Genomic DNA, 72,089 nt, shown 5'->3' with positions numbered 1-72,089 from the left:
CAGATTTGATCCGGAGCTGTTAATTCGAACGGACGTTCTCTGTTTTTCTATTCGTGAACGATCTTTATATGTTCAAATCACATTAAAGAGTTTTATCAGAAAGAGAGTGTTTTTCTTATTTCGTGCGAGAGTGCGTGAGTGAGAGTGCGAGGCAGTCTCGCCAGGCAAACGCAACAATATATTACTTTTTTCCATGTACGTAGTAAAATAATGTGGGATATTGCGACTGCGATACAGCACGGGACACAATGCGCACTCGACGAGCTCTCGGACGATTCTGCTCCTTGTTCTCCGGTCCTCTCCTTATATCCTCGGCCAATTCTTTTATCTTGCGGCCGCCAATTTCCTTTTTGGAAAAAACATTTTGTCCGCCGCGCTTTCCTTTTGCACGCCGCCGACGCCGCGTCGCCAACGAACGTCGCGACTTCTACCCGACGCCGCCGCACACACAGACACTCTTCCACTCTTCTTCACACGCAAGACTTTTCGACAACCTTTGTTTTCCGCAAAATCGCCGCGCCGACAATCACACCGCTTACATCAATCGCTTCCGCCTTTTGCTCGAAGCTCCCGCACACACACACACACACACACACACACACACGAACATTCGCACATGCACACGCACACACATACGCTCACCTTCCTATAATAAAATCATCCAATAACCACTCTGACAAGGTTATCAATTACATTTTGATAGCACTTTAGTAACTCGTCAACTAAAATATATAATTAAGGGATGCGATTCGAGGGTGTTTTACAAGGGAGTGGCTCACTTGGACACAGTACAATTGGACACAGTGCAGATGGACGCGTTGCAAATAGACCCAAACTAATTTACACGGTTCAAGTCGACACGGTTTATTTGGACACAGGAATTTTGTACACCGCAAAGTTGTACATCGCAAAGTTGTACACCGTAAAATTGTACACCGTACCCTTCTATACCCTTCTGTTTAGGGCACCCCTACTGATAGGGTGGGTACGGGAGGGGAGGCCAAAGGCCCCCCTTGCATCCCCCCGTGTGTGGGCAATATTGACGCGTGGCCTATATTGACGTGGCCAATCCAACCCGTGGCCAATCGGAACCGTGGCCAATATTGACGTGGGCAAACGGGACGCTCCCCGCCGATTCGCTTCGCGCTGAGCTGTGGGAGTTGCAGTAATTGAGGGAGAAGCGACAAAAGGAGAGGGGACTTTCAGGGGCTGCTTCAATACCGGAAGAATTCGTTTTCAGCTCGTGGTGGCGGTACCCGCGGAAGGACATGAAGAATTTAAACCAGCTAAGTTGTTCCTATAATATTTCCGCGGACGGGGCTCCGTCAGGCGCGCTGATAAATTTTCCATGCGCGAGTGTAAACGCGGGCGGAGAACAGGCGCCGCACGGCCTAAAAGTTAAGTCTGTCACATTTGTCAGGTCGGTGCCTCTGCGTGAATTTTCCTTGCAATTTTCTTTCTTTTCGCGCGCGGTCGGTTGGGATGAGACCGCGGAAACGATAGTTCTAGTGCCATGTTAAAAAAAAAATATATGGATCGAGTGCGACATTTCCGCGCGGAATGCACGTCGCTTCGGGGGGCGAATTGAATTTTGTCAGGCTTCGCGGGACCAATTCGGTGGGGAGAAATCTCGTCTCGGGGTGTGGCGACTCGTTATGGGAGAGTTTGTTTCTTTACATTTAGAGTGCGACAGTTTGAGGATGCTGTTACGAATTTGTGGCTGTCCGTTTGTTTCAAATTTCAGAGATTTTTCGGAAGGCGGAATTACTACGGAAAGCGGCAGTGGAATTCTTCAAAGAGAGAAAGGGAGAGAGAGTGATTTTGTTATTAAAAAGACTGCCTCGCCCACGGTTTTTGACCGTGGTTTTTCCGTGGGATTTAGGGCAAATGTCGAAGCAGGGGACAGAGAGCTTTGTGAGCGTAGGGTCCACGGAAGTCAATCCTCCCCCCCCCCGCTCCTGAAGAAAGAAGGAAGCGTCCAAGACCCGGCGCAAGGAAGCAAGAAGTGCTCAAGGTTCAAGTTAGAAGGGGAGCACGGGCAGCGGTGTACTGGGAACGTGCAAGGGTCTCTGCGAAAGATCCTGGCCAGCTCTACGGGGAAAGACACACGAAAAGGTCCAGTGAAGAGGAGACATGCTAGGGTGGACGTGGCTCGGTAACCCGTTGCAGCAGCATGGGGAGGGCAGAAAATCGTCCTGGAACTTTGAGAAGCCAACTCTGAAAAGCGCGTTAAAGTGTCTTCCGAATTGTCGGGACGACAATTTCGAAGGAGGGCAGTGTTACGCGCGCTGTCCGGTATATTCTCCGTCCGCGAGTCATCTGTCGAATCAGCGAGTCAGCGGCGATGTTGATTGGCGGCGGCGGTCAGCTGTGTAGAGCCGAGCAACGGGAATTGACGGGAAGGAACAAAGAGTCGTTAAGAGGCATCGAGCCATATCGGTCGTTAATTATAAATGTTAAGAATAAAGCGGTTCGTTAAGAGTACGGAAGAGTGCCTTTTTATTTACGTATTGTTACGCGAGCGCGCGCGTAGCAATACGTATAATACATATAATACATATAATACGTATAATATGTATAATATGTGTAATATATACTTGTCTTTTTACGTATTAAACGCTAAGGACTCGTAATCGACGAACTGGTAGTTATCGAAGACATCATCGGCGTTGTGTGACGTCATAGTCCGTTTCTTTCTCTCCCACAAACATTACCATGCTACTGCTGGGTAGCACACATACACACACACACGCGCGCGCACACTGGAAAAAAAAATTTTTTTTATTGCAAAGTAAAGCAATTATTTAGCTTTTCTTCCTCCTTTTAAGAAAGTTCCTCTGCTTAGGCCTGGCACAAAAGTGGCACAGCCGTCCACGGTTTTAACTTTTTTGCTATATATAATCTAAAGTTAATATTATTTGCTGTATATAATCTAAAGTAAATATTAGTAAATATAAAAAAATATTCGTCTATAAAGTACTACCTTTATTACTGAAATAATTTTTTTAATTGAGAATAAACATTTTTCACTATTATACCATCTTTAGATAACTAAATATAATAATTTAAAATTCATGTTATATCACTTTAGCACATTTATCAAACTTAGCCCTAGTCTACAATGAAGGATTTAAGCTTTAAGCCGTAAGAAACTGACCAATCACAGTAGATTTTTATAAGAATACTCGATTGTGATTGGTTAATTTCTTGCGGCTTAAAGCTTAAATCTTTATTGTAGACGAGGGCTTACGTGCTGTACTGATCGATTATTGCGGACTTTTTTTATCGTATCAATTATTTCACTCAAATGAGAAAGTACATTGTTTCAAAAATTTAACAGTACTTTTCTGGACAGCTAAGATGTATCATCGTAAAATTTCATTAATATCTGTTCATTACTTTTACGTTTAATATGGTGATAAAAAATCGAAAAATCATAAAAATTTATCGATTTCCATAAGAGCCCTATAAATGTAAATAAAATATTTAATATTTAAATAACAAGCTAGTTCAGCTTTTTGAAACTTTGAAAGTTAATTTATACTACTAATTTGAATTTCTTTACAACGTTATATGAAAATCTATTCATTTTGATTTAGCAGCGGAACTCCTTTAAGTAATTGTTTTCTTCAACAACAACAAAGAGTATATTCTTGATAATAATTTCAAGATGTATTTATAACAAATATTAAAAATCTTTGTACTTACATGTACTTAACATGTTACTTATCATGTACTTACAAAAAATTTTACTTTTAAAAAATATTATAATATATTAATCTAAGAAAGTTTTCTTCTTTAAAGTAAACCTCTTTTCTCAATTAAAAAAATATCTTTCTTTTAATAACATAATGTATCATTACGTCAAAAGAAGTACTCTGTTCAAGAAGAGGAAAAGATTGTTGCAAGAGAAAAATTTAACTGTATCATCAAAAATAAATCTTTGTAACAAGTAAATTTCTATTCTTAACGTTATATGTTTTGTTATAAACATGAAATGCTATCCTCAACTAGAAATGTATATTTATAATAATTAGGTTTTCTTCGATAATATTTTATTCTTAAGATGACATTTTTTTCACTACTTACTACTACGTGGTGTGTTTCCTCATTAATAAATTCACTTTCTATACATATAAAAAAGACTTGTCAAGAGCGCAAAAGGAAGCATTAAGAATACATCTTTGTATGTGATTAAAATATATGGTTTTCTCAACTCAATTCTATATAGTAAGTAAATTAAATTTTTGTTCTTATTTAATATTCTTGTTCGAAGAACTGCAATTTCTAGGACTTAAAAGAATATATTTTTAGTAAATGTATTTGATTGTGATAAGCTTATGATAGATTTGTTAATATACAAATTTATGATATACTTAAAACCAGTAATATTTATTTGAATACAATATGTATTTCTCTCAACGTATGAGGTTAGGTTTTATCTTTACAGTATTTCTTCATATTATTATTAAGTTATTTTTAATATATTGTTAAGTCGCGTCTCTCTTGGTCACATGCGCACACACACACACACACACACACACACACACGCACGCACGCGCACAAGAACAGAGCGCGCGCGCGCACTCACTCACGGAAAGGAATTAAGCAGGATATCGTTACAACACCAACTTTATTTTAATAGTTAACAACAGATTTCCGAAGCGTCCTCCTTGGCAGGAGTCACTGACAATTCGGTACTACAATCACGTTTTATTTACAAACATTCCCCGGCAACCGGCTGATCGATAATATCGATTGGTCCGTCAGCTGACTAGCGCTTCGGGCAAGTATCGGGCGATGTGCGGCGCGCAACAATATTATTATTAATTATAATAAAATATTTAGTTTATATGATAATAATGTAATAAACATGTCGATGAATCGAACATGTTACAATGTGTTTTTTTCATGATGACATCACATCATCGAGATCACGTAATTAAAAGATAAAGATAAAAATAGATCCGGCAACGTATGTTCCATGATAATGCCACACCACGTAATTGGATCTAGATGATCATGTAATAAAATCTAGCTATAATCGTGGCAATGCTGTAATAAATATATACTAGATATAGAAAATGATAAGAGAATGTAAATTATTGTATTGAACCGTTGAGAGCAGTATGTCATAGAGCAACAAAAGCAAGATCTATTACCACAAGCCGCTCGACTGAGTTCAAAGAATAAATACAATGCATGGAACCAATGATATGAACAATATCTTGAGTCATTGAAAAGGCACCGACTAAACTTTGTAAATACAATTCGAAAACGCGATCTAGTGCCGGTACTGGCTGCTAAAGAAGTTGTAATTAAGGGATTCGAGCTCGCGGTTTAGCGCTGATACTCGACTGCTTAAAAATTAGAGCGGAGAGGGGGAGGAACACGTACGGTTTCTATTGCCCCCTTCTCTCTGAGTATTGTTGTTCTCTCTCTCACACCCACACATCGCGTTCTCTCATGTTATTCTCGTTTTCTCTTGCACTTAACCGTATACTCTCACTTGCTCCAACCCATCGCAGCATAATGTTCGCTCTTGCTCACGATCTTGCTCGCGGTATTGTACTAAAGTAAAAGGCGTGAGGGATAAAAGAACAAAATGTTAAACATATGTTAAAACATTTTTATTTTTTACAAGTTTAACGTTACAGATGTAATATATAGTTATCTTCTTACGTACTAAACGCCAAGAGCTCGATGAGCGATGCTTATTGAAGACGTCGGTGGCGTGTATCGCGTTTGGTACTTGATCGAGATTCCTTACGGCGGACATGATATTAAAGAACTGCGTAAAGGTACAATTTTACGAGCCGCTAAAATAAGCGATTGAAGCGACAGATTTGTTGCTCGTATTACAGCAGCAACAATTTTGTAGTTTAAAACGGTTCAACTACAAAGCGTTGTCGCTGAAACGACAACGCTTGCGCCATGTTGATTGTATATTGTGTACCGTGAAAGCACATAACCTTGCAACAATCGACAAGAACATTCAAGATGAATAAATATCAAGAATATGAATATGATAAAGTAAGTATATGTATAAATATAAGATCTTTTTAAACAATTTTAAATAAAACAAATTCCACTTAATCAAAGTAACTTATTGTAATATTTTTTATATAAATTTATTGTTTCACAATTAGAGTGTTTCTGAACTACTGCAATTACAATTTGTGGAGTATAAATAATATACACTGCTCAAAAAAAATATGGCATAGAAAAATTTTAGGCAAAAGTTGACCAAATTTGACTGACGGTAACTCCGCGAAAAATCATCGTAAAGTTGTTTTTTTTCTTAATTAAAGCTTGAAATCTCTAATTTAAGATACTACAGTTCGATTTTAGGTGTGATGCATCCTTACCACTGTAACACCTTAAATGGGCATGTTTGTTATATTGGAAATTACAAAGTTTGACGGAATGCATGGACTTGCTACATTTTTTTCGGGAATACTATTTGCAAAAACATAAAGTACAAACCTTCCTCTTCAGTTTCTAAAAAAAAAAGAAAAATCGCTGCCATTTTTTTTGCAAAGGTACAGCAATTTAAAGTAACCCTTGCATTTTTGACATATACCGCTGGCATTGGCATTACCCGATGTATACCACGAGGAGGTTGCCGGTCGAATTTTACACATCATATGACCCTGAAAAAAAGCTGTTTGTGTGTGCGTGCGTGCGTGCGTGCGTGCGTGCGTACGTGCGTGCGTGCGTGCGTGCGTGCTTGCGTGCGTGCGTGTAAACATACTCAGACAACAACGTTAAATAACATCACGCTTTACTTGGTACTCTTAATCGCTTGATTAACAGGAATCGATATTTCCAACCTTTGACCTTTTATAACTCGAAAACTGGCCATTTTCAGACCTAGCGGTTATGAGGACTTTTGATCAAGATGTCATCATGAACTACTACATACATCAGTTTCAGCCAATATGACTGTACCCCCTTTTTCATTTGTTTTGTGCAGGGTCCTTTAGTAAGACGATACTAATACCGAACCAGAAAGCAAATACCGTAAGCAAAGAATTTGTCACGAAAATTTTCCTGCAATACGGAACGCCGGAATACGTACTAACGGATCAAGGCACAAACTTTATGAGTGAGATATTCAAAAATACGCGTAAATTACTGAAAATAAATAAAATTCAGACTACCGCCCCGAGAGCAATGGAATTCTTGAATCGCATTGAACTCTAGCTGAATATTTACGACATTATATAAACAGAGACCAAACCGACTGGAACGAATGGATTTCATACGCGATGCACACATACAATACAACGCCTCACACGGCGATAAGATACACACCGTTTGAATATACGGTCGACAGGCAGAATTGCCGACAGCCCTAACGAAACAGCCTAAACCCACCTATAATTACGATGATTATGTGCAAGAATTAAGGGAGAGGTTAAGGGCCGCAAATCGCGTAGCACGCGAAACATGAAAGAAGAAAAGGCCAAGGCCAAAACGCAGTATGATAAAAAGACGAAGAAAACGGGATTCAAAATCGGCGAAAAAGTACTATTATACGATAAAACGCTCCGACACGGACGATCAAAGAACTAGACGCACAGTGAACTAGACCGTATACCGTAACCGAAAAACATTCTAATGTAAATTATACAATAAAAAGAGGAAGAATAACTCGCGTGCACGTGAATCGATTAAAAGCATTTATAGAAGCGTAAATTAAAATTTTAAATACGTATAAGTGCGATTACAGTCAATTCAGCGCATACAAGCGAGCGCATCCTTCAAGGTATATACTTATGTCGGTATCATTATATTAATTTGTAAAAAATTTTTTTTTTTAATAGCGTAATATACGACAAGGCTTTCAACATATTGCGAGATATATGTATGTATGTATGTATGTGTATATTAATGTGCGCAATTAATTAAAAAAATTTTTTTTTTCTCCCTGCGAGAAAAAAATGTGTAGCCCACAAGTATAACTTCGCATTTTAGCATATAACACAAATTGCAATTTTATGAATAGCGTTCGTCCACAGTGAACACAACAATACCAATGTATCTATGTATGTACGCACGTAAAAAAAGAAAAGATTTCTTTTTAAGGCTACAAATTATGTAACATATTGCGCGAAAAAAATTTTTACGCGAAAACATTATATTGAATACTTTTGCAAAAACTTTTGCGTAACATTTATAAAAATTCAGCCTCTTCGTTTTCTTTTCAATAAGGGGAAGGGATGTTGCGAGTGTGATGCACTCACACCAAGAATGTTGCAAGCGATAGAGGTCAAAAGACACTTCGCGCATGCAACATCGCCCGGCTTACGTACCGAACGTCGCACCGGGTAATGCACCCGGTTGCCTAATAAACAACATCCAAAATCTTCTGATTTTGAATGGAATCTGCGTAGCTGGCTAAGCAAGTGCACTGACCGAAGGCACAGTGACCGCGGAAGTACCCTCCCCGATTATACACCAAAAATCGGTGTATATAAACACCGATGTAAAGATAACAAGTGGGCTTACTTGCGTACCATACAGCGACGAACTTGTGTCGCTCAACATCATACCTTTTGTACGGGTTTATTAACGAATTGTTGTAACTTGTAAGTTGAGAGAAAATATATATAAGAGAAAATAGTGTTAATCTACTATCGCCGTTATCTCTATGAAACCTGACCCGAGGAGTTACGGTAGCGATCCCCAATACTGTGTCTCGAAACCCACGGGGCACAACAAATATTTTCTTCGTGTTTCCACGTGATGGTTCCACGGAATAGTGGAAAGGCGTACGCTTCCTCAATGACTCGAAATAGTTGTACAACGGCGATGTCCTGTAGTATTGTTTCAATCGAGTAAAGTAAATGGAAGCCAATCCACACCAGTATAATTATAAGCACTGACTCCGATGATCTCAACTGCCTGTATATAAACAATATGGAAAATTATTATAGAATATAAACGACTAACGGTCTGACGGATTCGCACCGGCTGGCAAGCGCAACAACGTGACTCACATATATAAAGGATCGCCGCGGATTAACCATTAACCTCGACGTGCCTCGACATCACACAACATATACCAACATATACTAAGCTCGACACTCGACCATAGACTTAACTCACAAGGGAACGGACAGAACTGTCCCTCACCGATTTTAATGAGCTTTGGATATGTTGTAGAACATAAAAAAAATATTAGACCCATATTTTTTTTTTAGCGGCGTATCTCGACGTTTAGGGGTTGAAACCACCGCTCGAAAATAACGCATTTTTTCGTTTTTTGCGAATATCTTTGAAAATTTTATGAAAAAATGTTATATACAAAAGTTTTATGGCATTTTATACTCTTTACAATAGTATATTTATATTTTTTAAAAATTTCAAACTTTTTAATTTAACCCACCCCCATCCCTTTTTTCAACATTTTGAAAATTTTGTAAGAACAAAAATTAAAGGGCATTAAAAGCCGAATCCACCCATATATAATAACATATATATTCCATCATTGTCAATTATTGGCAAAACGAGATAGTAATCTCACGCTACAGGTGCCACGCTAGAAGTAGTGTTGCGTTATTTCTTTAGTCGCGTCACACTCAATAACTGCCCCTTCTGCGTATATTTTTATATTAGAACATAAAAATGGATTACATAATATACGCAACGTATTACACGATATAAAGCATAAATGCATATATATAACAAAAGTAGCATATATATACGTATGTGCCTACGTACATTTTCAATGTTACAAATGCGAATATAAATTAATATAAAGCAAAATATTTTTTAACATTTAAAACTGCAAATACAATATAACAAAATATATAATATCAAGAGAAAAATATAAAATATAAACTGCAATAACTATTTGCATAATTATATTACTTATACTATATGCACGTAGCACGCTCTAATAATAAAGATAATATAATATATAATTTAATGAGTTTGAAGTATTATTAAATAAAAATGAAAGAATGAATAAAGGAAACGTGAAAAGAGGTTGAAATAATTGTTACAAATATAATTTTATACAAATATAAAATTTTTATTAAGCAGAAATAAAAGAATACCAATATTTATTGCATTGGTAAGAAAAACTGCTAAAATCTTACCAATGTTAATAATCTAAAAACATATCTTTTTTAAAGAAATCAATATAGAATTTGTTTATAAATGTCTTATATTTATGGCACATATTCATTACAAAGATGATGTTCATGGCAAAAATGTGTTATACAAAGCGATTTTCTACACCAAGAACAAGTTATAATGGCTATTTCGTCACAAAAATCGCATTTTACTTTAGAATTTTTTTTTTAACAAAAGTCTACTGGTGTTTCAAATTCTATCGGTATAGCTCGCAGATTTTCATCGTATGCATTCTCTACGTATCCACTTTTAGTCCACGCATATTTAAATATATTTTAAAATCTGGACGACGAGAATTGATGGTGTGTTAATGACTGTAATTTTAAGATATTATTTCTATTATGAAGATCTAAAGCCAGATCTAACAACATAATAGTATCAGAAAAGTATTTAATAAAATTCTTTCACAATCGAAATCCGTATACGTCTGGCTGTATTTTTCTCGTTGTACCGACCGGAATAGTTAGGAAAACAATATCTGTTACAGAATCTGGTTTAGTTTCTGATACTATGTTAGGACAATGTCCACTCCACGAATCTAACAATACTGATTGTGTGGCCCGACATTCGGAAAAAATACTTTCTTTAGCCAAGTTTTTACATGATTTGATGTTAATTTGCCTGACTTTGAAGCCATAACAAAGATATTAGGCGCGTTGAATAATGTTTCTTGTACTCTCGGACCAAATGTTCCTGTAATTTCTTTTAATACTATGAAAAGGGTTGATAATAATCTACCATCAGCCGAAATAGTCGGTTGAATTGTATAGCTATGCGTGGTTGCTGAAATAGACTGTACTATAGATTCTACGTTTTTAATACCTTTTGGAGCTAAAGTACGACCAGAATAAAATTTGAACTGAAATTCACTTTGATTTGAATTCTAAATATTTTCCACGCCAAATCAATATAATATTTAACATTTGCAATAAATGTCTCGCATTAATTTTTTAAATCAGGTTTTGATAATAGAAACTTTTTTGTAACAAATTGTTATTTTTCTAGATAAAATATTTGTTTTTTTAAATCTTTGTACCCATTTCTCTGAAGTTTTGAATCTTGCCACATTTTCTTCATTTTGTGCTTGAGAAGCTTATCGAGCGATGTCAATGTCATGAATGATGATTTTTCTTTCAAGTGCTTCATTAAAATGGTTTAATGTGTATCGAGAAATTTTTTTTTAGTTTTTCAGGCCTACTACCACCACATGAATAAAATAGTTTTCCCATCGTCGTAATTGTCGTATCGATGTAACTTTTTTTAATTTTTGCTTAACTTCTTCAAGCGATTTTGGTTTTGTCTTACCACTTTTCCAGTACTCCACAGCTTGCCTCTTATAAAATAGTACAATAAACAGATCAATATATCGAGCCAAGACACAATTTCCCTAATACGTTATAATTCATTAAATAAACATTATATAATTATAAACGCGACTAATAACACTGTGTTGAAAAATGTTCAATTTTGAAACGTTTCGACTATACTTACAAGGGAACGGACAGAACTGTCCCTCACCGATTTTAATGAGCTTTGGATATGTTGTAGAACATAAAAAAATATTAGACCCATATTTTTTTTTATCTGCGTATCTCGACGTTTAGGGGTTGAAACCACCCCTCGAAAATAACGTATTTTTTCGTTTTTTGCGAATATCTTTGAAAATATAAGATTTATTAAAAAATGTTCTATACGAAAGTTTTATGGCATTTTATACTCTTTACAATAGTATATTTATATTTTTAAAAAATTTCAAATTTTTTAATTTATCCTATCCTCACCCCTTTTTTTCAACATTTTAAAAATTTTGTAAGGACAAAAATTAAAAAGCATTAAAAGCCGAATCTACCCATATATAATAACATATGGGTTCCATCATTCTCAATTATTAGCAAAACGAAATAGTAATCTCGCGCTATAAGTGCCGCGCTAGAAGTAGTGTTGCGTTATTTCTTTAATCGCGTCACACTCAATAACTGCCTCTTCTGCGTATATTTTTATATTAAAACATAAAAATGGATTAATCTTAATTATATAATACGCAACGTATTACACGATATAAAACATAAATGCATATATATAACAAAAGTAGCATATATATACGTATGTGCCTACGTACATTTTCATTGTTACAAATGCGAATATAAATTAATATAAAGCAAAATATTTTTTAACATTTAAAATTGCAAATACCATATAACGAAATATATAATATCAAGAGAAAAATATAAAACATAAACTGCAATAACTATTTGCATAATTATATTATTTACACTATATGCACGTAGCACGCTCTGATAATAAAGATAATATAAGTATATAAGTATATAATTTAATTTAATTTGAAGTTTGAAGATACATTTATACGGATGTATATATACATTTTGCATATGACACGGACAAATACTTTAATATCAGTGTTGATAGAGGGACCGGTTGTTTTCGCGCAAGCGCATCACGTGAGGCTTCAATAAAATATCCATTAGTAATAGGAAGGAGATCTTTGATCGTACATCTTGTACACGACACCAACGTATAAATATAGTAACAGTGATAGACGGATCGGTTGTTCTCGCGCAGGCGTGAAACTTCAATAAAGTATTTATTAGTAATAGGAAGGAAATATTTGATCCCCATACAATTTTTTTGCAAATTTATAAAAACGTGAACACATTTCACATATTAAACACGCATGTATATTTTCTCGTATTAAATAGAATAATTTATAAATATTGTATTTTATTTGATAAATACTGGTAAGATTTTTTACAAAATTGTATGGGGACCAAACATCTCCTTCCTATTACTAATAGATACTTTATTGAAGCCTCACGCCTGCGCGAGGACAACCGATCCGTCTATCACTGTTACTATATTTATACGTTGGTGTCGTGTGCAAGATGTACGATCAAAGATCTCCTTGCTATTACTAATGGATATTTTATTGAAGCCTCACGTGAAGCGCTTGCGCTAAAACAACCGGTTCCTCTATCAACACTGATATTAAAGTTATTTGTCCGTGTCATATGCAAAATGTATATATACATCCGTATAAATGTATTTTCAAACTTCAAATTAAATTAAATTATATACTTATATACTTATATTATCTTTATTATCAGAGCATGCTACGTGCATATAGTGTAAATAATATAATTATGCAAATAGTTATTGCAGTTTATGTTTTATATTTTTCTCTTAATATTATATATTTTGTTATATTGTATTTGCAGTTTTAAATGTTAAAAAATATTTTGCTTCATATTAATTTATATTCGCATTTGTAACAATGAAAATGTACGTAGGAACATACGTATATATATGGTACTTTTGTTATATATATGCATTTATGCTTTATATCGTGTAATACGTATTATTGCGTATTATATAATTAAGATTAATCCATTTTTATGTTTTAATATCAAAATATACGCAAAAGAGGCAGTTATTGAGTGTGACGCGACTAAAGAAATAACGCAACACTACTTCTAGCGCGGCACCTACAGCGCGAGATTACTGTCTCGTTTTGCTAATAATTGAGAATGATGGAACCCATATGTTATTATATATGGGTGGATTCGGCTTTTAATGCTCTTTAATTATGTCCTTACAAAATTTTTTAAATGTTGAAAAAAAGGGGTGGGGGTGGGATAAATTAAAAAATTTGAAATTTAAAAAAAATCTAAATATACTATTGTAAAGAGTATAAAATACCATAAAACTTTCGTATAGAAAATTTTTGCATAAACCTTATATTTTCAAAGATATTCGCAAAAAACAAAAAAATGCGTTATTTTCGAGGGGTGGTTTCAACCCCTAAACGTCGAGATACGCAGATAAAAAAAAATATGGGTCTAATAATTTCTTATGTTCTACAACATATCCAAAGCTCATTAAAATCGGTGAGGGACAGTTCTGTCCGTTCCCTTGTTAGTCCTCTTCAGTCATAATAAATTACCAATATGTGTGAACTTAAACATAAATGAAATAATGGACACGAAAATGTAATTAAACAGTTAAAACAGGTGACCATAAAACAACGCATTTCGTATTAAATGTGTCATAATAAGTAAAAATGTGAACCAATAAGTAATACAATGTGACAAAAGAAAAGAAAGAAAGGGAGGAAATAGAAAGTTTCCCTGACGTCATCGCTCGATTTTGCTCCTCGGGGTTCGCCGAGGACTCTATGCTCGATCGTTTTGTCCTGGTGTTGGTGACCCTAAATGTAGAATGGTAGTAATAGTCTAAATGTTGCGCGACGCGCCGAAAATCGACAGGTCGTATCGACATGTATCGACTCCATAGATCGTGGAGCCCCGAAAGAAGCCGAGCCGTGTTGTAAGCACAGGGGAAGGAGACACTTCCCTTCCGTCTGTTGAAGCGGCGAGTCGTCGGTGCGCGGGGAGCTGTCTTGAGTTGCGAACGAACAAATTATAATTAAATATAGTGGAGTGGTGCCGGTGGAGACGAACCGTTGTGAGATTGTGATCCGGGGCCATGTAAATTGTGAGTTAAATAAATTCATGTCTCCGTCTACTCTCAGTAGTCTTGCAATCGATTATTACTTGGGTCCTCCAATGGAACCCGCCTTGTGAGTCTCGTCCTTTCCCATCACGTGTGTGGTTATCAGTTCCGTTAACTGATTGGCGCCCAAATTTTATTCGGAATAGATAGACTTTAAATTTAATAAAATTATAATCAGTAAGAACTAGAGCCCTGCCAGCCGAAGGACCCCGGCCGCGGCAGGTGAAGGTTAAATAATACCGTCTCAACAATTAAACGAATAATAAAATAAAAAATAATGAAATTATTTCATTTATATTTAAGTTCACACATATTGGTAATTTATTATGACTGAAGAGGACTAAGTATAGTCGAAACGTTTCAAAATTGAACATTTTTCAACACAGTGTTATTAGTCACGTTTATAATTATATGTTTATTTAATAAATTATAACGTATTAGGGAAATTGTGCCTTGGCTCAATATATTGACCTATTTATTGTATTATTTTTGCTTAGCACTAACGAACCCTTTATAATTGTTTGTATTGTGGTTTGCCTATTATAGTCATTTGATATTGTTTTTTCAACTGAATCATAAATAACTTCTTCTGGAAAATAAATTTTTTCTTCATCCGCCTCTAATAAATCAACTTTTACCGCTTCTGGGACCTCATACTCATCATAAAAATCTAAAGTTTCTTTCTTTTTTAATTGAAATTGTTCTTCATTTTTTATTTCTAATAGCATACGTTCAATTTTTACATTCACTCGTCTTTCCTGCGATGTTATCGGAGTATTCGGATAATCCAAACTATTGAAAGTTATAGCGAGTAAAAATATCACATTATATGGATTAAATTGCAGCATTCTGAAATATTAAAATTAAATATATATCTCAATCTTTTATTATATAAAAAATAATACACTTCATAATCAATAAATAAAATTGTCTTCCCTGGTGGAAATATTTCTACAATTTTTTATGCATTTCCATAAAAAATTAAAATTTTTTACAACAAATCAAAACTTTCTACAAATTTGTAAAAATTCATGACAATTTGTAATAAATTGTAGTAAGTTGTAAGAAATATTTTTGAGTTTTAAAAATCACAACTATTCACAACTATCTACAACATTCTACGAATATTTTTATGACCGCATGTAATATATATACTTCCAGATAGCCAAGCGAGATTAAGCATATCGGGTAAATTAATGCACTGCATGTATGTTGTGAACTTGCCCACAATTTGCTGTCATTGTAATTTAACGTGGAACGAAGTTAACATTAGGAGAGCAAATAACCTTCATAAGGTTTATAAAATTATAAGTGCATGCATTGAGGAATAATAAACTTGTCACATTGACAGCAATTGTGCATGCATGTTGACAACTTGCCGTCAGTTTGTTGAATTCTAATGTAGAATTTTACATGATGTCAGAACAACAGACAGTTTGAGGAAACCTCTTGGCTTTAGTTTGATAAAATTAATAGGGAATAAGTGACAGCAAAATAACAACACGTTGCGTTTATTTGGCTATCTGGGCTTATAATATTTTTATCATTATTTTTATATTTTTACAACATATCTAATATTAGAATTGGGTACGTTAATACCACTAATAAAAATATTTTTAAAACTTTTTACGCAAAAAATGCAACATTACAATTTTTATGATAATTACAACTTTGTACGATACATCATTTGTATTTCAAACAACGCGATTTGAGTCATGCTTGTAATATTTCATAGATTTGCGTAGAAAATTGTGATTTTCTATAACATTACAACGCATCTACGAAAAATTATACTTTTTATAGATGTTTGTAATTTTTCATAAATGTTTGTAAATTTTCATAGATGTTTGCAGTTTTCCATAAATTTTTCTAAGTGAATTTATGAAAAATTACAAGCATGGCCCAAATCGCGTTGTTTGACATAAAAATGAAGTAGATGTATCGCACAAAGTTATAATTAAATCATAAAAAATTGTAGTCTTCGCATTTTTTGGGGTAAAAAATTGTAAAAATATTTCTACCAGAATTTTTATGATAGTTATGTCGTCTCAAACTCTTTTGATAAAAAAAATAATAAGTCAAAATGAATTAGGTCACCAAAACCGAATAATAATTATAGGGAGACCACAGTCAAGACATTAAAATAAATATTTGACATTTAAAGTAAATAAAAAATAATTTTGTAAACGAAATAATTGTGCTAATACAGATGATTACAAAAAATATGTAAAATCAATCACAACATCAATTACAACATTTATTGTTATGAAAATTGCTCTAAAAAATAATTTTTTTAGAAATATGAAATCGGAGAATAATATGAAAGATGACAAAAAATGAATGACGATGACAGAATTAAACGGCACACATTAAGAGAGTAAAGAGTAATAATTCACGAAAGAACAATCCCAGGTAGCAAGGTGACGTTAATACGACGTTAATAATTCGTCATTTAAGGTCGCGGACGTCATGTTACCAAATTAAGACGTAATAGTAACGTCATTTTTTGACCTATTAATTACGTCAGTCATTTATCCATCCTACAACGTATTTCCGACGTCATATTCTTGACTAATTAATAACGTCAGTTAATTGATCATTTTACGACATATTAATAAGGTTTTATCAGTGATAGTAATTACTGACGTTAACTATAATTCTTTGTAATAATTGATGATTTGACCTCAAATGACGAATTATTGAGGTGGACGACACTTTGCTACTTATAACTATTAATCATTATTTAAAGATTGGTTAATAAACAACATTATTAAAATTAATATAATATTTTATATAATTAATACTATTAATATTTTAGAATCATCCTAGACAGCACATAATATTTATGATAAATGTTATTAAAATATTTATTAATATTTATTTTTTCAAAATATTATATAAATATTTTACACATATTTTATATATACGAAGAAAAAAATCTTTATTCAACATATTAAAATATAGACTAAATATTTTATATAATATTTATGGTAAATAAAAGATAAAGATTTGTATAAGTAATATTTTGTAAATATTTATAAATATTTCATAAATATTTTTATAATATTTATGATTAATCTTTATGATTTGTCGAATCTGAGACCACAAAAATATTTATAAAATATTTGGATAAATATTATAAATATTTTATAAATATTGCATTCTGTCTGAGGTATAATTTAGCTTTATCAAAAGAACAGAGCAAAAACATATTTTTATAAGTTATTCCACATGTTATTTCGCATATGTAAAAATCATGAAAAAAACTGTGAATTTATATTTATTAAAAATATTAGTTAACTACAAGTTTCATGTTTCTCGCATCTATTGAACTAATCTATAACAAATATGTATTCATGAGCATAAAGTGTTCACGGATCATCACAAAGTGCTAGGTAGCGTACGATCTTCGAAGTCAAGCAACGTCGACGGCAGTTCAGAGTTGGATGGGTGACCGCGGAAGTTAGGCAATCCCAAATGTGACTATGATGTGGTGGGTCACGATGCTTGTTGAGAAACAAGCCAATTTTTTTTTTACATTATAATTATGTTATTTCGATATTTACATAATGCAAGTACTGCATATATAGGACATGTACCCAAAATATTTTCTAAAACGTCAAAATAACGGCTTTTACTAACTGGGATAGTCATAAAAATGACGTTAAAATGTCGTCTTTAATAAATGTAATCTAAAAACCTATGTTTTGTCATAAAAATAACAATAAAATACCGCCAAATGTACGATACCAGCTTCTTGAAAATGACGTCAATAATATGAAAATAATGACGTATTTTTGACGTCAATATATGACGTCGTTAAGATGAGACAAATGTACGTCAGTTTTACGACATTTAGACGTCATTTTATCTCGACATTATGACGTCTGGTTCGTCATAAAATGACCAAAAAGTGCCGTCAATTAGACGACACCTTGCTACCTGGGATACTTGTAACAATATACTATCCAATATACTTGTTCACATTACCAACTACGAGCTAAAAAGGCAGCTTCTCCTTTATATATATTTATACGGATGTATATATGCAATACATTTTGCACACGACACCGGCGTATAAATTTAGCAACAGTGATAGACGGATCGGTTGTTTTCGCGCAGGCGTGAGGCTTCAATAAAGTATCTATTAGTAATAGGAAAAAGATGATTGGTCCCCATACAATTTTTTTTGCAAATTTAGAAGAACGTGAACACATTTCACATATTAAACACGCATGTGTATTTTCTCGTATTAAATAGAATAATTTATAAATATCGTATTTTATTTGATAAATACTGGTAAGATTTTTTGGCGATTTTCTCTTAGCCTTGTGACAAATGTGGGTATTCTGTATGAGTGCCGACAAATGAAATATTTTATTTCAATTTAAATATATGTTTTATTCCATAAATTTACCTTCTTTTTCGTTTTTAACTGGATTTTTATTATTAAATACAAATTATTTTTAATTCCTTAATTTATGTTGAATATATATACACAAATATATAATGCAAACGATATGCAAATATATGCGTGCGTGTTAAATATATAAAATGTGTTAACGTTTTTATAAATTTGTAAAAAAATTGTATGGAGACCAAATATCTCCTTCCTATTACTAATAGATACTTTATTGAAGCCTCACGTCTGCGCGAGAACAACCGATCCGTCTATCACTATATTTATACGTCTATGCTATATTTATACGCTGGTGTTGTGTGCAAAATGCATGACCAAAGATCTCTTCCTACTACTAATGGATATTTTACTGAAGCCTCACGTGATGCGCTTGCGCGAAAACAATCGGTCCCTCTATCAACACTGATATTAAAGTTATTTGTCCATGTCGTATGCAAAATGTATATATACATCCGTATAAATGTATTTTCAAACTTCAAATTAAATTAAATTATATACTTATATAATATTTATTATCAGAGCGTGCTATGTGCATATAGTGCAATAATGTGTTGAAAAGCATGTAAATAATATAATTATGCAAATAGTTATTGCAGTTTATATTTTATATTTTTCTCTTGATATTATATATTTTGTTATATTGTATTTGCAGTTTTAAATGTTAAAAAATATTTTGCTTCATATTAATTTATATTCGCATTTGTAACATTGAAAATGTACGTAGGCACATACGTATATAAATGCTACTTTTGTTATATATATGCATTTATGCTTTATATCGTGTAATACGCGCGCGTTGCGTATTATATAATTAAAATTAATCCATTTTTATGTTCTAATATAAAAATATACGCAGAAGGGGCAGTTATTGAGTGTGACGCGACTAAAGAAATAACGCAACACTACTTCTAGCGTGGCACCTATAGCGCGAGATTACTATCTCGTTTTGCCAATAATTGAGAATGATGGAACCCATATGTTATTATATATGGGTAGATTCGGCTTTTAATGCTCTTTAATTTTTGTCCTTACAAAATTTTCAAAATGTTGAAAAAAAAGGGGGTGGGGGTGGAGTAAATTAAAAAGTTTGAAATTTTTTAAAAATATAAATATACTATTATAAAGAGTATAAAATGCCATGAAACTTTTGTATAGAACATTTTTTCATAAACCTTATATTTTCAAAGATATTCGCAAAAAACGAAAAACGTTGCGTTATTTTCGAGTGGTTTCAACCCCTAAACGTCGAGATACGCCGCTAAAAAAATATGGGTCTAATATTTTTTTATGTTCTACAACATATCCAAAGCTGATTAAAATCGGTGAGGGACAGTTCTGTCCGTTCCCTTTCAGTCTATGCACTCCACACGAGAACAGCGCGCAAGGGTATCGGTGGACAGATGGCGCTAAGTACTTATCATGGTTCGTATATTATTATAATGTACCTGTTATATCTAAATCCGTATATTATTTCTAGTATATTCTTAGAATTTACTTTTGAGTTGTGCAATTTTAGCGTCTAAAAATAAACCTTAAATATTAAAATAAAAGGTATTTAGATTGCATAACTCAATAGTAAATTTTAAGAATATACGAGAAATAATATACTGATTTAGATATAACAGGTACATTTTAATAATATACGATTAATGATATATTATAGAAGATATTATAAGAATATTTTCAGTACATTATATACGGTACGTATGTTTACAGTACGAGTACAGGATATTCTAATGACATCATGTGCTGTTAGAGTCGATACCAAAATCAAACACGAGAGATTGAAATGAGACTTGGGGAGATCATTATTTAATATAAAATGCATCTTCTGCTGAAATTTCAGTTTATGTTGCCGATAAAATTTTGGAAAGCAAGCTGTTTAAAAATTGTCTTTATTGCTCTTATGGGAGTCTCTCAATATTTTACCAAAAGTCATATAATAATTTTTGGAAAAAACTGAAAAACATTCAAAAATTAACCACTTAAACTTGAAATCACAAGCTTTACAATCATAAGTTACATTTCTAAATATTTATTTAAATTTTTTAAATATATTATATAAATATTTTATACATATTTGATATACATGAAGGAAACATTTTTATTTAAGGGGCTACATACACCCAGAGACGTAAAAATAAGCCTTTTTTCGATTTTTTTTCGAAACGTAATATGTGTAATTAATCCTAGTTTTCTTTACTTTAAAATACATTCTTCATGTTTCAGAATAAAGAACTAAAAATATTTAAAAATGGCGGAGATATTGTTCTCTTCGCAAAATCTTGTTAAAAAAAGGTGCTCTGCGGTACCAATCGCAGCTCGTACAAGACTTATCTGAAACAGACCAGCCTAGAATTTTCTTAAACTGTATAAAATTATCTAGTCTTTATCGTGGCTGATTTTTAAAATATCAATTTTTGGCAAAATTGCGGCCGTTTAAAAAAAAAAGCGATTGTTTAGGATAAAAATCGGTCGTTTTCTTAACTGCAAAAAAAAGTAAGAGCTCTAAAAAAATCCGCCACGATAAAGACTGCCTTTTTTGTGAAGATTAAGCCTTCCAAATTTCAAGTAAATCGGTCCAACCATTTCCGAAATATTTTTGGTACACGTTTTAAAATGAAAATAAAGTTTCGAGAAAAACGCGTTTAAAGTTTGACATTTGGTTAAAACGTAGATAATTTTTTTTCAAACTTATATGGAGTCATCCATTCCAAGGTCATACAGTAAACTCTTCCCAGATGTAGCAGCATCAAAGGCTTCGATCCTAGCTTGCCGGCGTAATATTCATGCGTAAGCTACCTACTATGAAGGATTAAGGCGCGCCCGTCGCGTCCCAGCGTCGTCGAACGCACTTGGATCGTTCTCGTTATATCTCCGACAATTTTCAAAGAATCACTTTGAAACTTGCAGGGGATATTCTCAAGACCTTATACTTTACAAATATGCAAAAAAAACAAAAAATGCATTTTTTCAAAATTGCTAGGTGTATGTAGCCTCTTAACATATTATTAAAATACAGACTAAATATTTTATAAAATATTTATGGTAAATAAAAAAATAAAGATAGTAATTTTATAAATATTTATAAATATTTCATAAATATTTTTATATAATATTTATGATAAATCTTTATAATTTGTCAAATCTAAGGTCACAAAATGTTTATAAAATATTTAAAATAAATATTAAAAATATTTTGTAAATGTTTTATAAATATTGTGTGCTATCTGGGACCTTTCTGCTAGACCGGCACGGCGCTAACGCGTACGCAATCGCAATGCTCGGCGTCCGATGCCTTTGCTCATCAAGCGAGTGATAAATGAATTTGATTATTGCAAAATAAATAATAAAAATCAACTGAAACATGGGAAAAATTGTAAACTTAAAATATTAAATTAATTTAGGAATTATTTCTATAAATTTGAGAAAGTTTTGTGTTGGTTGTGTTATTGACTAGAGAATCAGTACCGAACCACCTTAAACGTATTGACCCAAAAACGAACAATATTATCCAGTTCGTGACAGTATTATAAAATAATAATTGAAACGGATTGTGTTTGCAGTGTTGTTTACATCATACTATTATAAAAAGTTACAATTATATGTATATTATTCATGTAATACTAACTGTAAAATTTTGGATAAAAATGTATTTAATATTTAAAAAAATTTATTAAAAAAGAGAATTAGCCGACGTGGCAGTGGCATAACACCAAGTACTTAAAAAGATTATACCGTGTGACGCAAACGTCCCCTAGTAGCAATATATGTTTGCGCAATATTGGAAAATTATATGAAATATATTAGATGTGAATTGTTTTCCCAATATTGGTCTAATATTGTAAAGTAGACGCTTTATTTTATTTAGCCAATATTGGTTTAACGATATTGGACCAATATTGATCTATTACATTTTATTTATAAATTTTTTCATTGATTTATTTCATAACGTATCATATACAATATTTGTCTGATGCATAAATTCACAATCTATGAGACTTTTTTATTTATTTGTTTTGTAAAGCATCATATACAATATTGTTGGATGCATAAGCCAATAACTCGCAATCTACGAGACACGTCTTATCATATTTTTCATGTAATATCTTTACAGCATCACTTTTATTAGTGATATGATTTTGACGTAAAATAGTAACAAATTGTTTATATTTTTTACCAACAACATAAATATTTTGATGCATTTGATAGCATACTTGTTCAACACAATCTTCCAGTTCTAATAAGAATTGTATAGTTGATGGTTTCATATACATACTAGTATTATATAATGTTAACTTTACAATATTTTCTTTACGTATATTTACGAGATCTATAACTAGATCATGAATCAAAATTCTTGAAGAAGGTATAGCTGCCTGCATAAGTTGTGCAATATCCGCACGTTTTTCGATGAACGTTTTCCACATCGCATAAGTCAGGTGTAGTTGATTACCTCGGTTGTCACCAATCAATAATTCTACACATATAGATCCCACACTGATTCCAATGTCCAAGTATTTATATGCTGTGGCAGTCAAAGCATATCTTCTTCCCAAGATGCGCGGAATATAGCACGGCTGCGATAGTGTTCTGTAAAAAGAATACAGAAAATTAGAAATAAAATGTGAATAAATGTTGAAGAAAATATAGACGACAAGAATGAATGTAGAAGGGAATATAAATGACAAGAATTTAAAAATTAAAAATACTTACGGTTTATCATACGCTTCATTTTGCTGGATTGGAACGTAATAGTTCATCTTCGAGAAGTTCGTCTTTTACCGATTAACCGAGTGGTAACGTTTCAGAAACCCTTGCTGTCCGTCTTGTAAACGGGTGACATGGTATCCGTTGTCAGAACTCTTTTTATACCTTCTCTGTACACCCCACCACATACCCCAATAAGAGTAGTGGGAACAAATCCCATAGTCTTTATTTGACATATTTTTGATGAGATCATTCAAAAATCATACGTTCAAAGAATGCAAATTTTGCAAAAGTCAGCGCCGATGTATGGCAGCTGTGATGCAAAAATACGCTTTAGGCACGTACACAAATTATTTAATACATATTTTTTGATGAGATCATTCAAAAAATCACATTCGAATAATCTTGCAAAAGCGCTGATGTATGGCTGCTGTAACAAAATACGTTTTAGGCACGTACATAAATCATTTGTCATATCTTCTGATGAGATCATTCAAAGAATGCAAATATTGCTAAAGGGCAGCGCAGATGTACTAATCACGCCGAGAATGTCTGGAAGCAATTCTCCGTTCGAACATTAGATGAATATAGTGATCTATATTTAAAAACAGATGTTTTATTATTAGCTGATATTTTTGAAAATTTCCGCGATAAATGCTTAGAAAGTTATGGTCTCGATCCCACACATTATTACACTCTCCCCGGATACACGTGGGATGCTATGTTAAAATACACCAACATCACTTTCGAACTGCTTACTGACATTAACATGGTAATGTTTATAGAACGCGGTATACGCGGTGGCCTCAGTCAATGTTCAGGCAGACATGCGCGAGCCAATAACAAGTACATGCAGACGTACGACCCATCGAAACCATCCTCATATCTTATGTACTTTGACGTCAATAATTTGTACGGATGGGCAATGTGTCAACCGTTGCCCTATGGAGAATTTTAATGGATCAAAGATGTCTCAAATTTTGACGTGTGTGCGATCGCTCTCAATTCACCAACGAGATACATTCTCGAAGTTGATCTCGAGTATTTTCGAGAACTTCACGATGAGCACAATGACCTACCTTTCTGTCCGACACGTGATAAACCATCAGGCAAGCGTGAATATAAACTTCTAGCGACCTTGTATAAGAAACGTTACATCATCCACTACCGCAACCTGCAGCAGTGCATGCGTCACGGTCTTCATACCGCGTGTTAAAATTCGCACAATCTCCATGGCTCTGTAAATACATAGAGTTAAACACGCAATTCCGAACCATCGCTAAAAATGATTTCGAAAAAAACTTGTATAAATTAATGAATAATGCGGTGTTTGGTAAAACCATGGAGAATGTACGAAATCATGTTGACGTTAAGTTGACGAAATAGTTGGGTATGATGCGGAGGCAATGATCGCGAAACCAAATTTTCACAGTCGAAGTATTTTTGCGGAAAATTTAATCGCCGTTGAACTTAGAAAACTCGAGGTAAAATTATATAAACCGATTTACGTAGGCATGTGTATCCTAGATATTTCTAAAACATGTCTATATGAATTTCACCATGAATATATGTTACCTCTGTATCGTGACAAATGTAGTCATGTACACCGACACCGACAGTCTCGTATACCTCGTCGAATGCGAGGATATTTACGAGACGATAAAACGCGATATCGCTAGGTTCGACACGAGCGATTATTCGGTTGACAACACATACGGTATGCCTCTCGGAAATAAAAAAGTTCCGGGCCTGATGAAAGATGAGAACAATGGTGTGAAAATGACCGAGTTCGTTGGACTTAGAGCAAAGATGTATGCGTTGAAGGTGGATGGAAAGAAGAATACGAAAAAGGCGAAAGGTGTCAAGAATAGCGTAGTAGCGCGAACCATAACGTTCGATGATTACACCCGGTGTTTGAAAGATGAGATCGAGATGACGCGCCGCAATCATGCATAAGATCCAAGATGCATGAAGTATATACGGTGTCCAAAACGAAAATCGCTCTAAGTCCATATGACGACAAGAGATACCTCATACCCAATTCGGTTAAAACGTTACCGTGGGGACATTATCGAATACCGTTATAATATTTTATATTTTATATACACATTTTATAGTTTTACGTTATAATTTTATTCGTATTTTTATATAAAAGTATTAATAAAGTATAAGTATTAATAATAAGAATGTATTAAGGATGATGGAAGGATGATAAAAAAATCTCGCATAATATAAAATTAATAATGTATTTTATGTTTATACGGTTACATTGTACTTTTATGTAAATATAATAAAAACAATTTTTATATGGATTGAATAACATTGTCTTTATGTATCCATGAATTATGCGATCCATCGAATCCCAGCCACTTGACATAAACCTCATCTCCTTTTCTGTGTAATATTTTTTCAACAAGATACACGTCAGGATTTGCAACACGCTGCAGCTCATATTCGTAGAATCCTCCAGCGATAGGTTTTCCACAGGAATCCTCTAGTACATGTCAACAGGATTGGTACGTTGTACTTTAATAATTTTAAATATCTCCGTAGTCCAATTTGGTGTATAGCCCTTCTCAAAAACAGTTTTGAATTTGCTGACGCGCACCGAGTCACCTACTTTAAATCGCGCGGGTGCTGCAATTTTTATGTGACTATACACAGTGGTTAAGAGTTTTTTAGCGATTGCAGGCGTAACATCGATGGGTCGCATGCCGATAGTTCGATGCTTTCGTACATTGTAATCTGACACGAGACGTAGCAGCAGATTGATCCATAATTTCCATTGAGTGTAAATTGTTTCCACATAACGTTCTTTAACGTGCGGTTAAAGCGACAACTGATGCTTTCATTATAGAGTACGTGAAATAATGATTGATATCATGTTTTTTCAATAGTTTCTGCACGTTTGCGTTATAAAATTCCTTTCCTTTGTCTGTTTGCAAATTTTTCGGACATCTTCCATCTTTCCGAATTATCTTTGCAATCGCAATAGCAACTTCGCTACCACTCTTGGCCTTGAGCGGCACAGCCCATGCATGCTTGCTCAACACGTCGATAACGGTGAGTATGTAGTGATAACCAAAGAGGATCAGATAGAGTAGAAGCTGCCATAAGAGCACAATATTAAATAGCGTGTCCGAGTTTCAGAGCCATTTACCAGCTCGGAGGCCTTCCTAAATCCCCCCACTCTTCAATAGCACCAAAATTCAAATCTTGAGATTTAGTAAAATTATTAACGACATAAAAAAAAGAGGAAAATCAAATTACTTAAATAATAATAACATTAAGTTACATATACTTTGTTATTTATTTCAACAATATGACGTATTACAAAATATGTGCAATTATCGGAATGTGGAAATCAGTGGATAAGATTCTATGTACAATTGTCGGAATTAAGATAGCTGATAAAAAATTCAACTTTCCTTTTCACTTTTTACCTTTTTTTTACCTGATAGCACAATCTTGATGTTATCGTTGGTTTCAATGTTAATTGTTGTTGGTTGTTCTACAATTGCTCTTTGTATATCCAAAACCACTCTCTTTGATGGATGGAAACAATCTCCTATAAAATATAAATTTTGTTGTGGAGAAAATTAAGCAGATGCTTTCCAGAAAACAATTGTTGCCTGAGGCATCGAAAATTTTGGGCCTTAATGACAAATTGTCAATAAATTGACGGCAACATATTTTCTGGGTTATAAGCTAATTGTTAATTTAAGAAAACTCCAAGATTATTAATGGACTTTAAAAATAAATATTTTCTACTTAAATTACCTTCAAGGGCCGATCTATAAATCTCCATTTTGTCCTTGTGATATTTGATAACTGGTGGTGATGGAGACTTGCGATGAGGTTTAATGATAGGCATCGCTCCACGAACAAGCAGCGGCCTTGGATATTTTTTCCTAATACAATTTGATTCAAAATGATCCGAACAAATACGGAGGTGATTTGGAGGATTCCCTTGTACACCAGCAAATTCCTGCCATTTCTTTTGCCTGTAAATCAGTTTTTTATTAGAGAATTCCACTATATATCATACAATACCATAGAATCATAATTCATTAGTTCTAAATCAATAACAATTCTAATGATTAAATAATTCCCAAAAATTTATTTTTAACTTTAAACTTAAACAGAAATATCTATTTTTATTCATGACATAAAATAAAAAATAACGTTAATAAGTGTTGATGTTTAATCACAACTTATTCAAGTATATTTCATACTTACAGTTCAGAATTTGTCGGCTGTTGAAAAAAGGATACATCTTTATTAAGTTTACTATTTTGTTTGCAATATTTTACGTAGCACCGCAGGGTCATTTTTTTTATTTATCACAATGTAATTTTCTGTCAGTCAACTTGCTGCAAACGACAAAGCGTAACTGTTAAAGGTGGTTATCTTGAGGCCCTTGAAAGAGTGAGAGAGCAAAGCTTTGTGAGAGAGAGAGGATTGCACGTAGTAGGTCTCCGAACTGCTAGATGGCGCAAATCGCGGATACGGCCAGCTTCCACTCTATCTGATCCTCTTTGGTGATAACCTCGGTTAAATCGCGTGTAAGGACGCATCTCAACCACATCCGCCTGCCACAGGTCATCGTATCCGCAAACTATGACACGTCTTCGAGGAAAATTTCTTCTCGCCGGAGCATGCAACTCCTCAACCAGCAATTGTTTCTCAGACATGCTTGGAGTGTAATATACAAATGGCATATATATTCGATGTATCGACTTTTTTACTCTGCACGATAGGTCACCGCGTCGAGCTGTCTTTGAAACTCGTTTAGCATATGAGCTGTAATTTCTACTCTATTTTGGAGTGTCTCAATCTTCCTCTCAATTTCATCCTGTCGATCCTTTAAAATTTTCACGGTCTGCTGTACGTATCGTTTATTGGTTGCATTGTGATTGATTTTAACGTGATAGGAAAGAAATACGCTTTGGAAAGTGAATCACAAACCTTTCGGAAGACCTTGATTCGCGTCTCTGCCTGGTCGCCAGCTCCTTTCACCTTTCAAGAAGCAAGGATTCACCGCCGTCGAGACGTGTCTGCCTTCCCTCAAGCTGCCGTCGGAACGTAGTATCCGCTCCCAAGATAAGTAACTTATGTTTGATTTATTAATCACTCTGTCACGTGAGTGGATTATTTTCATTTTTATTAATTTCTCTTTTATTTTCAGGTGCTGCTGCTGCCGTCGCTGGATCACTCAGGACTCCCCAGGTCGCCAGGTTCCACCAGGTAAGTATATGCTCGTAAAACGATTTACCCCTCGCTCCCAGATTTTTAACAGAACTTCTTTTTTACAGGTTATCCCAGGATATGACGTCTCGGATCACATGCAGGTAAGTACTTGGTAAGTAGGTCAACAACAGTCTGTTCGTATTGTTTTTCAAACACAAAATAAAATTTATTTCAAACCAAACACTTAAATATATATTCACAAACTCCCGTACGCGTCGCCTAATCACAGTCGTGTACATCTCCTCGCTCTTTCCCGTAAATATTCTATTTACAGTTCCCGAACGCGATGCTTGTTCACATTCGTTTACGCAATTGCCATGAATCACGGTCGTGACTATCTGAAAATGACTTTCCGAAACGCGCCTACTCGCATTCGGCGGTTTTACGCAGTTTGGTTACGCGGTCGCACTTCCGCGGAACTTAATCGATTCTCTCTTTGTTATCGCGAATACAATATGTCGCGGAGATCTTACCCATACGGTGTCTGGGATCGAAAAGCTTTCGAGACGCCGCTGCGCCTCCTTATATACGCCGGCGGGCCGCCGTGCGCGCTCACGTTGTAACAGCCAATCAGCGCTCAGCTGCGCTTCCCTGCGGAGGTCTCGCCCAATCGGCTCGTAGCGTCGCGTGCAGGCTCCTGCGTCACTCCCACTCTCGTGCCTTGGCCAATTGTTCTGCGCTGTGGTAGTATCGTCGCTGGCGCTCCCCTCCACTGGCGCTCCAGCCAATCGGACACGCTTGGTTTATGGAATAGACCTTCGCACCGAAAAGTGCGGTTATGGCACTTAAAAGTACCTTTAAGCTAACATTATAAACTTTCTACAGGCTTGCAGCCTGCTCCGGCATCTACACTATGTAGTGCCACCACCTACACCTTATGCTGACTTAGTTGCAGGATGCTCAGAATGACTTAAAACTAACTTAATGCTAATTTAGATTATAGGATAATGAAAAACATACAATATGCATATGATATAACGAATGAGATATTTAAACGAAATAATATACCAAAGGCTAACGTAAAATAATAGATTACTAGCTGTTTTGACAGCTTCGGCATGCTTAACGCCTTTAGAAAAAATAATACTCTTCGGACTTTACGTCTCCTAAGAATGAAATAAGAATCACGCAGTAAAACTTTGCGCTTAGAAATAATAATCATGCAGTAAACTTTACGCTTAACGCTTGCTAGATGTAACAGAACAATTAATACGCGATACTTAACTTCTCACCAGTTTATATAAAAAAATAATAATATTAACGCAATTTTAATTACGCCTTTTTTGATATGTCGCAATTCCTTTCGTTCCTCGCAAATGTTTTGATAAACTAAGAATTTAACGAATAAACTATGTATTATGAATAAAATAAAAAATGATATATTAATCATTAAATAAAATGTGAAACTTTTAACGCGCTATTTGTTATCTGTGTAGGACTTTGCTTCGCCCAACCTTCTTAGACGCACGCTGGATGCTCGTACAGTGCTCCGTTCCCTGTGGTCGTCGGGGTCGAAGTCACTGCTCCTCGCAGCTCGGCTGCACCCTCTGGCTTGCTCCGCTGCTCCTCGGTCTCTGTGCCCCCGCTGGGTGGTTTCAGCATCACTATCGTCTACAGGCAGCGCTACACGTCGAATCTTGCGCAACTTTGCATCAAAATCGGTGGCAGCTATGCAAAGAGTGTTATCGCGCACATAATTTCTGACTAATCCGCTCCATTGATAGTATGGTTCCGCACCACCTCTTCCAAGCGATGTTCCAAACTTGTTGATTGACATTTCGATGTTGACTAAATGATTTCATGCAGTTTTAATTTACAATAAGACCAGCCTCGCGAAGTTCCTCAATAATTGATAGAATCTCGTTGTCGTGAGCATTGTGCCCTGCCTGATGTGAGGGCTCGAGCAATCGAAGGCGATCCACAAGCTCGTTGGGATCATCCCAATGAACAGAATCGATCTTGTTATCACTGTTAATGTAATAGCGCTCGGTCATACCTTGTCCAACTTTTGCGTCTGTTTCTAAGGGCGCAATTATATTTTTATATTTAGACCCTTTGTTGCCCATTACTTGATTATGTGCAATATGCCCGCGTCTATATGCATTTGTCGCCAATAGAATGTTTTTATAATTCTGCAGGTCATTATTCGTGTACATGTTGGGCATTTTCATGAAAATTAATTCATACAGACCAGGCGTCCCCACATATATTTTACCATCTATGACTATGCTGTCATTCTTATGAATGTCGATGCGTTTATCGCCGAGCATCGTTCCAAAGTCGGTGAAATAAGCTCCGTAAACAGTATCTATTATGACTGGTTTTTTACCACTCAGAACAGCTCCCATACATTTTTGACCTAATGAACCATCCCAGGTAGCAAGGTGACGTTAATACGACGTCAATAATTCGTCATTTAAGGTCGCGGACGTCATGTTACCAAATTAAGACGTAATAGTAACGTCATTTTTTGACCTATTAATTACATCAGTCATTTATCCATCCTACAACGTATTTCCGACGTCATATTCTTGACTAATTAATAACGTCAGTTAATTGATCATTTTACGACGTATTAATAAGATTTTATTAGTGACTAATTACTGACGTTAACTATAATTCTTTGTAATAATTGACGATTTGACCTCAAATGATAAATTATTGAGGTCTAGTGGACGACACCTTGCTACCTATAACTATCATTATTTAAAGATTGGTTAATAAACAACATTATTAAAATTAATATAATATTTTATATAATTAATACTATCAATATTTTATAATCATCCCAGGCAGCACATAATATTTATGATAAATATTTATTAATATTTATTTTTTCAAAATATTATATAAATATTTTACACATATTTTTATACACGAAAAAAAATTTTTTATTTAACATATTAAAATATAAATTAAATATTTTATATAATATTTATGATAAATAAAAGATAAAGATTTGTATAAGTAATATTTTGTAAATATTTATAAATATTTCATAAATATTTTTATAATATTTATGATAAATCTTTATGATTTGTCAAATCTAAGACCACAAAAATATTTATAAAATATTTAGATAAATATTTATAAAATATTTAAATAAATATTATAAATATTTTATAAATATTTTATAAATATTGCGTTTTGTCTGAGGTATAATTTAGCTTTATCAAAAGAACAGAGCAAAAACATATTTCTATAAGTTATTCCACATGTTATTTTGCATATGTAAAAATCAGGAAAAAAACTGTAAATTTATATTTATTTATAAAAATATTAGTTAACTACAAGTTTCATGTTTCTCGCATCTATTGAACTGATAACAAATATGTATTCATGATCATCAAGTGTTCATGAATCATCACAAAGGGCTAAGTAGCGTACGATCTTCGAAGTCAAGCAACGTCGACGGCGGTTCAGAGTTGGATGGGTGACCGCGGAAGTTAGGCAATTCCAAACGTGACTATGGTGTGGTGGGTCGTGATGCTTGTTGAGAAACAACGTAGATTTTTTTTTACATTATAATTATGTTATTTCGATATTTTCATAATGCAAGTACTGCATATATAGGACATGTACCCGAAATATTTTCTAAAACGTCAAAATAACGGCTTTTACTACCTGGAATAGTCATAAAAATGACGTTAAAATGTCGTCTTTATTAAATGTAACCTAAAAACTTGTTTTTTCATAAAAATAACAATAAAATACCGTCAAATGTACGATACTAGCTTCTTGAAAATGACGTCAATAATATGAAAATAATGACGTATTTTTGACGTCAATATATGACATCGTTAAGATGAGACAAATGTACGTCAGTTTTACGACATTTAGACGTCATTTTATCTTGACATTATGACGTCTAGTTTGTCATAAAATGACCAAAAAATGCCGTCAATTAGACGTCACCTTGCTACCTGGGATAGTGTGTGTGCAACTTTTCACGTCCTCGCGTTTCCAACTGTTGTCGAATAAACGTCACAAGCGGTTCATTGGCTGCGATTTCAAAAACGTCTTCGACAGAAGGTACATGACTGTGTGATAAATCACTATCATGTAATATTTTGCGATGTTTCATTCAAATTAGTTGGTACAAATTTTGATCGTCTCATTTTTTTAACAGGAGGTCATTATAGAATTGTTAAGCGAAGCGTTTAATCACTTTCGTTTCGGTTTTGGTTCTGCGTATTCGTCTTCCCCCGAAAAGAACGTTTCATTCTTAATCGGATCTGATACATCACCAACGGTGTTTTCAACAATCTGTTTTAATGGTTCGACAATGGGCTTAAAGTGTCTCTCCAACGCCATCTTTTCTTGCACTTTACCCGCTTTCAAAGCGCGATATTTTTTGCGAATTGAATCACTCGTTTTCGCAATCTCTTTCACAATCTTCTCACGATTCATACTGTTATCTGTGTTATCCATGTTGAGAAACGTTGCTTGGTCAACGTATTAAAAACAACTGCTTTGTGGTATTGCGAAGTCATTAAATCCTTTTCGATATCGTCCATCAGCGAGCACACTATCCTTATTTATCACTAAAAATCCATACTTTTGTTGCCAACAAGTATGACATAAATTGCTAAAATCCTCGTAAAACATGTCAATATTTACATGATCGTTGTACGCGTGTTTTAGATTAGTACCATCCTGCTTGAATAAAATTAGCAAATTCGCATTATCTCGTATAAGATGTTTCGGTATCTTTGCATACGTCTGACAGAGATAGAAGCAGTCGACGTCCACGTGTCGCCCCACTGCAAAGTAGTCTCTTATCGTATCTTGCTTATTACACACCACGTCATCAAAGATAAAAATGGAACTCGGAAGCGCTTCACTCGGCTGAATGACATCACAGTTATTGGAGAATGCAAAATAATTAACTTCTTCAATCGGTGTCAATAAATTTTCCAAGTATCGATATTTCGATTGTTGTAATGAGTACACATATTCATTCGAGTACACATACACATTCGAGTACACATACACTTTCTCAAAACGTAATGCGGACTTTCCAACAAGCTTATTAATACGTTTGTCTTGCTACAATTTGACGGACCGCAAATTATACCACTTATAGAACTCGGCAACATGGTTCCATGCCTCCGTATCTTTCGTTCGAACATTATCCTGTCATCAAAATTTGTTATTTTAATCGCTGGTGAATGTTGTACAAACCGCATATTTTCCCTCTCTATGCTCTCATAAGAACTGATAAAAATTATATTAAGACCGATCTATTTATAGAGACGCGCCGAGCAAAATTGCTCAGTATGTAAAATGTTTCTCATATTGTCACATCCCTCTGATATACTCGATTTGAGCGCCGAACAGTTAGAATTCGTGTCGAAACCTATTTTGCTACGCGTGTGTGGCAACTATATCGAACACGTGTGGGACAGGCTTCCGGAACATATAAATCTGATCCAGAGATTCGAAGCTATCGTCGTTCCTACGAGAATTATAATCAATCGTGGCAGCAGACGCACATCGACGGCCCTACACCGTTGATAAAGAATTGTCGCGAATGTCAGCGGGTTGTTAAATCGTGCGATAAATGCGCTTCCTTTTGAACTGCATATACCTGGATATCAATTTTGCGGTCCGGGTACTAAACTAAAAAAGCGATTGGCCAGAGGCGATCAGGATATTAATCCGTTGGACGCGGCGTGTCGCGAACACGACTCCCGGAGCAACGAACTCACCGACAGACATGCAGCTGACAATATACTCGCTGCGGAAGCGCGAAAACGCATTACAGCGAATGATTCGACTTTCGGAGAAAGAGCTGCTGCAGCAACCGTTTGGGCAGCTATGAAAACTAAGACAAAAATCGGTATGGGTTTGAAAAAGAAAAAAGAGATAAAAAGAAGAGAGCGAGTAAACGAATACTTCCGGTAGCGAAACGCGGCGGTCTTTTACTCATTCTACAGCTGTTGGGAGTTCTCGGGTCGTTGGTCGGCAGAGCGGCGGGAGTTGCGAAAGTTGTAAATGATAACAAGGCAGCGTCAGCTGGAAGAATTGAAACGTCATAATCGCGTCATGAAAGGTCATGGAGTTTATCTCGCTCCATACAAGCGTGGACAAGGAGCTTTTCTCGATGAAAAAAAAACGTCAAAAAGACGTTAAAAATGCCGAAAAGTGTAACTACCGACATACACTTATTACAGCTAGCGAAATGTATGCGCATTCCATACTTTAGAAGAATTTTTATGCGTACGGCATTACCAACGGCTGGAGCATATCGAAACGAGAGTGGTATTGTAAATTTAGATAATGCTGAAGGATCGGGTACACACTGGGTGGCATACGCAAAGAGAGGAAATCGCGCTATATACTTTCATAGTTTCGGCAATCTTAGACCGCCGAAAGAACTGGTGCAATATTTAGATGTAAAGCGGATCGAGTACAATCACACGCCTTATCAACGTTACGATCAAAGCAACTGCGGTCAACTGTGTTTGCGTTTTCTCCAAACAGTTAATAATCAATTTAAAGGCTAACATTGTGCAATTTAACTCAGTACCCGTTTCAACATGTCACTGACGTTTACGCTAACTGGCAAGAGTAGCATCCTCGCGGTAAGCTATTTTCCAGCCGTAGATTTGAGCGTTGGCGATTACGAGCTCGGCCTCACAGATTTGGAAACATACTATACCATACCTAATGTAAATTCGTCGAATAACAAATTTTACTATGACAAAGACGACAAAGAAATTATGATTCCCGAAGGATCGTATGAATTGCGTGATATAGATAGATATTTGAAACGCACAATTTTACAATCTCATCCCGATGTTGCGGGAAAGAAGACGTTTCGCAAAGAAGATGAAGACAAAAGCGAATATCCGCTGGTGATTCGTGCTAACAATAATCCAATGAAGAGCAAGATTATGTGTGCTTATCGGATAAATTTCATTAAACCTAACAACATTGGATCGCTGTTGGGATTTTCATCGCGTCGTATTCTTCAATCGCGATTGTGGCATGAATCGGATGCACTTATAAATATTATAAACGTAAATATTATTCGCATAAAATGTAACGTGACTGCAGGTGCGTACAGCAACGACAAATGCATACACACAATACATGAATTTTCACCAAGGGTACCACCAGGATATAAGATATCGGAAACGCCTGCACAGATCATTTACCTTCCAATCGTCGCGCGGAGCATTACTAATTTGACGATTCGCATTGTGAATTAGGACGGTCAATTACTCGATTTTCGCGGAGAGATTACCGTTAGATTACACGTACGAAGACGATAACGTGAGATGCTCGTGTTGAATGAGCAGGTGAAGAACACCATTTTTACACCAATCAAGAATATTCGACCGTGTGACATAAATTGTACGACAGTTAAAAATATTCGATCGTCTGATAAAAAGAAACTCTCCGCGTCAAACGTTGAATTTTTTAAATCATTGGGATTCGTCATACAAAATATCTAAGATGTCTAACATCTTGAACATTGGAGGCGAGCCAATCTTTGACGACAGCATCGTCAAGATTGAGACTCACACGTACAATCCATACGCCAATACCACTTTTGGATACAGCGACGAAATAAGGATACCCATACACCAACAGGATTTATACACGTTACTATGTGAAAGTTTTCTCTACGTCGAAGGAAGATTGGTGATGAAGAAGAAAGACGATAAGGATACAAATAAAGATGTGATAAATCTCGGAAATAATTGTGTGGCGTTCATGTTTGATGAAATTCGATACGAACTCAACGGTGTGGAAATTGATCGCAACAGAAACGTTGGAATAACCAGCATCCTCAAGAACTATGTATCGTTATCATATGACAAAGTAGTAATTATGCAGAATGCAGGATGGCAATTTTTATATAACCTACCGGAAGGATACTTCAACTTTTGCGTACCGCTTAGTGTATTATTGGGCTTTTGCGAAGATTACAAACGCGTGATTGTCAACGCTCGTCACGAATTGATCTTGATACGAGCGCGCAACGATAACAATTTTATCGTTGAAAATGCTCAACCGGAAATTGAATTATTTAAAATGCAGTGGCAAATGTCGCATGTTACGTTAAACGAAGTCAACAAATTATTTTTGCTGCGAGCTTTGGAAAGTGGACAATGTCTAAGTATGAATTTTCGCTCTTGGGATCTGTACGAGTACCCTTTACTGCAGAGTACGACGAAACATTCATAGGCTGTCAAAACTGCAATTCAGCTCGAGAAACCGCGCTTCGTTATCTTTGCACTGCAAATTGGTCGAAAAAATATCATGTCTCAAGTTGTTACAATCTTTGACGACTGTAATTTGACCGACGTAAAACTTTATCTAAACTCTCAATTTTATCCATATGACGATTTGAATTTAGATTTTCATAAATCTAGATATGCAATTCTGTATGACATGTATCGACGTTTTGGTAAATCTTATTATGGACATGAGTGTGAAACGTTGCTCAACGTAATCACATTCCTGGAAAAAGAACCTTTTGCGGTCATTGACTGTTCGCGACAAAACGAATCCGTCAAGAGTGCTACCGTAAATGTGCGCATAGAATTTGATTGCAAAGAGAATGTTCCCGCGAATACTACCGCTTATTGTCTTATTTTACACGATCGTGTAATTGAATACTGTCCGTTGTCCAACGTAGTGCGCAAAATCATGTAACATTAAACTGATAAAAAATGGAATATTTGACGTTAAAATACAGCCTTGAAAAGTTACTCATCATGATCGTACCGACATTTGTGGATCTGCAAGGATTTATTGTCGATAAAAAATTTGTCGTAAAGGAAGTGGCAGTACTGAGAAAAGGAGCCGTTCTCACGCATTACATTTTTGCTAGCCCCATGCCATGGCGTGTTCTTACAAAATCCGACAAGTCTTGCGCTTCTTGGTTGATTACCTATCATCATGGATTACGATGGAAGAACGGGATGATACCGTACAGCATGGCGAAACGTCTGATTACATCTGCTGTGTGTAATACGGAAAATGATGACAGAAAAACTATCGTATACGTTAAGGGACTTCAGAAACGAGAATGGTTGACGGACATGCTCGATATCGATGATGGGATATATATCAAGACATTGGATGCAGATTACGAAGACATTGAATCTTTGAATAATCTAGATATTAGTAATACTATATGATGTGAAAAACATGTTAAGAATTGTGCTTTACAAAATGTATTTAAACTGGTTAAATATTTAACTGGTGGTCGCAACACCAAAATTGCGAAATTTTTTCAAAATAAAGAAAAATAAAACGCAATAAAATGTTTATTTCTACCTTTTCCAGTACATATAAGATATATAAATGTATAATGCAGTTTGATAACGGTTCAATAGCTGTACGATGCGGTTCGATAGCTGTACGATGTGGTTTGATAGCTGTATGATGCAGTTTGATAGTTGTATGATGCAGTTCAATAGCGGTTTAATAGTGAATCGATAGCTGTATAATACATATTGATAGCAGTTCTTTATCTGTATGATGTGGTTTAATAGCAGTTCTTTATCTGTATGATGTGGTTTGATAATGGTTCGATAGCTGTATGCTGCATAGCTGTATAGCTGTTTGATAGCAGTTCTTTATTTCGAGATGCTGGACGAGACGTTGACCGAGGCGTTGATCGAGACATCATATAAGACGGTCTCGTTGATAAATCACGTATGTTTTGTTAGACAATGGTGAGCGCAGATAAAAATTCTACGAAGCTAACGTGGTTAAGAACATGCTTTTCAAATTTTATTTCTCAAGCGATGGTTTAATTGTAATTTGATAGATGTGTTCGGCTGCTGTACGATGTGGTTTGATAACGGTTCAATTCTAGTGATGCAGTTTGATAGTTGTATGATGCTGTTCTACAGCTGTATAATACGGTTTGACAACGGTTCAATTGTGGTTCAACAGATGTACAATGTGGTTCGATGGTGCAGTTTGATGCAGTTTGATGTATATGATTCAATATAATACATTTAATATGCTCTTTATGGTGTTATTTTAAAACACTGCTTTATTTCGACAGAGATATTGACCGAGACAACATATATAAGACAATCTTGTTGATAAATCACATACGTTTTAGTTCTTGTTAGACAATGGTGAGCGCAGATAAAAAATTCTACGAAGCTGACATGGCTGAGAATCTTTTTCAAATTTATTTCTCAAGTAAAAGTCACGTACATCTTCACTATATAATGATGGGGGTCTGTTCCTCAACGTTAGTCAAACTCCTCAATGTCAATTCGTTCTGCTTCGCGGCGTTTAAAAGTGTTACAACCGATAATTGCATGATGAACAGAATTAGGATTGAGTACCCGGTTGTGGGAGTAAGTACATAAAAAATCCCTCAAATTAAAATATATTCAAATACTTGCAATCATTGTAGCAATATATATTCTTTTTAAATTAAAAATATTATAGTTTTATTTCAATACTGCTAGTGTATTATTTTCTATTATTTTTCTATTCAGCACTTTTTCTTTTTTTGTTTAAAAAAATTAAATAATAGAGTATGATTTTCTTGATTAAACTTTTTTTATATAAAATTTTAAAATAAATTTAATACAATATCAATTTTTTTTAATTTTTCAGTACGTGTACGTTGGTGACGTCCCACATAGACCGACCACGGCCGTTCACGGTAGAACGTTTGTAAGAGTGCCGCAGAGCCACACATCCATCATTTGGCTCAACAATGTTGTTTCGATACGTGGGCCCGTTGGTGAGCAGGTATGTAATATCTGTTTTGCAACTACAAAATTTGTTTTGGGATACATGCAGCATGATTAAATTAAAAATGTTTTTTTTTTTCAGCCATACTTCGGATTTGAGGACATACGTATATCCGGTTTTATTAACATAACCGCAGCTCGGTGAAGGCGGTATTTCCGCCAAGGGGACCAATGGCGAAACAATCAGAACAGGGAATACGCATATGGGCTACATAATCCTGACGCCGACGTATGGGACCTCAGGAGGCTGTTTGACATGGAGCCACCGTCTGAAGATGGGGAGATCTGGGAGTAATTCCCATTTTATTTTATTATACCTTTTTATTACTTTTTATTACTTTTATTTACTTTTATTTAATTACTTTTATTTATTTTTTATTATACTTTTAATACTTTTTTATATACTTTATATACTTTTTATTATACTTTTGATACTCTTAATACTTTTTATATATAATAATTTAAAATATTTTAGATAGTTTACTTTTTTATATACTTTAGATGTACTTTAATAAATATATAAATTTATATACATATATAATTGTTTGAAATTGTTTATTTTCCCTCTTGTTCCCTTAAAATATTACAGTCCCTCTCCATCACTCTCTGTTCTACTAATCTTATTGTTAGTACAGCATTAAATTTTATTCAATTTTTATCACATTGTTTAATAACCTAATTTTTTTAAATAATTAAAGTTTTAAATATTAAAGTTTACCATACTAAAATTTTTTTTAATTCATTTATACTATTTTATTAAATAAATTATTTTATATATCAATTATTTTACATATAAATAAATCAATATTATAATAATCATGCGTACAAACGGATAATTACAGTTAAATTTGCAAATGTTATCATATTGTTTATTTTCTTTAAGTAGTTGATAAACGAACCAAAAAGGTGCGATGGATGGGAGCGTATGTGATCGCGTATGAAAGAGCGCAACAAAAGAGAAAGAGATAAGGTTGCACGGTTAAAGATATCGCGTACGGGCGAGAGACAGATTCACAATAGAGGGAGAGAGCGAGCACCGCGGTGATGGCTGCTGAAAGATATAGCGTACGGTAGAGAGACAGAAATTCGCAACAGAGGGAGAGCGCGAGCACCCTGGCGGCGGCGGTGGTGGCGGCGGCGGTGGTGGCGGCGGCGGATCCCGATTCCCCCTCTACCGCTCCCGGGGACACGAAAATCTCGCGTCAGCAATTCCGCACCGCGAGATCCCCCCGATCCGCATGACGTCATGCCCCCGCGCGCCTACAAGTTCCCCCCGCACACCCGGTCCCTCCTCGAAGCTCCCGAGTTAAAACCGCTATAGATATAACTTACATAATAAATCTAAAGCCAATACAATAGTACTTACAGATAATGTGCGTCATGAGAATTACAATGATAAAATAATATAAAAACTATAAAAAGAATGTCTAATGGAAACACTATAATGTATGTGTTGCGTTCATGGCAAGGTGTTGAGCCAATAACGAACGGAACGAAATTGCCGAATAATCGACAACGAACGCAATGACACAAAAACCAAAGTCAATTAGAATCAAAATATAAACTAAAATATAAACTAAGCGGCTGATTATTCTGTCATAAATACTGGTCAAATTTTCACTGTCAGTTTATAAATTGATGGTATGTTTTTGGCATCTGATAAGTAATTAATATATCTCCCTGAAAAAGTAGGTTTGTAAAACCAATTAGTAATTAACTGGTTGTTATCTTGTATAACTACTATGTCCAAAAAACTTAAAGTACCATCTTTTTCTAATTCATACGTAAATTGGAGGCGTGGGTGATAATTGTTGAAACTAAGAATAACATCAATTTTATGTGGTGGTACAATAGTAAAAATATCATCCACGTATCGGTAAAAAAGTTGAATATCAAAACGTAATGCTCGCAAACAATGTGTTTCTAGGTCATCCATGGCTGCTATTTCGTAACCACTTACCGACAACTATCGATGTCGTTGAGTGTCTCTGCGCACGTATTTTGATATATGAAAAAATATACGCAACGACACTTAACGACATCGATAGTTGTCGATAAGTGGTTAGGAATAGCACCCCATAACAATATCAGCAAGTATAAGTGAAAGAGGTGATTCCATTGGACAACCAAAAATTTGTTCATATATTTGCCCATTAAATTGGAACGTGGTCGAATCAAGGACTAATTGTAATACATATATGAACATCTTTACATCAAAGGATTAAGTGATAACATCAAACGTATACTGGGTGAATTACAATTTAGAGTTGTACATACCGTGCCCAAAAAACTTAATTGCTTAATAAAAAGAGGTTAAGATAAGTTACAACACCTTAAACAAACTTAACTTCCCAGATAGCCAAGCCTGCAGGAACAGATTTTGAGCAGAGCATGCTATCAATTTTTGACGCAGAATGGCAACAAATTTTATACAGAGTCTGTAACATCCAACGATGTCGGCAAACTGCTGTCAGAAATCAAGCAGAGCTTGCTAACATAATCTGACAACATATTGGCAGCAGAAATCGAGCAAAACCTGCTGATATAACTGACAGCAGATTGGCAGCAGAAATCGAGCAGAGCCTGTTGACATAACCTGTAGGCAGATCGGCAGCAGAAATCGAACAGTATGTCCGTTAATTACTTTATAATCTTAATTGCCATTTAAATGCCAATTTAAAACTTGCATTAATATGTTTCTATAGAGAAAAACGTAAGAAAAAAGGTTGCGGCAGTAGAAATTATTGAGAAATTAAATTATATCATTGTCTAATACTTTTGGCCAATCTTGTATACATACATATATTTCTAATATATTAGGGATCGTAAGGAAATAAAATTATTATTAATTGTCAATACATTTTTAATAAGAGTTTAATTGTTCTCTCGCCGATATACATTGTATTGAAAGATTAAGTACTTTATTTTACTGGGCTACCGCACGATAACGGTAAATTTGAAATAACAGAAATGATGCCTAAACTCTTATTAAAAATGTATTGACAATTATAATAATTTTATTTCCTTACGATCCCTAATTATATAGAAATATATGTATGTATACAGGCTTGGCCAAAAGTATTAGGCAGCTATATTTTTTTAATTTATCTGAAGTTCTTTTATCTATATTATTTCCTATTGGTTACTTGTATTATACATAAGTTTAAAGTATATGTATAATACCGGCAACCAATAGAAAATAATACAGATAAAAGAATTTCAGATAAATTAAAAAAACCCAGACAATACGCTTGTCAGAAAACTTTAAGAGAACTTTTTAAAGAAAACATTTAGATATCTTGGAAATGATGTCAAAATGGTAACGTTTATCAGCGATATCTAAGAGAGGTCTTTGAGATATCTTATTGAAGAGTTTCATTTAAGTTTCTTAAAAATGTTATTCTTATGACATCAGCTAAATGATATCAACTTAATGTCTCATAAAATAAAGATATCACACAATGCTGTCCGATTTTTGAGCCGTCCATGCTCGTCGTAGCAGAAATCAGACAACATTATAACATCCTGAATGAGAAATCCATTTGATATTTAAAAAAATTATCATAAAGATAATGTTTTCAAAAATTACGGTTTGTCTACAATTACTGCGCACAAAAAAATGCACAAAATCGAAATTCATCATGTACTGAACAAAAACAGGATAATAGATGTACAATTAATTTTTCTTAGAATATATGATCTATATAGTTAACCATCTAATTAACTATTTGAACGCTTCAAAGTATTAATGCTAAATAGATCGCAATTTCCATAAAATTATTATGGAAAAAGATAAATTTAACAATGAAATTAATAAGTAAATAAATTAATGCTATTTATTTTTAATGTTTTGCAAAATTTAATTGCTTTTATAAAAAATAATATAATTGTGCCAGTTTATAACATATTGGTATATGTAGACAATAACAAGTACCCATGTCGATGAGCCAAATTGGCGTAGCAGATAGAGTACAAGGTTCGTCATCCTAAGGTCCCGGGTTCAAAACCAGCGCAAGTAAGAATAAAATAAAATAATTTAAATTTAATTAATTAATAAAAATTTGTCCTAAATTTAGTATGTACTGTTAATAAAAATAATTTTAAAAAAATTAAATTTTTATTTTATTTTTTTATTTCTAGTTGCACTTAAAAGATATCCGATTTAAGAAATCTTTTAGATATCTGCTTGATTTCTGCTGCCAATCTGCTGTCAGGTTATGTCAGCAGATCCTGCTCGGTTTCTGCTACCAATTTGCTGGCATAGCATGTTAGCAGGCTCTGTTTGATTTCTGCTGCCAATCTGTCGTCAGGGTTATGTCAGCAAATCCTGCTCGGTTTCTGCAATCAATCTACTGGCATGCCATGCCAGCAGGCTTTGTCGACAAATCCTGAGCTTAATGCAGACACAGAATGCTATGGATCTGCAATGGGTATCTGATTGAATTTGCTGCCAATCGGCTCGCAATCTGCTAGCATTTTGCTATTAGGGTTGTATATACCCAGTGAACACAGTAATATAGCAGCAGTGTAACAGCAATGTAACCGAATATAACAGGTTACGTTACTCTGAAATTACACGTAACTTACATGTAAGTTATAATTCCTGACTCAGCAATATAACATGTTATAATTACATGTTATCTAATCGTTACACAACAGTTACAAAGAAAAATAAAATAAAATAAAAATTTTATTTTTTAAAAATTATTTTTATCAACAGCACATACTACATTTAGAATAAATTTTTATTAATTAATTAAATTTAAATTATGTAATTTTTTATTTTATTCTTACTTGTCGCTGCTAGGTTTGAACCCGGGACCTTAGGATGACGAACCTTGTACTCTATCTGCTACGCCAATTTGACTCATCGATATGGGTACTTGTTATTGTCTACATATACTTATATGTTATAAACTGACGCAACTATATTATTTTTTATAAAAGCAATTAAATTTTGCAAAACATATTAAAAATAAATAGCATTAATTTATTTACTTATTAATTTCATTGTTAAATTTATCTTTTTCCATAACCTTAATAATTTGATGGAAATTGCGATCTATTTAGCACTAATCTTTGAAGCGTTCAAATGATTAATTAGATGGTTAACTATATAGATCGTAATTCTAAGAAAAATTGAATAGTATACATTTATTATTCTGTTTTTGTTCAGCACATGATGAATTTCGATTTTGTGCATTTTTTGTGCGCAGTAATTGTAGACAAACCGTTATTTTTGAAAACATTATCTTTATAATAATTTTTTTTATTATCAAATAGATCTATCATTCAGGATGTTGTAATGTTGTCTGATTTCTGAGTCAACTACGACGCATCGTTCCGTAATAACATTGATACGTGTTATGTTACGATTATACAATTTTTGTTGAATAACTGTAACGCCAAAACGATGTATAACAGCTATATCACTTGCGTATAACAAATACTACGTAACAGGTTATTTCCATGTCATATAGCACCTACATATCACAAGAATAACAATGTTAAATTACATGTAACTTCCATGTTATATTGCCGCTATAAAATGTGTTCACTGGGTAAGATAGATTGCAATTAGTGTGATGCGGTTTATATCGGCCAAACTAAGAGACATGTAGGAACACGTATGAAAGAGCATCAAAGGGATATTATAAAACATGCGAATAATCATTCTGTGATTAGTCAACATCGGATCACTTATGGACATGATTTTAAATGGTCACAACCTTATATATTGCACAAAGAAACAGTGACACAAAAACGCGAGATAGCGGACACATTTTTTATTAAAAAACATGAGCAAACCATCAATTTACAAACTGACAGTGAAAATTTGATCAGTATTTATGATAGAATAATCAGAGCCGCTTAGTTTATATTTTGATTCTAATTGATTTTGGTTTTTGTGTCATTGCGTTCGTTGTCGATTATTCGGCAATTTCGTTTCGTTCGGCTCAACGGCTTGCCACGAACGCAACACATACATTATAGTGTTTCCATTAGACATTCTTTTTATAGTTTTTATATTATTTTATCATTGTAATTTTCATGACGCACATTATTTGTAAGTACTATTGTATTGACCTTAGATTTATTATGTACATAATAATATATATATACATATATAAAACATATATACATAATTTGATTTTATATAATGCGATGATCTCGTCTTTTAGGTAATCTGGACATATATCATAGATCGTTTTTATTGTGTAATGTAAAGGAAATGTAACACATTCTGCACTTGAAAAGGACCAAAACCTATGGTCAAAACGTAGTACTATAATTTTGAATTAAATCTGGCCAGTTAGGTCGAAACTAAACTAATTATTCGAGTTGTTTTATTCTCATACTGGCATAAAGTAAAGATTTTATATCATTTTAGTTTAACTATTTATGTATATAATACAAAAGAAAATGTTCTATTTTTAATTATGCAAATTCTTTTATAACTTCTTTAAATATAAAGACACATTAATAGGTACAGACACACTAATAGGTACACTTACCCTAGTTAAACTATATTTATATAAATACAAAATAAACATGCATCCGTGCGCATGCACGCACGCGTACACACACGCACACGCACGCACGCAACTAATCAATGGATTAAGACACCATAGTGTCTTGGCTAATGCATTTCCAATGTAAATACAATAATATAGTGAATTAATTATTCAAATAATAAATATTTTAAACATAAAATTAAGATTACCTGTTTTAGGAAAGACAAGACAAAATGGTATGTGATATTGGCAGTATATTAATATTTATGTGTAATCAATATTCACTTTTTATTAAGAAATCTTGACCAATTCATTTTTCATGTAAATGCAATACTGTATAACTATTGATACATAATATTGAGAGTACATTAGCATATATTCAATATTGAAATTATATTGGAAAATCTTGGTCAATACTGTTTCAAAATAAAGCCAATATTAAAATACAATTGATGAATAATATTGGCAGTAAATTTGCATTTATTATATAACCAATATTAAAATTATATTAAGAATCTTGGCCAATGCATTTCCAATGTAATTGTAATACCGTATAATTATTGGTATGTAATATTGGTAGTAAATTTGCATTTATTGTATGACCAATATTGAAATTATTTTTGGAAATCTTGGCCAAGGGATTTCCAATGTAAATGTAATATCGTACAATTACTAGTATGTAATATTGGCAGTAAATTTGCATTTATTGTATGACCAATATTGAAATTATAATGGAAAATCTTAGCCAATACTGTTCCAACATAAACCCAATATTAAAATGCAATTAATGTACATACAATATTGGCGCTACATTGGGAAAAGATTGGCCAATGCATTCCCAAGAAAACCAATATTTAACAAGTATTTGCCAATATTCTGCCAATGTATTTTGCTACTAGAGTCACTGCGCATATATGGAGCTACTAAACATTATCTGGAATTTAGTTGTCAAGTAAAATATTTCAGAAACTAAGATTATAATAAAAAATCTAATAACAATTTTATTATATTGTATTTATATTATTGTTTTATATTATATTATATGCTTTCAATTGCGACGTTCGAAATTGTATTAATTTCGTTTCATTTTTGAATCCACGCGATTATCTATTTGACATATCTTTTTTACCTTTGTAAGGTTCTTCATAAGATAATATTATAAATGTAAAAGTATAAATTAAAATTGGTACACTCAATCTCACAATCTCTTGCAAAAAAAAAATTACTTATGTCATTTTCTATAGGTCTGACTCACATGTACACACACACACACATACACACATACAAAACACACACACACACACAGACGCACCCACACACAAAACTAGTTTGGCCCATTTCTACTAATGTGGATTAACTTTAATCTCGGTTTAACTTACTTGTTATGTTATTCTAATTCCAAAAATTAGAAAAAAATAAAGAATAAATTAAACCAAGCTTAAAATTATTCTCCGTTGGTAGAAATGAGCCTTAGTCATTCAACAGGCTTCACAATATACCTATATACAATTTTATTTTACTAAAATAAAAGTACATAATGTAAGTGATGAATATTGGAAAAAATATATTAACGTAATAAAACTAATAAAAATAAAATAAATAATAAACAAATAATATACGTAATATATATATAAATGTTAATATTAATAATAAAAAGTTAATAAAATTGTCATTCTTTGAATGTTAAACCTCTGGCTTATTTTCCTATATATTTCCCTATATATATTTGGTAATTCAAATATATATAATAACAGAATAACATTAATATAATTACAATTTTATATATATGTACATATGTTCTTATGCATGCGTATATATATATATATATATATATATATATATATACGCATGCATAAGAATTAATGTTATGTATAATTTTAAAAATATATAATACATAAATCAATTAAAAATAAAATTACATAATATAGGTAAAAACAATATTAACTAATTTTTATATAAAGAAGTGGAATCCTTTCAAAAATCTTACAAGGTGAAAAAGACATGCAAAGTACACGAACGCATGCATTCAAAAATTAAACAAAATTAATATAATTAACTAAGTATATTTTTAAAAAACTTAGAAAAATCTCATAAAAATCTATTAAAAATTATTTAAAAAACATAAATGTTACCAACAATAACAGATAGTTAAGCAAAAACTTGGCGTGCCCGGGTCACATTAATTACATTTTTTCTATATACATATTAATGGCTTATATCAATAATAATCTTAGAAATGTAGAAAAAATGCAAAGTGGGAAACAATATACGCCCAGTTTTTGCTTAACTATTAATTACCATTGCACAACATATCAATTTTTTAAATAATTTTTTAATAGATTTTCACAAGTCTTTTTTAAAAATATACTTGGCTAATTGTATTGAACTTATGCTATTTTTGTACACATTTATATATTTGGCATATTTTACTTTTGTAAGATTTTTGATAATATTACAAATTTAAAAGTATTAATTTATTTCTAGAAATATTTATAAAATTACTCAATTTTTAACTATAATACAATATGTAATAAAATAATCTAACATTTTCAAGTTGTAAAGTAACATACTTTAATTTATTTTATAGACAATGTGGAAGAGATGTACAATTGATCCAACAACATAGGTTAGATTACAATAAGTAAACATTCTGAATAATAGATTTCTCCATTTCTTATTTCGTATAATTCGCATTTATGTAGTGGAAGAGAAATACCAAGAAAAACAATGCAACTCCCAAGATGTTGCAAAATATTGCTAATTGTACATCCGTAATCATCTGGAAAACAAATGGTTTAGATGATTTAAGTATTTATATTGTACATACACGCTTAATTGTATTGTTGTTTACATGTTTTCATTAAATACAATTATGTAACATAATTAAACAATTACCTTAAAACTGTGGAGTTCAGACTTCTGACCCTTCTTTATAAGATTTTTGTAAGATTGAATCGATGAGGTTTCAAAGGCGAAAGTATGCACATTGACTACGTTTACACAACATCCTTAAACAGGTTAATAACATCGATACTTCTAGAGCTGGCCAATCATAACCATTTCATTCTTCCGAGGAATGGCTGTAGTTGGCCAGTTTTATAACTCCGATGTTGTTGACGTGTAAATATGGGGAGCTTTCCAGCAAGAGACACAAATTGACAGCAGTAATTTTGTCCTTGTCTTTCACTGAATATCAAACAAAGACAGAAATACTGCTGTGTCAATTTGTGTCACTTGCTGGAAAGCTTCCATTGTCAGTTTCGAACAAAAAGTAAGTAGTCTACAATAGGTGCTTTCCATTTAGGCTGCTTTCCTTTTAGATAAATGGAACACGTTAGCCCGGATCTGCAATAGGTGTAGTAAGCCTAATGCCATAAGAAACTGACCAATTATAATTGAATGTGAGAAGAATAAACGAATATAATAGGTTAATTCCTTAGGGCTTAAGGCTTGCTACCTAACCTATTGCAGATCCGGTCTTATGAACAATATGGCCGGTATTCATAGTCGAATCTTAAGGTGCCATTTCATGGGCGTCAGTTGACGCGCGTCAAGACAATTTGTGACGTCATGTTAATTTCTGCGTCGACGCTGAAGAAGTTCGAATTTTCTAACTTCTATAGCATCAAAATAGCGTCCAATCGTCGCGCGCGATAGACGACGCGAGTTACAAAACTGACGCGTGAAAACTTTTGCGCGTCAGAATTGGTCAGAATAGGTCAGAATATTGGCGTCAACTGACGCCCATGAAAAAGCACCTTTATTCAAGATCCATCTTAAGCACGATCTTGAGACGTCAATGCTGTTATTTCATTGGTTAAGTAAGGGTGCCGTCACATGCAGCATAAATAGCGTAAAGGGCCATCTACAATGGAGTGTTTTAGTCGTAACAACGCTAAATCTACGACCATGCTGTCAATAATATAAACGACGTAACAATAATATACAAGCCGGCTATCATAGAGAGGTGACTAAAAACTAACCCCGAACACCTAAACGCTCATCGTAAGCACCCACTGAATTGGCTCAATGTCTGTTGTAGGCCGTAATCAGTAAAACAGTACGTAATGAAAATATTGTCTACGACTACTGCTACGACCTACAACTCTCCATTGTAGATGGCCCTTAATGCGTAACTTACATCGACCAATCACATCGTCATGGGATACGTTAAAGACGGCTTTAATGTGCTCTACAACGATGGCTGCGTTTCAATATTCAATACTGAAATTCTACAGTGTATGTGACGTAAACTATAGATTTTTAGTACTGGGAGTAAATATCAAAACGCAGCCGATGTGATTGGTCGACATAAGTTACGCATTAGGGAACGTTCCCACCAAGCGCGTCACGCGTCGCGTCGTTCTTCGCATCTAATCAAAAATCTATTATATTTTATCATAATAAAATGGAACGTTTTGATTGGACGCGAAGGACAACGCAACGCGTGACGCGCTCGGTGGGAACGCTCCCTTAAGGGCCATCTACAATGGAGAGTCGTAGGCCGTAGCAGTAGCCGTAGAAAATGTCTTCACTTCGTATTGCTTTACTGTTTACAACCTACAGCAGACATTGAGCCAATTCATTGCGTGCTTACGATGAGCGTTGGGGCATTCAAGATTAGTTTTTGGTTGCCTTTCTTTGATGGCCGGCTTGTATGTTATTGCTATGTCATTTTTATTCTAGACAGCATTGCCGTAGTTTTAATGCTGTTACGGCTAAAACACTCCATTGTAGATGGCCCTTTAGGCCAAAATCACATGGTACGGAATAGAGCTGCGGAATAGAACGTGCGTCATAGAAGCAGCCAATCAGAGCTTTGCAGCATCAACGCATTCTGAAACGGCAAAGCTCTGATTGGCTACTTCTATGACGCACGTTCTATTCCGCAGCTCTATTCCCCACCATGTGATTTCGGCCTTAGTCTCAAGTCGACTCGAAGCTAGACTTATGCTAAAACTCCATGGACAGGATTCATAGACCGATCTTAAGCTCAAGCATTGTCTTAGGGCCACCGCACAAACTCTTCCATAACGCGTTACGTTACGTTAAGTACTCCATACGAACCTAAGTTGTACTTAAAATTTAACTTAAATCAACGCACAAAGAAATCCTTAACGTAAGTTCTTAAGTTCTTACGTTAAGGATTTCTTTGTGCGTTGATTTAAGTTAAATTTTAAGTACAACTTAGGTTCGTATGGAGTACTTAACGTAACGTAACGCGTTATGGAAGAGTTGTGCGGTGGCCCTTAAGTCTACCCCTACAGCATGAAATATTGCTGCAACGTTGCAGAAATATTGCAATAGTGCATAATATAACCAATATTGCAGAAATATTGTAGCAATATTACAAATATAATATTCTCTAGCAAATGTTGCACAATATTGCAGCAATATTACAAATGTAATATTTCTTAGCAGATGTTGTGCAATATTGTAGCAATATTACAAATGTAATATTTCCTAACAGATATTGCACAATATTGTGGCAATATTATATTGCAACCGTGCAAAATTTATTTCCGTATAATCCGTATTTCTTAATCTAGAACTAACAATAAGTAATATTTTACATAGTTTTAAGGGACAAATAAAAAAATAGAGCAGGATATTTTTATTTTAAATTTTTATGTAAGATTAGAGCTAAAAGATACATAGATGTGCAACAAATTCTGTAATCACGACAGCGTTGCGTCCCATACTAGATTGAGTGAAGCAAGTCCAGAAGATGTTCACTCTGACTTATATATATAATACATTAATTAAACATGTGTGAACCATACATGCATGTGTAATTCTAGCGTATAAATTGATCAGGATGGGCATTTTCTGGACTTGCTTCATTTTAATGCTTACCTAAATCTAGAATGGAACGATATTCGATATCTGTTGGTGTATGTTAATTTAATTAATTACTTTTTTAATTATTAATTTTTCAAATTATTGTGCCGTAACGGTATGACAATAAATTCATTTCCCGTTTTTTGTATAATACACATCTTACATATTAATTGATTAATTTAACCACCTGCAACATTTCCTTCATATTGCGCATTAACGTTTCAGAAATATTACAGCAATCTTACAAGAAATATTGCAGCAATATTGCTGAAATATTACAGAAATCTTACGGGGAATATTGCTGAAATATTGCAGAAATATTGCACAATATTGTTTTGGAGCGGACATAGAAATATTGCTGCAATATTGCAGTAATATTTTCTGCAATATTCCAATCTTGCAAAATAATATTTCTGCAACGTTGCAGCAATATTTCATGCTGTAGGGGTAGCTTTGAGCCGACTTGAGACTTACTTAACCAATGAAATAACAGCATTGACGTCTCAAGATCGTGCTTAAGCTGGAACTTGAATAAGATTCGACTATGAATTCCGGCCTATGATAGTTCCTTACCTTTTTTAATGAAAATAAAATTTTCTAACGACAAAAAATATGTGTGTACGTGTACATACATGTGTACAAAAAATATCAGGGGCCCGATTCTTGAAGTCATTCGCAAGAGAAACGTATACGCAAATACTCGCTCTAACAGAAAGTTGTAAGTTTATTGATTAATAGCCATACGATAGCCAATAAATTTCTAACTTTTCTGTAAGAACAGAATTTGCGAATACGTTTCTCTTGCGAATAAATTCAAGAATCGAGCCCCAGATCTAATGCTTAAAGAAGTGATTACTAAATTTATTTTTTAATAAATAACGATTACTTTTAATAAAAAATATTTTTTTATGATAGTCTGAAACGTCGTAAACTGTCATTATAAATTTTAAAAGAAGCTGTTATCATATGCTCGAAACAAAATTTATGCTTCTTCAAAAAATATTAGAAAATTTTATCGGTTAAAATGGAAATGACAAGCAAATAAAATGTTTGTTTCAATTTTATATTCTTAATTAAAAATTAAATAACTAGGATATTTATATTTTTAATAAAATTAATCCTTGTGATAGATTTATAATACACGGAAAAAACTTTATGGTAAAAATTACTATAGTAAATAGTAAACGCGGGCCAAGGAGGAATTATGAAAATTTTTATTATGTTTTTCATCAAATTACGACAATATTTACACTACTTATATGATATAATTCTCTGAAATGTCTTCTTATAGTTCGTGGTTACTATCATAAATAATAAAATCATACATCCCACATAGAAATAAAACCTCCAGTAGATGTCTAATGGACGTCTGCCATGGAAGTATAAACTTCCAGTGGACGTCCATTAGACGTCCAATATAGAGCCATTAGAAATCCACAGTTCCGCATTGTGGACGTCCATTAGATCTTCATTAGAGGTCGTCAAAGAGGTCTATTAGACGTTGTGTGGATCATTAATAGAGGCTTCACGGAGCCTCGATGGATGACTGACGGACGTTTCGTGGATCATTAGTAGAAGCTTCATGGAGCCTCGATAGATGATTGACAAAATAAAAATTTAAAATAAAAATTTTATTTCTTTTAAATTATTTTTATCAACAGTACATACTAAATTTAGGACAAATTTTTATTAATTAATTAAATTTAAATTATATTATTTTATTTTATTCTTACTTGCCTCTGGTTTTGAACCCGGGACCTTAGGATTACGAACCTTGTACTCTATCCGCTATGCCAATTTGACTCATCGATATGGGTACTTGTTATTGTCCACATATACATATATGTTATAAACTGACGCAATTATATTATTTTTTATAAAAGCAATTAAATTTTGCAAAACATTAAAAATAAATAGCATTAATTTATTTACTTATTAATTTCATTGTTAAATTTCTTTTTCCATAACCTTAATAATTTGATGGAAATTGCGATCTATTTAGCATTAATACTTTGAAGCGTTCAAATAGTTAATTAGATAATTTTAACTATATAGATCATATATTCTAAGAAAAATTGAATAGTACACTTATTATTCTGTTTTTGTATTCAGTACATGATAAATTTAGATTTTGTGCATTTTTTTGTGCGCAGTAATTGTAGACAAACCGTTATTTTTGAAAACATTATCTTTATAATAATTTTTTTTTAATATCAAATGGATCTCTCATTCAGGATGTTATAGTGTTGTCTGATTTCTGAGTCAACTACGACGCGCATGGACGGCTCAAAAATCGGACAGCATTGTGATATCTTTTATGAGATATTAAGCTGATATCATAAGGATAACATTTTCAAGAAACTTAAATGAAATTCTTCCATGAGATATCTCAAAGACCTCTCTTAGCAGACGTCTCTGATAAATGTTACCATTTGGACATCATTTCCAAGATATCTAAATGTTTTCTTTAAAAAGTTCTCTTAAAGTTTTCATTCTGACAAGCGTGTTGTCTGGGTTAACTTCTACCATAAAAATAAATGTTCCATACAGCTATGGAAGTTTAATGGATACCTAATGGACGTCTATCTAACTTCCATCATGGAAGTAAATGTTCCATAGAGCTATGGAAGTTTAATGGATCCTTAATGGACGTCTGTCTAACTTCCATCATGGAAATAATGTTCCATAGAGCTATGGAAGTTTAGTGGATCCCTAATAAACGTCCATCTAACTTCCACTATGGAAGAAAACATCCAATGGAGCTATGGATGTTTAATGGATTCCTAATGGATGTCTATCTAACTTCCATCATAAAAATAATGTTCCATAGAGCTATGGAAGTTTAGTGGATCCCTAATAAACGTCCATCTAACTTCCACTATGGAAGAAAACATCCAATGGAGCTATGGATGTTTAATGGATCCCTAATGGATGTCTATCTAACTTCCACCATGGAGGTAAACCTCCAATGGAGCTATGGACGTTTACCGGATCTTTAATGGACGTCTGTCTAACTTCCGCCATGGAGATAAATCTTCAATGGAGCCATGGAAGTTTACTGGATCCCTAATGGACGTCTAGCTAACTTCCGCCATGGAGGTAAACCTCCAATGGAGCTAAGGAAGTTTACTAGACCTCTAATGGACGTCCATCTGACTTCCACCATGGACATAGACGTTCCATGGATCTATGGAGGTTTAATGGACGTCCATTGGACATCCACTGGATGCCAATTTCTATGTGGGATAATTTTACTATAAAATTTTCTCCGTGTAAATTTACGAATATATGAATTTATTAAATGTTTGAAAACTTATAAACAATATTTAATTTAAGAAAATTTTAGTATGTAATGTGTGTGTGTGTGGAGGGGGGGATACATACATACACGAGCTAAAGAATAATCACTTTGTGACAGGAAAATGATTATTCCTTAATTCAAGAATTGGTTTGTAATTTGTGTGGAATTTGTGTGTGTGTGTGTGTGTGTATGTGTGTGTACATACGCGAAAATGTTAAACATTATTTGTTTTATGTAAAGTGTGGTGTTTATTATCAACAGAATACTCTTTTCAGTCATTAAAGATAAAATAATTATTTAAAAAAATAAAATTAAAAGTGAATAATTGATTTTTTTTTAACTAGAATCATATTTTTTTACGTGTACGTGTATAGTAATCAGCGTAAATAGTAATAGTGATATAAAATCGCGGAACTAAGGCATAATCATTTTCCTGTCACAAAGTGATTATTCTTTAGCTCGCGTATGTATGTATAAGGATTAATTTTATTAAAAATATAAATATCCTAGTTATTTAATTTTTAATTAAGAATATAAAGTTGAAACAAACATTTTATTTGGTTGTCATTTCCATTTTAATCGATAAAATTTTCTAATGTTTTTTGAAGAAGCATAAATTTTGTTTCGAGCATATGATAACAGCTTCTTTTAAAATTTATAATGACCGTTTACGACGTTTAAGACTATCATCAAAAAAATATTTTTTATTAAAAATAATTGTTATTTATTAAAAAAATAAATTTAGTAATCACTTCTTTAAGCATTAAAACTGATATTTTTTGTACACATGTATGTACACGTCCACACATACTTTTTGTCGTTAAAACATTTTATTTTCATTAAAAAACGTAAAGAACTATCATAACTCAAAGGGAGAATTTAGCATTACGCGTCGCTTGTGCGTAGCCATTGTCGCTTGTTGTAACAACTCCCCCCGCGCGCCTAGCAATCTCAAGGTTCAAGCGCTAGAAAGGGACGGCCGCCGCGGCCGGGCGCTCAGCACGCTTGCATTTGCCGGTAGGCCGGGCTAATACAGAAAATTTTACAAGTCACTAACTTGTTAACTATTGCGAAAATGGAAAAACGGTAAGGACTTTTCTGTTCAGTTTCATGCGCTCTACCTGCTCATAAACATCCCATAAAAAAATACCAGACACCCTGTATAGATATATAATTGTAAATAAAATAAATGTGATTGAAAATGCTATGGAATAAAGGAAGGATATATTTGTAAATGTAATCTCAAAAATGCTGAAGTTTTTCAGCATTTTTAAGGTTACATTTACAAATATATCCTTTTTTTATTCTACAGCATTTTCAATCATATTTATTTTATTTACAATTATATTACAATTTCAATAGTATAATTAAAATATCTTTAATATAAACCCTTTGCTTTATACGGATACACAAAATACTGATGTTAATGCATTGATGATAGCTATACCAAGATTGCCAAATTGTGCAGGAAATGCCTAAAACTACCGGAAGTTTAACGGAAAATGGCGGAGCCAATCACAATCGAGAGCGGTATTGGCACAACTTTCCTTATAGGCCTTGGTGCATCGCGACGCGCGCGGGGAGAATCGACAGAGAGATGGATATATTCTGTCATTTTTCGTGTGAGAACAGATTCGTAACTATACAATCTGAGGCCCGATTCTCGAATTCGTACGAAAAAAAATTGCTTACAAAGATAACACTGTGCATTCATTAAATGGTACATAATTTAGAATCTAAAAGATGCATGCCAATCAATAAATGCACAGTATTACTTTCGTATGTAAAAATTTTTTGTACTAATTGTAACAACCCGACGCTCAAGTAGGCACCAAGTAGGTAGGCTCGTACCTGTCGTACCGCTCGCATGTGCGCTTCTTTTCTTCTAGAAAACGGAGTGGTGAGGATGTCCAACACGAAAAGAGACAGGAATATATGAGAATATATTCATGTCTCCGTCAATTCTCCCCGCGCGGACTCCGGCATATAGCAATGGCCCCTCCATTAATACAAGCTCTATGTACATATAGCAATGCTCTGGTTTACACCGAGCACTTGGTACGCGTATCAAATAGTAAATAACTAGTGAATGTGTTTAATCATTGGCTGATCAGCTTAAATTCACTACTCTTGATACGCGTACCAAGTGCTCGGTGTAAACTAGAGCAATGAGAAAGAGAATGAGAGAGAATTTAAAAAGAGGAACAGCGACTTTTGTAGAAAGAAAGAACAGAAAGAGAGTGAAAGAGAAAGGAAAGAGTGTAAAAAAAATAAGGAAAAACATCAAGTAATATAATAAAATAGCAAATAACATTAACATATAATTTAAATAAAAATTTAATTTAAAATAATATATTTTAACAGTTAGCGTATTTTACGTATCTGACAGCATGAATTTTTTCAGAAAAGAAGAAGAGAGATTAGAGAGTGAGAGAGAGGGAGAAAAAGAAAAAATAAGAACCCAGATAATACAGTGTCTTCTTAAAGAATACATAAAAGTATAGTCTTTCTTTCTGAACAGTAATTTCTGAGGAATTCATAGAAGAATACTTTAAGAATAACGTAGGAAGTTACATGCACCGTGATTCGAATTCCTCAGGACTTCTTGAAGTATTCATATAGAATTATTTGTTAGAATTCCTCAGAACTTCTTAAAGTATTCATATTGAATTACTTGTTGGAATTTCTCAGAACTTCTTAAAGATATTCATTAGGATTTCTCCAAGTAGATATCTCAAACGGAATTAAAAAATTTATTTTCAAGATTTCTGATAAATGTTCCGATTTTTATAATATTGAAACGTTTCTCAGAAAAATTTAAAAAATAAAAAATTCTGATTAATTTTGTAAGAGGAAGAAGATTATACCATGTTTCAGCCGAGCCATAGTCGTACCTGTTAAAGCATGTTTAACTTCTGTACCTGAAAAAACGGTCACCCATCCAAGTGTTAACCATCGCCACCGTTGCTTGACTTCGAAGACCGTACGCATCCTAACGCCCCGTGATGATCCATGAACACTTCTTGTTTATGCATACATATTTGTTAATATATTGTTTTGTTAATTATATATAGCGCATTTCGTGTATAAAAGTCTAAATTAGCATTTATTAAGCGATATATAATTATAAAAATGTAATTGAGATTATTCAAACACTCGAGTAATTTCTGATGAATACTCAAAGTATTCCAAATAATAAATCGCGAGGTATTCATTGCAATAAACTCTTAAGGAATACTTCAATGTGAACTCATTGTGACTAATTCCTTAAGAATTCTTTATGTATTCATTTTTCTACTTCTCCAAATATTCACTAAAATGACTTCTTTAGGAATTTCTGTTCATCTCTGTTATCTGGGAAGGTAAAATATCAAGTAAAATTGTCAATTGTTTGTTATAGAGGAAAATAAAATAAAATAAGGAATAATTAATATTAATTTGACATTTCGCGTACTTTCCGAAGCGAAGAGAGCAGGAAAAGAAAAGGTAATATAAAAGGGAATAGATAGATAAATGGATAGATAGATAGATGAATAGATGGATAGATAGATAGAGGGGGAAGGGGGAGGGGAGAGAGAGAGAGAAAAGTAGGGAACAACATTAAAATATAATTTATGACTTAATTAAAAATTTTATTTTATAATAATACATAAATAATAGATCAAATAATCTTTAAAATGTTAACATCAAAAAAGTCGGAAAAGAAAGAGATAGATAAATAGAAAAAAATAAATTGAGATAAGAAATTGGAAGAAGAAACAGTGACTTTTGCAAAAAGAAAATGAAAAAGAGAAAAGAGAAGGCTAAATGGCGCGCGCAATGTAGTATTTTAGTGCTTAAAGACGTCATGGAAGATGTCTTTTAGATGTCTTCGAGACATGTCCCCCAAATAGCACAGAATATTATCATAAATATTTATAAATATTTTACAAATTTATTTCCAAAAAATATTTTTTAAAGATTATATAATTATTTTTCATAAACCATTTAGAAATGATACAAAAATTATCAACTATAGAATATATTTTTAAAATGTACTGAAAATTATTTATGGTAATGAACTTGAAATATTTTTTATATTCTTTGATATTAATAGTATAAATATTTTAAATATTTTCATAAATATTTATCATAATTTTCTTTATATCTGACAAACTCGGACATAAAAATATGTACAAAATATTTATCATAAATATTTTCCTTCTTATAAATATTTTATGCTATCTAGAGCATATTGTCTGGGTCAAGCCATTAAGGTTTCCAAGCTTCACCGATTGTGAGTAAATTTGAGTCTCTGTTATGTTATATCTAAATTTGCACTTTAAATTTTTATTTATATAATTTTTATAAAAGTATGTTGTATAATACATAATAAAAATTATTTTTTTCTGATAACTTGATTTAAAGCTTATAATAATTTCGGTTGTCGCTTTAAAGTTGAAAGATCCAATATTTTACTAGGACAAGTTCCAGACGTTTGTACAAAAGGAAATCGACGCAACGCAGGATTTTTATTTGTAGTCATTGGTTTAAAATCATGTTTAGATGAGATTTTGTCATATATTTGATTAGTATCTGGAAAATAAATATAATAATATGAGTGTTATGTATTAGTATAAGCATAACAAAAATTTAAATATAATATATAACTTTATCACTTTTACACACACATTTTAATTCTATTTAAATTGTTACACACTTGTACCGTGACTCACCTTCGGGTTGAACATTATTCCTTCCTGGGAGAAGTTGATATCTTTCTAAATAATGCATTGTAGCTAACGACATATTGGTTCCTTGCATATTACTCAGCATAAGATGTTTCAATGAAGATGATTCTTGTTTTTGCCACTCTACATCGGCCAATTGTTCATCACTTAAATATTTTGTTGCCAATGCTTTCATATGCATACTTGTATTTGTTTCATTTGCAATACTAGTAGCATGTGTTATATTTGCATGATGATCCAAACGGGGATAAAAAGATGAATCAAAGTCTAACCTTAAAAGAAAATCAATCAAGGTGCTATAATTATTTTTTACTGTTATCATTATCATCACATCATCATCATCAGTATTATAATATACGAATGGTGATCATACGAATATATCTTTTATTGTAAAAGACAGTCCTTTATTTGATATATCCAGTCCTAACCTTTACATTTATTAGTTTTTGTCTTTTGTTTAAATAATATTGTAAGAAGTCTTTTTTAATTAACATTCAAATGTCTAATGTACTAATGAACAAATTTTTATGAAAACAATTGACAAATTTAGTTTTATATAATATTATTTGTCTTTTAATAAAATTTTTTAATTTTTATTTTTCAAATTCAAATTAGATCTGTTTTGAACCTATATTTCAGGTTTAAAAAGGATTTGGTTCAACATAGCCAAACCAATCTTAACTACTATGTAAAAAACTACACAATATTTTATTTTAGTATACTGTGCAAAAAATTTTATAATGCACAGATTCTTAATAGCTAAAATGATTTTAAAAACATGTAGGAACACCTTAAAATTTTCAGATTTGTCCTTTACTTGGTCTAAGAAAATCACAGTACACCTACAGTAATATGATCAGTAAGTGGAAAAAAAACAAACAAAATAACAATCACTTTTTCATGCATTGCAAAATAATAACATTCTATACTTAGGCATAAATAAATTAACATTCTGTACACACTATATTTGGACTGGGCATTATTGTTATTTTAATAATAACTTATTATAAGTTTTTGTTTAAAAAATAATCTGCATTTTAATTCAAAGTTTAATTATTTGAAGTAAATTTTATTATTTAAAATATTTAAAATAAAAATTTATAGAAAATGAAATTAATATAAATACATACGTGTTATTATTATTGGATTCCTTGTATTCGTTAGTTTCAATTAGACTAATCCCAAGTTTTCGAAGTTGTTCCAAAGTAGCTGTTTTAACAGTATTCAGTGCCGTTCGAGTTTTCATATCATTTTCTTGTTCATTATTAGGTGCTACTTTAGCATGATTTAGCTCTTTATTACTTATAATAGCAGAATTTTGTAAAATTTCATTAACTTGTCCTAAAACATTGTTGTAGAAAGTCCAACCTATTTTAGAAGTATGCCTCAGCTTATCACTCTCGTCATCACTCGTATATTCCTGCATCTCAACATGAATACTTGGTTCAGGGGTTGGAGGTCTTTCAAGTATTTTAAGATCACCTCCACTCAGAACCATACTGTCGCTAATGTCTTTAATTTGTCTGCCATTAGCACCATATTCCTTATTTCTGTAATTACAATAATAATCTGTTACTGGTAAATGAATGTTGTGTGAAGAATATTCACTAACATTTGTTTTGTAGACGTTCTTTTTCCCTTCTACAATATAATCGTTGGTTTGTTCAATAAATGCTTTACTGCAATTTGTACTCCCAATAGGACTGTAATCTACATTCATAGATATGTTTGACATATTCCTTGCATTCTGTACTTGTTTGTTTACATTATCTTTACCTATATTAAATACTTCTTTATGAGCTTTCTCTTGTCTTATATCAGTAGAAAGATGTTGATACATTTTCGAAGTTCCTTTCATGGAGGAATTGGCATTAAAATTACTACTTTGCTGTTGGCTAGAGGATAAGTAACTTTCTGAATCTTCGATTATGTTCTCCAATTGTGCTACTCCAGACTTGCGCATATATGTATTTTTGTACTTATTAATAGGTTCTGTTGCATCACATATATTCACAGTATTTGTCCTGCTAATATTATTACCCTCTCTGTGAGCATCCCTTTTTTCAGATAATTCAGAGTCTATTAGAAACGGACTATTTTGCACAGTAAATTCAAAACTGGTCATAACGCCGATAGAAACCTTTTGCTCCATAAAAGCCTTTTTTGATGGCTGTTCCAACAAGGCTGTTTCCAACTTATTTTCACCAAAATTCTCTACATTTTGTTTTTCTACAACAGATGCACTCTGCGAGACTGTGCTTTTCTTTAAATCTTGATTTTGAGACTGTGCAAGAGATGAAGCAAGACCAGTATCGTAACAATTAATCGGATATTTAAATACCTGATTTGCAAGGGGCTGCAAACACGAACATGTTGATTTATTCTTGAAATTTTCTTCCTGCATTCTTACTAATCTATTTATCTGAAGTTGTAAACTTTTTATTTGTTCATTTTGGCTATTTACAAGTTGCAATAGAGTTTTTACTGTTTCGTTATTATCTGTATTACAATTTGAGTAGCTACATTGAGAGGATACATTGAGGGGAAATTGCTGACATCCATTATGTGGAATCTGAAAATTTTGAGATTTTTTCAACATATTTGGATTAGGACCCGAAGTTCCTAAAGTATGTTCAATTACATTGAGTGTTGCTCTTTGTAGAAAATCAGAAGAGTGCTTCTTGTCCGAAGATAAATGAGTCTTACTTTTGGGATCACAAGAATTCTCTATATTGGAACATTGAAATTTCACACTTTTCTCATATATTCTATCATTCTTATTAGCATTTTGTAATTTTTGCTTCTCATTATTATCTGATTGCTCTTGTTGCTTTTGTACAGAAGATTTTTGTAAATTTAATGTATGATTACAGTTACGAGTGTTTTTACATAATCGCAAAAGACATGTTGTAGGATTAATCTCTTTAGAATAATTTTGTTCCTTCCATGCTGCATAAGAATTAGGATCATGTGAAACAGGCAACGTAGGATCAATGATTTCTGTGACACCATCAGTATTCTGTAATGGTCTCAACAAACTTGGTTTAAACAAATCAGTACTTTCATCGATTGAATTTTTCACTGTGGATTTCTCAAAGATTAAAGATACTTCTGGCACAGTCGGTAGTACGCACTGTAAATTATAATATTTTTGTATTATATAGTTACGTGGGATAAAAAAGGTAAAGATTTGGCAAGATAAATTTGAAAGAGTAACTTTTTTTTGTTTTGAGAGCTTAATGTAGATCTAAGACAGATATGCAGCACGTGTAACACTGGACCTTCTCTCATACTCTTTCACTGGTTTTACTACATTGATTGTTATGTAGATATGTGTATGTGTCGTATATATGTAGATGGGTCAGTATGGATGAGTGTATGTGTATATGTTTATGTGTATGTTTGTCCGCATCATTACAATGAGCTCAGGTCCGCGTAAGTTCGCTATGCCCAAATGACGGTGCGGTACGATCACCCTTGTACGGAAAGAGTAACTTACATCGTGTTTGGTTATAGGTTTCGGCGTAACTCTGGGTTCAAATTCCTCTTCGTCATCGTAAAGCTGATAATGCATGTTAAAAAATTAGCTGTTATTAGAGTGTCCAACGACGTTACCTTGTCGGAATGTTATTCTTTTTTTAAAGGTATTATGGCGTTTTCGACCAGTGCTCTCATAAACATTAAAGACCTATAATCAAAGATTCGCCAATGGCGAACACAATTTTGATTGGTCACTTGAGTCACATGGTTTATCCGCCATTGCGTACCCACGCTGGGCGAAGAAGAGGGGAGAGTGCTCTGTGGCCGGTATTCATAGTCGAATCTTATTTTAAGATCGTCTCAAGTAATGTCTTAAGATGTTAATACGGCTCTGTGATTGGTTGATAGCATCTTAAGACCGTACTTAAGACGATCTTAAATATAAGACTTGACTATGAATATACATGGAGGAGGAATTGCTATGGTTTCAGTTAAAGTAAGACAAGTATATTTTTTCTCACTTGGTCTGTTCTTTCTATCTGCACTGTTGCACTGGTGCAATAAGTTAAAGTAAGACAAGTATATTTTTTCTCACTTGGTCTGTTCTTTCTATCTGCACTGTTGCACTGGTGCAATAAGTTAAAGTAAGACAAGTATATTTTTTCTCACTTGGTCTGTTCTTTCTATCTGCACTGTTGCACTGGTGCAATAAGTTAAAGTAAGACAAGTATATTTTTTCTCACTTGGTCTGTTCTTTCTATCTGCACTGTTGCACTGGTGCAATAAGTTAGAATGAGAAAAAATATACTTGTCTTACTTTAACTTATTGCACCGGTGCAACAGTGCAGCTAAAAATAACAGACCAATTTTAACTTATTGCACCAGTGCAACAGTGCAGCTAGAAAGAACAGACCATATATTTTGACGATACACTCAGGAAGAACAAGAAAAATTAAATTTGCATCTGTTATATGGCTGCGTACAACTTGGAGCAGGCTCGCATTGTTTACTATCTCCACTACTCCAGACCCCAGCCCCAGACCCCAGCCCCCGGCCCCAGCCCCCATCCAGTCCCCGTATGGGTACAAGATGGTGGATAGCAGTCATGGTGGGGGGCCATTGGCGCTCTTTGATTATAGGGGTGCGTTCCGTTTCACGCATGAAGCGCATGGAAAACTTGAAGATCGTTCCGTTTCACTCCATGCGCAATTCATGCGCGCATGGGAATGGTCTCCCGCGCCCCACCACGCAGCGCATGAGAACACATGGGCTGGTATTCATAGTCGGGTCTTATATTTAAGATCATCTTAAGTACTGTCTTAAGATGCCATCAACCAATCACAGAGCCGTATTAGCATCTTAAGACATTGCTTGAGACGATCTTGAAATAAGATTTGATTATGAATACCGGCCATGGACTGCCTCAGCTCTCGAGGTGAGGCAGCTCATGCGATGTCTATGCGCGACAGCCATTTTGGTTTTGCGCATAGAGAAACGGAACGGACTCATGCGCTCATGCGATGCGTTGTCGTCTCATGCGGTCTATGCGTGAAACGGAACGCACCCTAGGTCTTTAATAAACATAGTAAAGGTGGAAGCACATAAAATTACAGGAGCCATAAGGCAGAATGCAGAAGCCATAGCGCATGCGCTATAGTATTACATTTTGCCATGGACAGATAAAGGCCGGAATTCATAGTCGAATCTTATTCAAGTTCCAGCTTGAGACGTCAATGCTGTTATTTCATTGGTTAAGTAAGTCTCAAGTCGGCTCGAAGCTAGACTTAAGACAATGCTTGAGCTTAAGATCGGTCTATGAATCCCGTCCTATATTACTGTGTTCACTGGGTATGTACATATACAAACTTCAAGATGACGACAAAATGGTCCAAGTTATTCCATTCGGCAAACCTGGCCACATACGGAACATTTTTCGTGACCACTTTTAATCTATGTAGATAAGGCCGGAATTCATAGTCGAATCTTATTCAAGTTCCAGCTTAAGCACGATCTTGAGACGTCAATGCTGTTATTTCATTGGTTAAATAAGTCTCAAGTAATTAATTAAATCTCCATAGATCCATGGGACGTCTATGGCTGCGGTCCACTTGACGCTACAGATGCTTTGAAGCGTTTGATTGACCAATCGAAACAAATTTTTATAAATTGACCAATCAAAGAATGCTTCAAAACGTTTGTAGCGTCAAGTGGACCGTAGCCTATGTCCATGGTGGAAGTCAGATATGGACGTCCATTAGGGTGACGTCCCATGGCGCGTATTACGATACGCGCGTATCGGGCGTATCGAACTCTGCAACCAATCACAGACATTCCGCTGCTTTCAGTACGCCGAAATATGTCTCTTATGTCCCATGAAGCGAATTACGCGGAAGCGGAACGAGCGGATCACCAATCATGGGACTGTTTCAACGGAATTTTTGAAAAGGTTCTATTAGAACGATCCCGTGATTAGTGATCCGCTGATTCTGCTTCCGCGTAATCCGCTCCATGGGACATAAGAGCCACATTTCGGCGTATCGAACACACACACACACAAGCATGCGTGGCCATTTCTAACCTTTTCGTGCCCATAAGAAGTACACAAAAAGTGACAAGAAGGAGTACCACGCGTAGTACTCATAAATCTGAAGAGGTTATAGTAAAAAGAAGTAAATATATACACCGCCCAGTGCACACGCCATGTAACATTATACGACTGTGCATATGTATGTGTGCGATCCGCTCGATTATGAATTTCCGCGGATCGTCAACGTATCAAAAACGGCGGATCGTCTGTCATTGGTCGAAATTTAATACGCCCGATACGCGCGTATCGCAATACGCGCCATGGGACGTCACCCTTAGAGGTCCATTAAAGGTTTACCTCCATGGCGGAAGTTAGATAGACGTCCATTAAGGTGCAAATTCATGGGACGCTGAAAGCCAGCGTTGAGCGTCGTCGCGTGACGTCACTTGACGCTTACGTCAAGAAAGAGAAGTTGGATATTTCCAACTTCAAGCGTCGAAACAGCGCAAGCAGCGTTGAGCCAGTATAATACATGTGCAATAATCGCGCGATAGAAAGGTTTTGGTGTATTTCAAACAAATAAACATGGAAGATGTAAATAAAATATTTTTATTAGTTTATAAAAAAAATATTTTAATTACTACAATAAAAATAATATCAATAATGTAAAATGTAGTAAGTTTATTAGAAGAGATTTTTAGGTTAAGTTGTAGTATTAAAAGTTTTTCAAATACAAGTTTTACAATTTTATATATTTTTTAAGGACTTTAGAATTGTACACACTTGCGGAATATGCGAGGAAATATGTGAAGTCGAAAACTTTAAAAGTCATTCCTGCTTGGAAGGATACAATAATTACATGATTGATGAAAATACTTTATATTTTTATCCAGTATTAGGTAACGTAAGTTGATTTTTTATTATATTTTAAGAAATTCATATTTTAATATACCAACATGTTGTAGATGATGGGACTACAATTATTAGACGCAGTGAAATTAATAATCAGGAGAAAATAGTAGCAGAACCATTTCAACAAGGTAAATTAAAACTAATTAATAGCAAGTTAAACCTAAGCAACCAAAAGTATCATTAAAATACTAAATATTTTGTGAACATCTGTGTTTACTTTGGGTATTTTCCTTTTACGAAACACAATCAACACTTTTGACACAAGTTGACACTTATTGTCACTTTTCATTTAGAATTTGATACAAACTCAGTCGGCACACCTTCGAGAAAAGTCAAAGTGTGTTTTGATCAAAGAAATGTATTTAATTCCAGTATGTCGATAAAATCTTTACATATCCATATATGTATATTACAATTTTTGAAGTGTTCATGTAATAGAAAGTTACAATATTAAGCATTATGTATTCGGTATTCATAATAACAATTTATATTTTACATTAAAATTTATAAACTGTATTAAAACACTTACAAAATTTGAAAACATATCGATTAAGAATTTTGCGATAACGCTTGTAAAATATATTAGGTATCATAATATATACACACTTATTTGTATATCATGTTTTATTTAATTGTGACAAACTGTGTTTGAGTGGGTCAACCTGTGTCGATTTGTATCTCCTAAAGAAAAGCAGCCTTCATTAGAGAAGAATAAAACCGGTTGTAATAAGAGATAGCTGTATTATAGTTTACTTCAATTATTTAAATATTTTAATATGAAAATAATTATTTCAGTACGTACGTCAACTACATTAAATAAAACTAAAACAAGTAAAAGAACATCAAAATTTAATTTTGACGACGAAGAAACGTTGATACTCGAGGTACAAAACAGACCTTCACTATGGAACTATTCATTATCATTAAGAGAGCGAAACGGAAAACTAAAAAAGCAATGTTGGGAGGAAATTGCTCAAATTTTTAACGGTAAGAATAAGTTATATAGAAGGAATAAGTCCCAGATGCGCAGAGTGGAAAACGGACACCACCAATCAAATTTTATAAATTTAATTAAGGTAACTAACTTTAATTAAAGTACTCATCGGATTGGTGATGTCCGTTTTACACTGTGCGCATTTGGAACGTTTCCTATACAAGACTTCCTAAAAGTACAGACTAGAAAATAGTCTTAATAAGTAAAATTTTTATTACAGGAAAATTTAGTACAGAAGAATTAAAAATCAGATTTAAATCACTTCACGACACATATAGAAAAATTATTCACTCGGAACATCAGGCAAGTGGATCTGCTCGACAAGACATAACGAAAAAGTGGTCTCATTATGCATCCATGCAATACCTTCGTGATTCCTGCTTGTATAAAACGTAAGTTTTGTGTTTTAACGCGCGCGCGCACACACACACACACACACACACACACACACACACACACACACACGTGTATATAAATGTATAAATAATAAATAACACAATTAATATATTAATAATTAATATACACAATTAATTATATATATGTGTAGATAAATTTAGAAATTTATAAATGTCTAGGACTATGTCTAACATTGGAATTAATGAAAGGATACATAATCCATCAAGTGCAAATGATGACGAAGAAGAATTAGAAAGTATTCAAACAGGTATTGGAAAAGGTTTTTATACACTGTTATTAAAACATAAGGACACCAATGAAGGTACAAATAATAAGATACAGATAAATTATATTATGCATATTTATTTTAGAAATTTCATAAAATATACAATAAACAATAGATATCAATGTTTATTTTTTTATACAGTCATTATTTATACATTTATAAGGTTTATTTGAACATTTTTAGTTTAGACATTTCTTTAGTCTACATGGTTCTGATTATGTAATCTCTAGATTTATCTCTAAATATTTTCATCTGTGTACAAAAATAATCATTGATACGTAATGTTTGTATTGTATGATTAATAGAACTTTTACTATAAATATACGTGACATAATTTTAATCTGTACCTTATTTACTATGCTCTTTATAATATTGTAATAAAAAAATTAATAACTTTTAGACTCAACCGAAAGAAGAAAAAAACCGAGAAAAGAGGAAACTACAAATGCAATCGAAAGAATTGCCGATGCTATTTGCCAACCTAATGATTTTCTTTTACCTTCACCCCCTATGCCGGATGAAATAGATTCTTTTTTGTCTACTGTAGGACATCGTTTAAGACGAATGTCGCCTCGAGTACAATTAGATTTAATGCAAGAGATATTTGACATTACATATAGAGCATTAATAAGTAAAAATGCGTAAAAAATATATATAACTTTTTTAAACGTGCAAAGTAAGATAAAAATATTTTTGTTTTTGTTTTTTATTATAATTATTTTATTTTAAAATTTATTAGGCATATGTGACATTGTTTTATTTTTTAAATGTAGACAATATTAGGAAAAATATTTTTGTTTTTATTACAATTATTTTATTTTGGAATTTATAAGCATACATTATATATGTACACGTTATATAAGTATACACATATATATTAAATATTATATGTAATTAAAAAGACTTTATAATACAAATAAAAAATTTTTGTTGATTACAAAACTTCAATTTTATTTTATTTCATATATTTAATATAGTACTTAGCACATATTATATTGCCATGTTAGAGCTCCTTCGTTATTAAAATATTCACAAAATTGTTCGCGAATTTCCATAGCGTGACGAGAACAATTATTACTGCCAGTTCTTGTTATGTTTTCCAAAGCACTATTATTTATTTCTTCTCTCCAAGAACCAGGAATAAAACCATCAGAATCTTCTCTATCAATTATCGTTGGAGTTACATATTGATTTTCATCAGTATCCTGTTTCCGTATCCAATTGTGAAGACACACAATTGCTTGTATAATCTTCATTGATTTTTCGACAGTGCAAATAATAGGTCGTTTTAAAATTCTCCAACGACTTACTATAATACCAAAAGTATTTTCTATTGTCCTTCTTGCCCGACTAAGACGATAATTATAAATTGTTCGTTCTTCATTTAAGTTTTTCCCAGGGTAAGGCCGAAGTAAATAATTTGTCAGTTGAAAAGCTTCATCACCAACAAGGACATAAGGCAATGATTCTCCATTTGATGTTAAAGGTCGTGGTTGTGGTAAATTCATTTCCATATTATGGAATTTTTGACCTATAAGAGAATCTTTAAAGATACCTCCATCACTACGTCGACCATAAGCACCAATATCGACAAATGTAAAACAATAATTGGCATTACAAATTCCAAGTAAAACAATACTGTGAGTGTGCTTATAATTAAAATAAGAAGAACCTGCATTATTTGGACACTGAAAAAGATTTATGTTATTTATTTTCTGTAAACAAAAACATTATAGGGTATATATATGTATATATGTGTGTATGTATACCTGAATAAGAACATGTTTACCATCGATTGCCCCAATACAATGGTTAAAATTCCATTTATGTTCAAATTCATTTGCAATATCTAACCAATCTTCTTCTTTTAAACAGGATGGAAGTACTTCTTTTACCAAACAATTCCATATAGCACTGCATGTTTCTTCGATAATATTACTGACAGTTGTTAGTCCAACAAGGTATTGGTAAGATATTGAAGTCATCGAGTCACCAGACGCCAAAAATCTGTATAAAATATTACATGACTTATACTATACATTTACTATAAAAAAATAAATATACTAGAAAATAAATTTATAAAGAACCTTAATGTCATAGATAGCCGTTCTGCAGGTGGTATTGGTTCCCTAATTACAGTTTGTTTAGTTAGAGAAGGTGCAATTATGCACAATAATTCTTCATATTGAGTTACACTCATACGAAAATAATTTCGAAATCTACTGTCTTCTAATGTAATTACAGGAAATATTGCATGATAAAATCCATGTAATTTACGTTCTTGAAATATTGGTTCGACCCAATAACGTTTTTTTGAATAATTTCTTTTTTTCTTTTTTTGTACTTCATTGATAAGAAGTGCTATTAGTGCTTTCCTTTTTATTTGTTCCCTTTTTAACAATTTTTGATTACATTCCTGTAACCAAACTTGATATTTATTAATAAAAGACATTTTTATATCACTCACGACGCCGAAATCTTCACGCTGTTCTCCTTTTCATGGGATTTCGATTGACGCTGGCGTCAATTGTGGTCACATGACCTTCTTGCCGCTGAAAATGAGCGTCAAGCGTCAGCATGAAAAGGCACCTTTAGGGATCCAGTAAACTTCCATGGCTCCATTGGAAGTTTACCTCCATGGTGGAAGTTAGATAGACATCCATTAAGGATCCATTAAACATCCATAGCTCCATTGGATGTTTTCTTCCATGGTGGAAGTTAGATAGACGTCTATTAGGGATCCACTAAACTTCCATAGCTCTATGGAACATTTACTTCCATGATGGAAGTTAAATAGACGTCCATTAGGGATCCATTAAACTTCCATAGCTGTATGGAACATTTACTTCTATTATAAAAGTCGGATAGACGTCCATTAGGGATTCACTAAACTTCCATAGCTCTATGGAACATTTACTTCCATGGTGGAAGTTACCCAAACAACACGCTTGTCAGAATGAAAACTTTAAGAGAATTTTTTAAAGAAAACATTTAGATATCTTGCAAATGACGTCAAAATGGTAACATTTATCAGAGACATCTACTAATGCCGGTATTCATAATCGAATCTTATTTAAAGATCGTCCCAAGCAATGTCTTAAGACGCTAATACGGCTCTGTGATTGGCTGATGGCATGTTAAGACAGTACTTAAGATGATCTTAAATATAAGATCCAACTATGAATACCGGCCTAAGAGAGGTCTTTGAGATATTTCATTGAAGAGTTTCATTTAAGTTTTTTGAAAATGTTATCCTTATGACATCAGCTAAACCCATACAGCACAGAAAGATTGCAGCAACATTGTGGC

The 72,089-nt window shown here is 33.4% G+C and overlaps 4 protein-coding genes across 12 annotated transcripts; 1 reads left to right on the top strand and 3 right to left on the bottom strand.

The window, feature by feature from the left end:
* Positions 1–14,255: 14,255 nt before the first annotated feature.
* LOC118645943 lies at positions 14,256–69,529 on the top strand. 5 transcript variants are annotated; one of them, XM_036287980.1, is made up of 7 exons: positions 14,256–14,655; positions 66,956–67,091; positions 67,158–67,232; positions 67,900–68,091; positions 68,319–68,490; positions 68,674–68,816; positions 69,181–69,529. In XM_036287980.1, the coding sequence occupies exons 2-7, from the start codon at positions 67,052–67,054 to the stop codon at positions 69,423–69,425; spliced, it is 867 nt and encodes a 288-aa protein (XP_036143873.1). In that variant the 5' UTR covers positions 14,256–14,655; positions 66,956–67,051; the 3' UTR covers positions 69,426–69,529. The 5 variants fall into 5 exon arrangements, with proteins under 5 accessions (XP_036143873.1, XP_036143872.1, XP_036143869.1 ...); XM_036287979.1 differs by lacking the exon at positions 14,256–14,655 and adding an exon at positions 66,623–66,867; XM_036287976.1 differs by lacking the exon at positions 14,256–14,655 and adding an exon at positions 66,630–66,786 and having other exon boundaries at positions 69,181–69,528.
* LOC118645944 lies at positions 27,099–31,509 on the bottom strand. Its single transcript, XM_036287981.1, has 3 exons — positions 28,043–31,509; positions 27,584–27,807; positions 27,099–27,371 (listed from the first exon to the last, which is right to left on the bottom strand). Exons 1-3 carry the CDS (start codon positions 28,132–28,134, stop codon positions 27,223–27,225), a joined length of 465 nt encoding a protein of 154 aa, XP_036143874.1. The 5' UTR covers positions 28,135–31,509; the 3' UTR covers positions 27,099–27,222.
* LOC105839229 (dolichyl-diphosphooligosaccharide--protein glycosyltransferase subunit 4) lies at positions 48,860–63,908 on the bottom strand. 5 transcript variants are annotated; one of them, XM_012685410.3, is made up of 5 exons: positions 63,685–63,908; positions 62,827–63,318; positions 61,316–62,757; positions 60,171–60,457; positions 59,864–60,030 (listed from the first exon to the last, which is right to left on the bottom strand). In XM_012685410.3, the coding sequence occupies exons 1-5, from the start codon at positions 63,757–63,759 to the stop codon at positions 59,864–59,866; spliced, it is 2,463 nt and encodes an 820-aa protein (XP_012540864.1). In that variant the 5' UTR covers positions 63,760–63,908. The 5 variants fall into 5 exon arrangements, with proteins under 5 accessions (XP_036143868.1, XP_036143865.1, XP_036143867.1 ...); XM_036287975.1 differs by lacking the exons at positions 59,864–60,030; positions 60,171–60,457; positions 62,827–63,318; positions 63,685–63,908 and adding exons at positions 48,860–49,092; positions 49,209–49,264; positions 58,454–58,457 and having other exon boundaries at positions 62,424–62,430; XM_036287972.1 differs by lacking the exons at positions 59,864–60,030; positions 60,171–60,457; positions 62,827–63,318; positions 63,685–63,908 and adding exons at positions 48,860–49,092; positions 49,209–49,307; positions 58,454–58,457 and having other exon boundaries at positions 62,424–62,429.
* A 209-nt stretch (positions 69,530–69,738) lies between the features above and the next one.
* Positions 69,739–71,410, bottom strand: LOC118646193 (protein ALP1-like). Its single transcript, XM_036288572.1, has 3 exons — positions 70,868–71,410; positions 70,550–70,787; positions 69,739–70,468 (listed from the first exon to the last, which is right to left on the bottom strand). The coding sequence occupies exons 1-3, from the start codon at positions 71,230–71,232 to the stop codon at positions 69,761–69,763; spliced, it is 1,311 nt and encodes a 436-aa protein (XP_036144465.1). The 5' UTR covers positions 71,233–71,410; the 3' UTR covers positions 69,739–69,760.
* Positions 71,411–72,089: the final 679 nt, after the last annotated feature.

The sequence above is a fragment of the Monomorium pharaonis genome, chromosome 6 (assembly GCF_013373865.1).
Source record: "Monomorium pharaonis isolate MP-MQ-018 chromosome 6, ASM1337386v2, whole genome shotgun sequence".
In the NCBI taxonomy this organism is placed as follows: domain Eukaryota; kingdom Metazoa; phylum Arthropoda; class Insecta; order Hymenoptera; family Formicidae; genus Monomorium; species Monomorium pharaonis.
Note: the sequence above shows the minus strand (reverse complement) of the source record. Positions and strands in the feature narration are given on the sequence as shown.

Excerpts from the sequence above, each read along its gene's own strand:
- LOC118645944 (XM_036287981.1), bottom strand. The coding sequence starts at position 28,134 with ATGACCCTGCGGTGCTACGTAAAATATTGCAAACAAAATAGTAAACTT. Across the intron at positions 27,808-28,042 it reads CAGCCGACAAATTCTGAACT|GCAAAAGAAATGGCAGGAAT; the intron begins GTAAGTATGAAA and ends ACTGATTTACAG. Across the intron at positions 27,372-27,583 it reads TTATAGATCGGCCCTTGAAG|GAGATTGTTTCCATCCATCA; the intron begins GTAATTTAAGTA and ends TATATTTTATAG.
- LOC105839229 (XM_012685402.2), bottom strand. The coding sequence starts at position 63,759 with ATGCATTATCAGCTTTACGATGACGAAGAGGAATTTGAACCCAGAGTT. Across the intron at positions 60,458-61,315 it reads GAATCCAATAATAATAACAC|GTTAGACTTTGATTCATCTT; the intron begins GTATGTATTTAT and ends TTTTCTTTTAAG. Across the intron at positions 60,031-60,170 it reads GAATAATGTTCAACCCGAAG|ATACTAATCAAATATATGAC; the intron begins GTGAGTCACGGT and ends TTTATTTTCCAG.
- LOC118645943 (XM_036287976.1), top strand. Across the intron at positions 67,092-67,157 it reads ATATTTTTATCCAGTATTAG|ATGATGGGACTACAATTATT; the intron begins GTAACGTAAGTT and ends AACATGTTGTAG. Across the intron at positions 68,491-68,673 it reads GATTCCTGCTTGTATAAAAC|GACTATGTCTAACATTGGAA; the intron begins GTAAGTTTTGTG and ends ATAAATGTCTAG.
- LOC118646193 (XM_036288572.1), bottom strand. The coding sequence starts at position 71,232 with ATGTCTTTTATTAATAAATATCAAGTTTGGTTACAGGAATGTAATCAA. Across the intron at positions 70,788-70,867 it reads CGGCTATCTATGACATTAAG|ATTTTTGGCGTCTGGTGACT; the intron begins GTTCTTTATAAA and ends TATTTTATACAG. Across the intron at positions 70,469-70,549 it reads GTAAACATGTTCTTATTCAG|TGTCCAAATAATGCAGGTTC; the intron begins GTATACATACAC and ends AATCTTTTTCAG.